General features: G+C 41.2%; 2 protein-coding genes across 2 annotated transcripts; both read left to right on the forward strand.

The window, feature by feature from the left end:
• Positions 1-3,571: 3,571 nt before the first annotated feature.
• Positions 3,572-6,693, forward strand: c1qtnf13 (C1q and TNF related 13). Its single transcript, XM_036518395.1, has 2 exons — positions 3,572-3,644; positions 5,644-6,693. Exon 2 carries the CDS (start codon positions 5,644-5,646, stop codon positions 6,691-6,693), a length of 1,050 nt encoding a protein of 349 aa, XP_036374288.1. The 5' UTR covers positions 3,572-3,644.
• A 4,498-nt stretch (positions 6,694-11,191) lies between these two features.
• LOC118770402 (ubiquitin-conjugating enzyme E2 N) lies at positions 11,192-44,309 on the forward strand. The gene is made up of 4 exons (XM_036518047.1): positions 11,192-11,288; positions 42,092-42,338; positions 42,549-42,689; positions 43,055-44,309. Exons 1-4 carry the CDS (start codon positions 11,259-11,261, stop codon positions 43,099-43,101), a joined length of 465 nt encoding a protein of 154 aa, XP_036373940.1. The 5' UTR covers positions 11,192-11,258; the 3' UTR covers positions 43,102-44,309.
• The last annotated feature ends 27,780 nt before the right edge of the window (positions 44,310-72,089 follow it).

Here is a 72,089-nt window from a genome sequence, read left to right on the forward strand (position 1 = left end):
CGGGCCTAATAGACATGCCTACATAATCTGGAACGGGACTGGCCAGGCAGGAGGCAGAAGTTGATGAGAATTTTTGTATTGTGTCTCTTATCTTTAAGATTTTACTATCAAAGAAGTTCATGAAATCATTGCTACTATAAATTGCTGGTATGGTAGGGTTAACTGATGCAGGACTCTTGGTTAATCTGGCGATAGTGCTAAACAGGTATCTAGGATTTTCCTCATTTCTCTCAATAAGAGTAGAGAAATATTTGGATCTGGTAGCTGTGAGGGCAGGGCCTGTAGGTTAGGAGACTTTCCTTCCACGCCAGGAAAAAAACCTGTAATTTGGTGGAGCGCCATTTTCTTTCGAGTTTTCGTGTGGCGTGTTTGAGAGCATGAGTATGGTCGTTATACCAAGGTGCTAGCTTCTTGTCTGTTATTCTCTTCCTTTTGAGGGGAGCAATGGCAATGGAGTTTTACGCGAAGTAGAGTCGCGAGTAGGTTAATTTCAGTTGAGCTAGGGTTTGAACATAAACTAGAGGAGATTTCATTGTGCAGGTAGTATGATGTAGGGTGATGAAGCTCGTCGATAAAGGCATTGGCTGTAAGAGAGCAAAATGTGCGCCTAGAAGAAGATCTAGGCTCCGAGTATGTGAAGCACGTTAGTGGTAAATTGAAAGAGATGAGATAGTGGTCGGATAACACAGGATTGTGTGGCATAATTTCTACCTGGTTAATATCTGCTCCATATGTGAGGACCAAATCTAGAGTATGGTTGCGGTAATGTGTGGGTTTATCCACAGCTTGATAGAGTCCAGTGGGTTCGATGCTGGACAAAAATGCTGTTCTGAACGGGTCATGTTCATTATCCATATGCACATTAAAGTCGCCTACTATCACAGCCTTTTCTGTATTGACAACCAGGTCAGATAAAAAGTTGGCAAATTCCGATAAGAAAACACTGTAAGGGCCAGGTGGCCTGTAAACTTTTACAAGGGTAGATAGCTGAAATGCAGTCTTGTCAGGATGTGCAAAGCTAAGTACTAACAGTTCAAACAAATGGAAGTTATAGCCAAGTTTAAGGGTGGCACAGAGTTTGGAGCTGTGTACAGCAGCAACGCTGCCGCCTCTACCAGAAGGTCGAGGGACCTGGTGATTACAGTAACTGGGAGGAGTTGATTCATTAAGAGCAACAAAGTCATTAGGTTTAAGCCAAGTTTCAGTCAGGCATAAGATATCAAATTGGTGATCAGTAATCAATTCATTTATTAATATAGGTTTAGGTTGTAGCGATCTGATATTCATTAACCCAATCTTAAGTACCATTTTTCTACAGGTACTACCAAGACGTTGCTCCTGCGTAAGTAATTTTGATATGAAAAACAAGTCTCACAGCAGTCATAAAGGTGGGGTCGGAGATGGCAGGTGTAGCAGGCGTTGGTTTGAGTCTGAACAAGGGGGGTGGGACCTATTTTCTAAATCTAGCTTTCTTGTAGGGATTTTTTGCAAATCTCCGACCCTATCTTTACAGACACGACATTGGATAGCATTGCATTTGTTTATGTATATATTTTTTACCAGATGGTTTTCCCTTTATTATGCTGACTTGTCATATCTTATCTCTATCTATCTTTGGTGAAGTAAAAAATTGATTTGATTTGAGTGATTGTTTTGAAAACAAATTGACATATTTAAGCATCTGTGTATGAAATGATGTATATAGATAAATTTGCCTTGCATAATCAATGTGACAGCTGTAGATGTCTCTATAGACAGTTGGCTAACTTTTCTGATCTGTGTGATTACAGATGCTGTGAAAAAGAACCACATCTGCCGTACGGTAACAGATATTGAGATCGAAAAGCATGCTATTAGATTCTTCAACTTGGCCTCGGACAGGTGGGCGTGTGCCAGAAAGCGTTGTGTGGCTGCCCAACCACAAGAAAATTGAGAGGTGTCAGTTTTTTTTGGATATATTTTTATTATTTCATTGTTGACATTATTGAAATTGGTCATATCGTTGAAAATGCTAAATCCTTACTTGAAGTCACTTTGTATAAAAGTGTTGGCTTAAAAAAATAAATATATATTTTTTATTTTTTATTTTATTTCATTGTTGATAATTTCATATAATCCTTTCAAATAAATGTCAAGTACTTTTTTTAATAACGCAGTCAATGCATCTTCATTAGATTTCATTGTAACTCTTTCATTGTAAAGTCTTTGGATAAAAAATATTGGGTTTATAGGAAACTATGATTTTATCCCTAATTAAAGTCTTCCTTCTGTTAATGTGCTTAACTGATAGGTCACTTTCAGTTTTAACTACTTTTTTTAATTTAATGGCTTTAACAGCTTTAACCCTTTCTTGTCTAAACAGAACCTCATATGTGCTTTATTAATAGAGGCAAATTAGCTATTCTACACACTAGATCCAGGTGGTCTGAATCAAATGAGCTAATGACAGGACCCATGCTGGGTTCATAATGAATCCGGGCTGTCTAATGAACGGATACAAAATGGATCAGTACAGGAAGCACTGTATAAGAAATGGATCCGTATCGGATGCGCTGTCTAAAGAACAGATCCAAAACGGATGTGTTCTGGATGTGTTGGTTTGTAAACAGGTCCAGTTCGAATCTGCCGGATCTAGTACAGATCCGTGATATTCATCCGTTCCGGACTCATCCCGTGGTGCAAGTGGACTCCGTTCTGAACCCGCTATGCGGATCTGTTCCATTGTCTGTGATACCTCCAGGGTGGATCCGGGGTGGAGTCAGTTTGCGTTCTGGGTACCAACATAACTGGACTACATGTAGCCACCAACACAGCTGGGTTACATATATAGCTATACCAACACAAGTGGATATAATGTAGCTGTTGATACTGGAAATGTAACTGTCTATTCATGGCTAATACAGAATGCTCTTTACAATGGTGCATTTGAGAGGTGTTGCATGCTATAGCTTTCTCTTCTACATCTCAGCCTTTTTCTGCAAGCAGTCTGTGTATCATCCTAGACATCTCTACATACCTCCTCCATGAATGATAACATTGATCACACTGATCACTGTACTGTGCTTAGTGCTCCTTTACTGATCTCTGTTCAATGTATGGTGCTTCTTTACTGACCTCTGCTCAATGCTGAATGATTCATCACTGATCTTTAGTCCCAGTATTTATAATATACATTATAAGACTATAATGCCAGACAGAAGCTGACATGTAAGTGAAAATTTCTCACTCACACACAAATGAATAAACTCATATGGTAGACATAAATGAGAAACATAAGGGGCTGATTATAGTTTCTGAGGCATGTTGTTTTCCATTCACCCTACTGGGACTTCATGCCAATGATGATGACAAGCCCAGCACCAGACCAGCTGTTCCCAGAGAGACATAAATACCTGTGCTACCTTGCCTTCTCTTTAGAGCTAAGCAGTCCCAGTCATTAGACAGCTTTGAGAAAAGGAGCAGGGGGAGGGGTAGCATTTAGGAGCCCCGCCCCCTGCCCTTCAGTTGGGTCACCTCACAGGACCAGTGGCTGATGAGGGCAGATGACAGCACGGGTCCACAGTACAGCGCAGCTGCACAGAGACACTGACCAGCTAACGGCAGAGCACACTACCACGGGACACACAAGCACTGCACAGGAGCAGGTAGGAACCCTTCTGTTACAAACATGCAGCACTGTGGGAGCACAGCTCTTTTGAATGAAAAAAGCCATAATCTTCCTCATCCTGGCTGGATCATGTTGCCCAGGGCTCAGGATGATGGAGATTCCTGGCATTGTCTGACAGCAATTCACTCTATGCCTGACAAGGCATCTTTCTTTGATTCACGCTTCTCTGTTGAAGCACTGGTCTCCCAGACAACAATGTAACACTTCCAAGTCAGATCTGTAATAAATGCCTAGTAATTGTAAGGCATACAATATTTCATGTTTTAGAAAAAATGAATTTGACGTGTGTGTCTGAAGTATTGCTTATATTAGCATGCATTGTAAAGTAATGCATTTTGTGCACATATTAATCACTGCTGGTCATTGTGTGAGAGACACTGAGTGTTCCACCATAGATTTAAAAGAAGTCAGTCATTGTGTTTTAGAATGTACTGCATAAAGGAAAATGTTAGCAGGGATATGGAGAAGAGTATACTCACATATCGCTGAGTTTCCCGAGCAAAGCATAGTGTATTTGTGCTGATAAGTATCTGTTCTGTATAAGCTGTGATCTGAGGGGTGTGCCCTCACTTGACTGGGTAGAGATTTCTGACATAAAAATGGAACACATTGTGGATTGTTAGTAGAAGCTAATTTACGGGCCATGTACTCAAACCTCAAAATTAAGTCATTAAACCCTCAATGACTTGATGCATGGTCAATGACTCAATGACAAAATGTACTTAAAAGCATCCAGAGGAACCAATAAACCTAAGGGTGTTAGGTAGAAGCGTTTACTTATCAGGGTCTATTTGGTGAGTATGGCTGTGTCGGTGATCAGGTGACCAGTGCTCTCAGTGGCACTTCCCCACGCTGAGTGGCACTTCCCCACGCTGAGGACAAGGAAGCTACAGGAGCTGACCTGCCCCCCACAAGCATGACACCATGACACAATGACACAAAGACAACAACAGTGGTTGGAAAACAATAACTGAAGGGGCCAGAGACACTGGCATCTGTGGGAAAATATACTTGAACTTCCACTGTGGTGCCGGAGGCCCAGCCTTTATGCAAGTAATTACAGAACAGTGGCCCATGGCCTTTCCCAGTACTGCACCACCACTCCACTGAGAGCTTACATCTACCAATTACCATGGCTTGGGATCTGTGCTTAAAAAGTGGCCCGTCTCTTCCCTGCCCCCCCTTAAAAATGTGCTATTGTTCTGGGACACAAGAGCAGATGAACCAGGGCCTAATGTGTGGTCTTTCTCACTGCACAGAGAGAACAGACAATACCAGCTGAATTACAGGGGCTGTCGCATCCACTGAGCTGCTGATGTAGAGATCAGAATTTGTCCTGACAGCGTTAAACCAAACTTCCTAACCACTCACTCCGTCATAGTCCACTGTAACACAGTAAACCTTAATGACCCCTAACTGTCACAGTAGCAGAGGACAGTGGGGCAATGGTCCACTGTGTTCTCATATTTATACCTGTCACATTCACCATCCTCATTAGATTACACTAACCAATCACCATGTCCATCAGACTGATGGCCTATGACACAAACCAATCACCATCTCCATCATTCTAATGGCCAATTACACTAACCAATCACCATCTCCATCACTCAAATGCCCCATTACACTGACCCCAGAGTGGTGACACCAATATGCTAAATCCACTTATATTCCTTGTTCCCATTACACTGGCTCCCCCAATAACATTCCTTGTCATCACAGAGAGAAAGAATCCAGAATCCATTGCACGAAAAATGAGCTTTCACACAGCACATCCTGAGAGGATCAAGTCACACAGCTTGTTCTTTCCACCTAAAATGGTCTTCATGGCTTGTTTTTCAGTTCTTGAGTTCTACTTTTCAACCTGTTCTCCTGCAGGTATATCACTGTGGTCTCAAGAAAGTTTCTGTTTATATGCTCCTGTATTTTTTACACCACAGTTCCCATGCTGTCTTATTTTGTCCCCTCCACCTTAGATGGCCCTGAGCACTTCCTGTCTCCTGGCCTGTCTGCTGGGCATGACTACTCACCTGGGCTCAGTGTTACCAGTCCATGTCACCCGCGGGATAATGGCATTCCACTCGGCCTTCTCCGCCGCCCGCACAAGCGGCATCCCAGGTGGGTTCCAGCAGGCTGTGACCTTTGACCGGCTGCTGGTCAACATGGGAAATGACTTTGACCCTGACACAGGGCGCTTCCGCTGCCGTGTCCCTGGTGCCTACTACTTTGCCTTCACTGTGGGAAAGTTCCCCAGGAAGCTGCTTTCAGTCATGTTGGTGAAGAATGCACAAGAGGTTCAGGCCATGGCATACGATGGTCACCGCCGCAAAGATCGCAAGGTACAGAGCCAGAGCGCCATGGTCAACCTGAAGGCCATGGACACAGTGTGGCTGCTGCTCAACTCCAGTCCTAAGTACGCCCTCTACAGCAATGCAGGCCCCTACATAACCTTCACCGGCTACCTGGTGTACCCCGACTCTACCTCTGGTTACCTCAGCAACCACTTAGCTGCACCAGGGCTGGGCTATCAAGGCTGCCCTCCTCTGGGGGACCCCAGGCAGCCCTGGGAGGAGCCCCGCTCTGCCTTCTCAGTGGCCAGGACATCCCCACTCCTTGGAGAGAGGTCTGAGCTGGGGGAGAAGGAGGCCCTGACCTTTGATGTGGAGTATGTTAACATCGGGGGCCACTTCAACAAAACTTCAGGCCGCTTCCTGTGCCGTGTCCCCGGTGCATACTACTTCTCCTTCACGGTGGGGAAGCACCCGCACCGTGCCCTATCGGTGAAGCTGATGACTGGCGATGGCGAGGTGCAGGCTATGGTGTTTGACGAGGATGAGTCACGGCGGCGTGAGATGCAGAGCCAGAGTCTGATGCTGTCACTGCGGGAGGGAGACAGCGTGTGGCTCTATAGCCAGCAGCATGAGCGCTTTGCTGTCTATAGTAACCAGGGCCGCTACACCACCTTCTCCGGCTTCCTGGTCTACCCAGACACCAGGTTCTACTATCCTGCCAGAACTCACTTCTGAGGAAAGGAAAGCTGCACCTTCACTCCAAACTGCATAAGAACTGATCATCTGAACACTGGTGTGTGTGTGTCACACAATTGTCACAATGTTAATTCAAACCATACACTTTCCACTCACAGTTGTTCCTGATACACTTATTCCTAATAAGACTACATGCAAGATGCATGCTGAGAAAAGTGAAATTAGCTCCTTTGTAGTGTGAAGTTTTGTACTAAAATTGGCAATGACAGCTTTAAAGGGTGAAATCATGTTTTACCTAAAGATGTGTTTAGTGGCAGAATTTCAGATTGAGACAGGTCTATGACATAAGCATGTCTTCCTCCTAATAGTTATATATGCCACCTTTGCACACGAGACCAATTCTATCTTTAGATTAATGGTCTCCATTCAGTCAGGAAATTGTTCAGAACTGAACAGAGGTTTGTATCAATAGTAGGTTTCACATTATATTATAATGTTATACATACATACGCACACACACACACACACACATAAACCCACAATATTTTTGCTGCATATTCCATCAGACATTCGGAAAGTCATATTTATGTCAATGTCAATTTCAGCTTCATCTTCTGTGACCATGCTCCAGCCTTGTTAGGTTTATATAGGCTTCAGTATGAGTGTTCAATTAGGGGGCAGGGCAGCGTTCAATCAGGCCTATTGAAGTGATGGTCATTTTTGTTCACTTGTCTGCACTCAATAAGTATGTAGGTACCTTTTAAAATTAAGTTAATGTCATGGAATTGTCGGTTTGTTTGGCAGAATTAATGTCATACATATTATTAAAATGTTGGAAATAAGGGTAGTCATCAGGCAATCGTGTACCAACCACATAAAGAGATGTTTTGAAAATGTTAATAGTTGCCAAAACATGTAACTGTTTTCGCCACACCATAAATTAGGTTTGACTGATAAAACTAATAGCTACATGGACACATCCACACTTAACCACAAAATGCCCAGGTGTCCCAATAATTTTGGACGCTGGAGTTGCAATCATTAAAGTAGGTTTAAGGTTAGATAACTTCATGTACACAGTTGTTTTCTTTTTTACAATGTAATTGCAGTACCTTGACTGTTACCTGTTACATGTATTACATGTTATAAGTCTGCTGAGGTTGGTCTTTTAATACTATCAAGGATGGGAGTTAAATACATATTGCATATTGCACTTATGTTGCTTTTAAGGACATGCTCTGTACAGGCACTGTTGTGGTTAGAAGCCTCACATACTTGAGATATGCGATAATTAGGGCTGGCGTACATCATTGACAATGAGTTTTGCTTGCCAAATAAATTTTCAAAACATTTGAATGAAACCAACATGGCCTCTGTGGAAATTTCCTTCACAGAATATCTTTCTGTGTTCTGTATTTTCACAGGCATACATGCTGACATTGAAGGAGCTGTTTTTTTATGCTAGCGCCCAAATGCAATGGCCAACACATTGTGCCTTTTAGTGCAGTTTGCTCAATGATTCTGTACTGACTCATTCGAAAGAGCCCAAAGTTAAATAGCATACAGAAAACACTATCATAGAAAACATGCGTGCACTGGACACTGGACATGGACATTGGACACTGGATATTGAACATTGGACATCGGACATCTGCTTAAAACTGCTAAAAAATTCAATACTTCTTTCCTAATAGCATGGCAGAGAGCAATATCACATTGTTCACAAATAAGGAAGTTTACTCAGTAAATAATGATGGTCACATACATCCCTGTAGATAACATTTTGTATATCTTCCTCTGGCAATACTGCAGGAGTGACTTGTCAGTGTCACTGAGTATCAGTGTTTATTTCTTTTATGACTATTTACAGGTGGTACTATTTACCTCTGGTTTTTTGACCACTGCTCCAGGCAGAATTGCAATAAGCTCCAGAATTGCAATAAGCTTCAGATTGTTTGGTTTTCATTTCTTTGTCAAACCTGAACTACATATGTTTGATTGGACAGAGGCCTAGTGATTTAGTTGGCCAGCTGAGAAAATTTGTGTTCAGTTAACCATTTCATGTATTTGAATGAATGTCTTTGGTCACATTGCAATGTCCATTTTTAGCCATTCAGATTTAGTCTGGCAAATTCAAAGCACTACTTTTTGTGAATGCCACACTCACACCATATTATTCATGGCAATTTTTCATACTTTGTATACCAAAAACCAGTTGATTTTGATGATATACAGTCACCTCCTAAAGCATTTATCTCACAGTCCATGATAGCATGATAGCATGTATCCTCTTCTTGGCAGGGCTGCCACTCTTTCAGTAGACTTATGTTTCTTAATAATGGACCCTACAGAGGAAAGTGATAGATTCAGCATTCTCTGAACAATTTTATAACTGTCTTCCAATCTCTCCAGTCTTTTGGTGGAGGTGAATAACCATTTTTCTGCAATCACCAGAGAGCTCTCTGATGATGACATCACCATGATGTTGCATGCTACTAATCAATCTCATCTCTTTGTTCCCTCCTTTCATACCTCTGTGAAGCAGAAAAACTTCAGAAGCCTCTGTATAATGTATTCGGAAGCATTGATTAAACTTCTAATAAGCACAATGTTGGTGTAGATTTGTTTTGTTGGATTTTATTTGAAAGATTGCCTGAAGATGTGAATAAATGTGATACTCTTATTTTCTGGAATAAAGTATTATTTATGAACAATATAAATTTGCTCTCTGCAAAACTTACAACTGAAGTGTAACATTTTTAAACATTAAACAAGTGGGACGATCCAATATACATACTCGTTGGTATATATATGTTTTTTCTCATCATTAATCAAAGGTGATTAAAGTGTAGAGCATTGTAAAGCTTGATAATGATACTAAAACATGTTATAGTTGGTTTTTTACTGAATGTTGAAATCTACATTCTCTTGAAGCATTATTGTATTATATGTCATTTTGGCAAGAATGGCAGAGTGTGCGCTGATCTTGTGGTTGGCGTATTGAAAGAACTAGATGAACTGAAAATACTAGAGGTACTGACCGGGTGACATAAGACAGTTTTATGGATTTTCTAACTGTACAAAGTCCATACATGATGACTAAGACTAAGAATATAGACCCGGGTCAATCTCTTGCAATATACTGTGGTCCAGTTTTTTTTTTTTTTTTTTTTTTTGTCTGATTGTTGCAGTTGATAAGAAAATCATGTCAAGAAACAATTGATGAATCATGTTGTTTTTCAATAATGATAGTAGTGCTAAGTATACATAAATATAGTTTGTTTAATTTTTAATTAATGTCAAAATTCAATTCTGTTAAAATGTTGTCATTTTGCTGTTCTTGAATGTGTGAAACAGTATAATATCATCAAGCCTTAGATTCACCCTGCAGCTGGAGAAACTCACCCACTTAAGGAACTAGATCAGTGGTATTCTGACTGTGGAGCCTGACCACTAAGGGCTGAGTAAGAGTCTGTAATGAAGTTTATAATTGAGCTTTCAGTAATACATAAAATAATAATAAAACACATTAATAATTCAAGAAGGTCAGTGGCAATTGTTTTTTTAAAAGATATTAAAAGGGTTGGGTTGTGATGTGAACCAGGTTAATCTGTACACTTGTATTTCATAGGATGGTTATTTTTTTTCCATATACAGTTTGCTAATTAACAAATAATCAAAAGAGTGCTGCAACCATGTTTTTCCCCATTAATGGGAGGTTATCCAAATTTATTCAAAATTCCTCTTTTTGACTGCTTTGCTCACACTTTTCTATTTACTTTTACATTTTGTCATTTAATAGACACTCTTATACAAAGTGATTTACAGAGCTACTGCTAGTACAGACTGCATTTAACAAAACAGCATAAAATGTTACACAAAACAATGACCCAACTAGGCATATTCAATCATGTGTCAGAGCCAAACAGTGCTGACATCATGAGTGCGTTCATGTTTCAACACTCAAGTGAAACACAATGTCTCCATGTTGACAACATGCTAATAGTCATAAAGTGCATGAACAACACTTTGAAATACAGTCTGAATATTAATAACGAAGGTTAGTACAAATTGTTTGTGTACAGGTAAAATCCTGTTTGTTTCAGATGGACAGCAGTGAAAATATTTGTACCTATTTCTGAGTTTTGACTGTGGTTAAAAGCTCAGGATGTAAGAGGTAAATTGAGCCTAAATTCTAGCTAGAAATTTCATTTGCACTTTCACTGCATAGCTCATTCTATCTGCTAGACTACCATTAGCCTATTTTGTTTACAGTTGCAGATGCAGTTAGGATAATTTATAATTTATCATTAACCAGTATAGTCTATACTGCGAATTTGATTTAAAATTACGCTCTCCAAGACTCGCTCAAACATTGTAATCTCGTGAACACACGTTAAGAGTTGAAGTTCACGACAGTTGTTTGGGATAAGTAGTTTTTGTCCCTACAATAGATACGTATTTTGCCTAAAAATAAACTATATTTCCCAGTGAACAGCTCGAGTAATGAGGCAAGTCTCCGGAAGAGATCTGCGCCTGTGCCGTCGGTGCAAACGAGAGAGGAGGCAGTGATATAGTCACAGTTCAACCCGCATTAAGACAAAATGGCAGGACTGCCCCGCAGGATCATTAAGGTAATTCTCTTCTGTGTGCTGTGTCACATTACTTGTAGCTCGTATTAAAAGAACTTACGAAAATTAACAACATCCTGGAGCGAAGCGTGGATCTTTAATCTTGGGTGCTAGGTGAGAGCGTTAGTGATCGGTACTTCCGTTTATTCTCCGCTTCAAAACCGAAAAAGGTTGGGTTAAAAATATATCCTCCCTGTAAAGATGGCGGAGAAATGTGGCCCTTATCCCTTTCATTATTTGTCCATACTGAAATAAGCAGACGCGAACGCTGTCCGCCGTAGCCATTAGAAGCAGGATGGTCATCTGAAATGTATCTAGTTTCAGTTTGTCCGTAATTTGGTGTGAAACTGACATAAGAGTGGAGGGTGTGGATGTAGGTGTTGCAGAAACTACCGGGTGTGGATACCTCAACATGACGGATCTGTGGCGAATGGCCACTTCGCTGGGAGTTTGAAATGAGCTATCACAGTCACTTTAAAACAACCGTGTAAGACAAATATAGTTGTCGGTATTAAATTAGTAATTCCGGTGAAATATAGAGTTGTAGCGGTGTTTTCCATATCCCATGGGCTGGATCACTCTGTAACAGGCCCATGGAATGAATGAGGCGATGCAGCTGCAGCTAACGATACCATAGGCCAGCGAATGTGTAGGTAGTTAGGTAGTTACGGATGCGAACCTCGGAAGCAATATTAATCCTTGTAGACACTTCAGTTTCTGACTAAACTATCGTAATCTCGCAACAGCAGTTAATGATTATATTCAGCTGCCTAGATCTTAAATGAGCTAGCTGGCTAGTTAGCGATCATAATGACAGCTAGACTGCCCAGATAGCATGCTAATACACTTACAAGGCAGCGGTTCCATTTGTTTTCTGTGCACTGTATTTATATCAGTTGATTTAAAGGCTTTTGCTTCAGTAATTGGTAACTGATGAAGTACAGTTGGATGTAGCGCTTTGTTACAATACTTTTAACGCACCGACATGCAGTTTGTTGGCGACGCTTCCGCAGCTTGTTAAGGTGGGATAAATTTAAAATAACAAAAGCAACGAACACAGCCTTGAATCCTTAATTGTTGTGTGAAAGCTATTAAAGTGGATATAAGAGCAAGGAGTATGGAGTTCGTTTGTCCAAATGTTCAGAATTGCTTTAGACACACAATTTGTTCAAGACAGTGAAGGTGAAATATCTTACTGTTGCTCCGCTGTGTGTTGATTGATTATCAGGCCTTTGAAATACTGTTTTCTAAAACGTGGAACTCAGCACTTGTTTATCTCTGACGTGTATGTTATGATCATTCTTTCATTTGGCAGATAACTTGCCACTGACAAATAATTGGGCTTCAGTGCAGTTGTGATGAAGGAACTGGGCTTCTAATAGCATGCATGTTTCACTCTCAGGTGTACAGGTACCAAACTTGAATGATGCACACCAGATGCACACACTCCTGTACATTCCTCACTCTGTAATATGTGAAAAGACTGAGAAATGAATGCTTAAAGCAGGTGTGAGTGATGATTTTCATTTTCAAAGTGGATTTCCTCTTCACAGGGCCTTATTTGGCCTGTATTACACATATTACCTATCTCTGACCAATGGATATTTACCAGAGCAGATCAGGTTAAGCACTGTACTTAAGGGGACAACAGCAGAATCCCACTCAGGATTAGAGTCTGCTCAAGTCCCTACCCACAATTCTGTGCTATTGCCATCTGTCCAGGGGATGCATTTGGTAAAACCTACCATTTCAGTTTTGACAAATATTTTTGGATGATGTTCTTCAGACACACGGATATACATATAAATCACTGTGTTTGATTTTCATACCAAATGCCTGCTTTATTTAGGTATAGGTGCATCAGGTGGATGTGAGTGGAATGGTAGACATGGCCTCTGCAAAGTTACAGATGTGAGCACACAGAATTTTGGTACTGCCTCAGAAGGCCACCCAGTAAACCTGTGCTGTGTTTCTCTTCTCTAAGGAATGCTTAAACAGATGGAGATCTGTCTTGCTTTGGTCTCCCCTTAACTCCCCTATAGTCTCATTCACAGCCATAGGGACCTTTGAGACTGAGCACACCCTCATAACAGTGGTAGTTTACCGGATGTCCTGCCTGATGTGGCCTCCTCTCCACTGATGCCAGTGCTCCCTGATTATTATCCAGATGTAGCAAAAATGGAACATGACATTGCAGAGCATTTGTGCAGATTGTGAGATGCTGTCACTATCCAGAATTCCACAATTGTAAATAGTGACAGAATTTTGAGCCAGGATGTTTAAGGAAGGAGAGCCTTTGTTTTAGAGTTTGCTACAGTTTTGAATTTCCGTTTGTTTGGTCACAGAATATTGTATGGTGTCCAGGATTGAATGGCTGCATACTGATTAACACTTACACTTTAAGTGAGGAAAGCTGTTAGGACTTTCACTTATTTTATGTAGCTCTCCAAGAGAGAATAAAATTATATTAGAATTATTAATTATAATATGATTTTAAATATTGTGGAAAATAGGGCTGCAACTAACAACTAATTTGATAGTAGTTGTATTGATTATCGCCTTTTAAATTTAGCTTGAGGTTGGACTAATTCAGTAAGGGCACTTGCTTGCTGGGGAGTACAAGTCTGCTTCCTTTGAAGAAAGCCATCCATGGAGATCCAACAAACCCATAATTCATTCGGATTAAGACCTGATGTCATTGTGTATTTGTGCTTTACAACATAACCGCCACAAAACAATCGGGGTTGGGGAAAAAAAATTCTCTTTCTCTCTCACTCTTTCTCTCTCTCATATTGAACTAGCAACCTCCTGCTCCTTAACCACTAGGGGTGTGCAAAAATATCGTTTTTTCGATTAATCATTTTTTTTTTTAAATTCTTCCGATTCGATATCGATCTGTAAAATTTATGGATCGATCTAGTTACGGAATCGTGGCGATGCCTGCTATACATATTCATATATGTGTGTATATATATATATATATATATATATATATATATATATATAATATATATATAGAGAGAGAGAGATGCAGTGCATATATATACATACACACACACTAATATATATATATATATATATATATATATATAATATGCACTGCAGTCACAGCTTTTTAGCTTTAACTTTAATACAGTGCCCAACCACTACCTCGCTACCTAACTAGCTAGCTAGCTAGCTAAACTGAACAGCAACACTTGCTCACGGATGCAATGTAATTTAGTGCAATTCAAGTGAAATGCAGTTGTTCATGTTCGTTTGCTAGGTAGCTAGTTGTTCATATTAGGCTAGCAAGAAAACATTCACAATTGCAAAGTTGCTACTGGCGGTTAGGTAAGTTTTGTCAGTCATTGTAACTACCTTACAAACCAGCTTTCCCTGAGCTAACTGATGCAAACACATTGCTGCTTCGTGTCATTAATAAGTAGGCAATGATACAGGTTTGTTTTGTTTTTAAGGAACTGTAACCATGTGTTCCTCAAATAAAAAGATTTTGGTATACAGCCATGCGTCGCTTAACGTCCACGATACGTTCTGTGAAATAGGACGTTATGTTGGATGTTGTGCAAACACCATGCTATATACTTAGCAAACCTATACGGAATAGGCATGAGATTGGATGCTGCTGTTTACGAGTCGAAGCATAGGATAAACTGTTATATGGCAAACTTTTTAATTGTAAGTATGCAGAGTTCTCATTAAAACAATGATGGACAATACAGTACAGTACATGCATAAGAAATTAGCTTAGGACTGTCAAGACATATGTATTATATGGTATACTATGCGCTTTATTTCCATGAGACATGAAATAGACGTGTTGCGTGCGGGAACCGTTGCCTTCAGTATGTCCAGTTATGTCCGCTAGGTCCCGTTCTGTGGTCGGGATTTTTAAACTTTATTATAACCTTATGGGATTATGGACGTATATGCGAACGGACGTTGTCCGAATGGACCTTAAGCATCGCATGATTGTACAAGCCTTTGGCCTTTTCTTTAGTGATTTTCACAATTTGTTTTTACTGACCCTGCATTTATAAATTTGTGTTCCCTTTAAAGCGTTTTAAACATCTCTCCAAATATGGAAAGCTGCTATATAGTATTTCATATCTCATTCCTATCGAATCGATATTGAATCGGAATTGAATCGAATTGTTAGCTTGTGAATCGTAATCAAAACAAATCGGGGCATCTGTGCCAATACCCAGCCCTATTAACCACTACGCTATGCTGAATGAATTGGGGCAGGCAGTGAAATTTGGGCGCAACAATAATAAGAACGGCTCTCAAGTATGACTCGGATCCCTTCGTTCGTAGCAAAGAACCGTTCAAAAGGCTCGGATGGGTTGCAAATGTAACATCTCTAATTCGAATGCAACCCACATTGGGCACGCGTGCATAGACACGAGTTGTAGAAATGTTTCACGATTTAGAAAGTATCAGATTCTCTGGTGTTCTCTAAACTTGTGCACTCAGCAGCAACATGACAACGATGCAGCGTTTAAGCAGAGACGGGCTCTGGTTTAACATTGTAAAGTTAGGGCACGTTTGGAATGTGAAAAGGATTGTTGTGAATAAGAGGTTATTATTTGCTGCACTGTATGTTCAACATCATTAGAGAAAATGGATTTCAAAATAGAAAATGTTACAGCTCATAACATGAAGTAACATGGCTTTTAACATTAACATTGGCCATGCTAACTAGCTAACTAACTTAACGAGACGAGTCTTCATCATCCAGAGAGCCAACGTGCTCAAGCATAACTGATGTGCTCCCATGCCAGGCAAGGTCAGGTTTGCAAATGTTGCCGTTCGCAACCTTCTTGGCAGAGTTAACCCCTTCGCGTGTACAGTCACACCTGAGTGATTAGCCTATTAGTCCGTATGCTAAAACCGGTGCGATTAGAAAACGAGATTGGAGAAATTCTAGCTAATTTTAGCTTTGAGGAAAGTGATTTAACATTAAAAATATAGCAAATGTTAACTGAAAACTATGAGAAGCTTAATAACGCTAATGAAAACATAACGAACTATGTAACATAACATGCATGCTACAGAGCATAAAAAATAAATTACATGCGAAAGGGTTAAGAGTGAAATGCTGCCGCACTTTTGAGGTCTTTGGTCGTGAAGGTGTTGCCATCTGTATTGTTCACGCCAGTAAAGTAACGCAGCTTAGGCTACATGTCTGAGCATTCCGAGTCAGCATGCAAAACGCACGCGATGACGTCACCAACTAATCGACAATTAAATTCGTTGGCAACTAATTTGGTCATCGATTTTAGTCGACTACGTCGATTATTCGTTGCACCCCTAGTGGAAGATGATTCCTCGTAAAGGTGTACCCAGTGGTGTAGTCTATATGATACACAGGTCTACGCCATATACCCACTAAGAAAGCTCCAGGATTTCCGTATACCCTCTTAAAAATGTACAAGGATGCATATCAACATAGTTTTGTAACAGAATTTTCACTTGAGCTAATTGTTTTCACAAACACTGGATTGGGAGACAGCAAACTGTGCAAATGTCGCAGAATATGACAAAAGCTGTCATATCGCCCAATCAGACAGCACTCCCCCCATCCCCCCACCTCACTCACCCTGAGCACCAACAAGCAGCACATTTCAGAGGTTAGAGTGCGTACACTTGCAACCGCTGTAGCTGTGTGATTTTGGGATTTTAAAATAAAATTTGAAATATTGAAATAAAGTTAAATGAAATGAAATAAAACAAAATGAAACAAAATGCAAACAAGTCACACTCTTGGAATTTATAAAAACATCATCAGAAGCCAGAAGCCAGGGGCAGAGCCAATGGTTCACTGCAGAGGGGGCGAGGACCTGTAGTGGGCCCTTATACAGCCTATAAGCTGTATGGAGATGCAAGACAGATCCAAGGGGAAAATAATGGACACAGAAGTGCGGAACGGAGAGTAATGCGTGAGACCATTTTTAAATACTGCGGCTCCGTCAGCAGTGACGGCGATGGGAAATAAAACAAGACAGCCGGCGATCGCCTAGTTCCTCTACTTTGGGACTTGAACAGAGGGCGTAATTTTTCTGTTTGTACACTTACACAAGAATACTGGACAGTGAATAAAGTTTTCTGTAACTATTGTGTCTCTGCTCATTGAAAATAAATATTGCGGCAAGAAACTTACCTAGGGGTCGATCAAAACCATTATGCTCTCGGTCTGACTTTTTGATTTTTTTGATTCACTGATTTTTTTTTGCCGCAATCAGGACACACAAACTTTATTCAAAATATTCAACTAAACAACAAAAATGCATGTTCAGTCAGGCGGATTGGGCCCAAGGTGGGCCCCTTTGTAACTGGAAGAACCGTGGGCCAGGGGCAGCTGCACCCTCTGCCCCTCTGCTTGCTCCACTGCAGCCAGAAGCAGAAGTTTCTGATCCTGGCAGACTGTCACCTGCGATTGCATAAAAGGAGACTGATAACGTTACAACCGTGATTTACACAAAGTGAAAATCTCATACAGATTAACATTAGCTGATTAGCTAGTATATATTACTCTAACAGCAGGGGATGTGCGATATGTGTATTGAATGATATTTGCAGCCATGTCTAGTGTGTGCCTGAACTTAGCTAGTGAGCAAAGGTTTTGATAGCTAGACAGCTAGATTCCATGGTTAAAACTAACTAAATTGGCTAGCTAGCCAACAAGTAGCTAAGTTAGCACTGTAGCAGTATCTCCCTTCTCTTCCCCTGTGTTCGCCCTGCCTTGCTCTTTCGGGCTACTAAACATCACCATAAGAAAACGTAGCTAGACAGATAAATAATCAAATGATGGTGCTCAGAGATGAAAAGTTTTGGCATGCCTGGTTAACATCAGTCTTGTACGTGATATTGATACGGGTGGATGAAGTAGGGAACTTTGTTTTAGTGAAAGTACTGTATAACTACTCAGATATGCTGTACGCTGGTATGCAAAAGTAGACTACTTGATTTCAAGGTGTAGTTAAGTTAAAGTAGTTACAAAGTATGATTACCCACTGGAGTTTGATATAGCTATGATTTTTTTATTGTTAGGAGGCATTCAATGCACAAGCCTTTGAAATGTGACTGTTAGTGGTCAGGTGGTTAAATGCGGACTTTAAGGGTAGACTTCAAATCTTTGTGAAGACCAAGCAGATATTAGAGATTTTATTAAAGACCCACACAGTGAGGCTGAAACCGTAAAACCACTTATACGGTGCATGCAGACCATCCCTTGCAGCACAGCTGAGTGTGAAAGCGGGTTTAGTCTTATGAACAATATATGCACGGACAAGAGAGCAACATTGTTGTCCAGTGTTAGCAATTTGATGATGATCAGCATCAATGGGCCCCCGTAAGTCTTTTTGAGCCAAGAAAGTATGTGACAACATGGTTGAGAAGACATCACTCTGCCATGGATTCAAGGAGGCAAAGCAAAGTGAAGATGCCAGAGTACAAACACATCTGGAAAGCTTTGTAGTCTGGATACCCCCCCCCCTTACCCCACCCCACGGACACTATGCTACTTTTAACATGTAATATTGCTTGAAATAAATAGGTTTCATCCTCTGAAAATACATACCCCGTCTTTTGGAATGGCCTCAATAGTGTGTGAATGCATGTACAGTATGTGTTAGTAATTATGGTGGTGGTTATGGGGTTGTTGGGTGTTGCGCTGGGGTGTGTGTGTGTGTGTGTGCGCGTGCGCGTGTGGACGGAGTGGGTGGGGGGAATCATCACAGTATACCCACTACTGCAAACTAGACTACATCACTGGGTGTACCGATGTATCAGGAAGACATGTGAGCAGTCCAGAGGGTCTGAGTGTATGTTATCAGCAGATGGTTTCTGATACTTTAGACTGATCTATAAAGGGATGCATTTAAATGGCAGCATTATGATGCAAACATAGCTGCTGCACAAGGTAATGAATTATCAGATCTCAAGTGATCAAATGTTTGGTCCCTTCCAAAGATTTTATTTGTTGCTAAATGGCTTGACATGTAGTTGAGGTGGTAAGAGGTAGACAGAAAATAAATAATGTACACTATTAATGTATAATGTTCTTTTAATCATGTAGTGCAAGGCTGTGTCATGATTCATTAATGTTCGTCTGGGTAGCAAGTGCCACATAGCCTGGGTATCTAGCAGCAGGCCGTTCCAGCCACACTAATGGTTGGGATTTCTGGAGGAAGGAAAGTATGTGTTCTGGAGGATTGTGGGTAGTGACAACATCCATGGTATCATTGTGTCTGTAACACTAACTTCCTTAGACTTGAATGTAAGTGAAGACTGGTTGTACATTGTTTTCAGGTTGAGAATGGCTGGTTTATGTAACACTGTCTGTCGCACAGAGTAGCCAAAAGGCATTCAAGGCACATGTGCATAGCTTGTGAGATTTCAGACGCTTTTATCCTCAGGCAAACATCAGGTGCTACAGCAACACACACTGGAAATATTTACTTGTCCAAACTAAAAAAAATCACTCGTCCAGAAGGTGAATCCTGCAAATATAAACTCTTCCTCTTGCATTTTAAAGATCTCTCAGATATGAAGGTAGGGCTGGGCGATATAGCTGTCGCAATGTATCGAATAGCTGTTTTTAGCGCAATAACGGCTATCCCTGGTATGTGAGGTTTTTTCCCGTATTTTTTTCCATGTTAGTCATACCTGATGTGGGAGCACACCTCCAAAGTTCAGTGAAATGCTCCTGGGGTGGAAAAATATCACTTCTATCTATATCTTGGTTAACTTACCTATTAGCATTGAAAAACACTGCTGAAACACTGAAAACAATGTTTTCACTATGGTTGTTAAAATAACGCTTTATTTTCGATTAATTAATTACAGAAAAAATAACGCGTCAAAAAATAATGCAGATTAATCGCACTCTATGATGCCCCTTGACCCCAAACGTTACTATGCATTTAAGCATTTATCATACCCAACTGCAGGTTAGCTAGGTTCTTTTATATCATACACAAAACGTATCCACATTTGTGCTGTCAGTAAATGCTAATTAGGTTCGTATTGGTGTAATCAACAGTTGCATCGGAACATCTGTAAAGTGGAGTGATACATGTATAATTAAAAGTGCCAGTGCTGTTATACTGAATATCAGCACTCATGGAATGCCTCCTGTTCAATCAAATTACTTAATTTACTAACTGTTGTATAAAGCAAAATCTGAACATAAAATGCCTCTCATGGAAAATATTGATATATGTAATTCATTTAGATTAATCACAAAGCATGTAATTAATTTGATTCTTTTTTTAATCGCTTGACAGCCCTAGTTTTCACTATTTATCTTTGTAGCAATGTGTTTCTACCTACCACATGGAAGCAGCATAGTGCTGTTGCTGTGATATCAACATTGAATAGATACGAGTAGTGTTTTTTTTTCCCTGGAAGCATTTCACATGGCCTCAGAAAACCGGAGGTGTGCTCATGCATCAGGTATGACTAACAGGGAAAAAAAAAAACGGAAAAAACCTGACGCCACATACCAGGGATAGCTGTTATTGCGCTAAAAATAGCTATTCAGTACATTGCGATGGCTATATCGCCCAGCCCTATATGAAGGTCAATGTGAATTTTCACAAATAAGGTAATTTGTGGGACATGTAATATCAAATATACTCATAATTTATGGTGAAGTGGAAGAATTTCAACTGTATGCATTTACAAATACAAACACTATGTGATGTAACAGCATGCACACTCTCTCGCTCCACAAACTAGGAAGCCTACGTTGCAGCGATTGTGTGTTGTAATGATGCCAATTCACGATTTCACTCGGCTCCTATGTTGGTCATGGTGGCTGCAAGTTTGATGGGAACTGTATAGTTTGATAATTTTGGACATTGTGACATTTAAAGATGTCACTGGTTAGATGTTCATAATCATGATATTAAAAAATGCTGTAATGAACTGAAGTATGTGTTTTTATCATAGCAGGCAGCCTGTGCACTACAGTAAGCAGAGCTACTGGAAGAAGGCTGCCTAGACTGATAGCAGCACGCTGTCTGCCTCTGCACTCAGAAGCAGAGAGATGTGGATGTGGGATGTGCATAGCAGGGCCACTGTATATGTGCCCAGCAGTGGGGGGATCAAATTACACAGTACAATGGATAGTCTTGTTCTGGAAAAAAACTACAACTATTTGGCAGATTTTCAGTTTTACACCCAGTACGAGAGGAAAGTTGATTGACGTGGAAATGGTCAAAGAAATTTTTGTTAAAAAGCACACTTGCATGTCTGCCATCCTTAGTTTTCAAGAATGAGGTCAGGTAGTTTACTCAACATCATAAACAGGTGGATCGAATCAACAGCTGACCTGTCATCTTGCTGAAGAAGGTTTGAGATTGTTTCATATTTGCAAGTTAGTCTAGTGTAAATAATGTAACATTTTAGTGATAAGTAGTTTAGTGATAAGTGAAAGGCTGTCACCCTACAGCAAAGTTTGTAATTAGCAACCATTCTGCCCATCTGGACTGCTCATTTTGCCTAAAGCCTGTGTGGTATATAAAAGCTTTCATTTAAATCCACAACAAAATGCTTAACAAAAGCACAACATATTTTTGAACTGAACATCAGTTCAGTCACACATCGATGGTTTCAACTGAAGAACAGGGTCCCTGTATTGGTCTAGAAGGTCTGGGAAAAATATGGAAAAAATGAATGTCAGAATGAATAAATGAAATGTCAAAAAAGTCAAGTCTGTGTCAGAATCATGTACAGAAAGCTGTTTGTAAGCGTGTAGAATCTTTGATAAAGAATGCAATCTGTGTTGCTCCTACCCTTAAAAGGTTTCACATTAGTCCTCTTGTCAAGGTCACCCTTTTGTCTATTATGCTACAGCAACCATTTATGGTCACAGAGCAGCACTCTCCTCTAGGGATGCAATTAAAGATTGCATATCTGCAGTTGACAGTGTCTGTCTTTACTGTGAACAGTCTACAACATGGACTAACAGGTTTCTAGGACTGTGTTTTCATTACCTTACAGCAGCCTTGTGCCATTCTATGTAAAACAGCCTGTGATAGATTGAATACCTTGAATGTTGCATAACAGGAAGCATTTGTTAAGCTGACTTGTCAGATGTATAGCTGCAAAAATGTTGTTGAACATTTCTTTTAAATTTCCCATTACTGTTTTCAATTTTTTTTAATTGTTAAAAGTTGCATTATTGTTTTAGGCACTAGCGCCTGTGGAATTGCAAAATTCAATAAACGCTATGGCCATAGCTTAATTGAATATAATTTAATGGAATTGCATGTAAAATATGGATTCAGTGTTTCCCACAGGTCTGAAATACTTGTGGTGGTAGCCGGGGGAAAGGGCTGGCATTACCTGCTGGTACAAAAATGGTCTACTACATGTGAGAAACAAAAAATATGTGTGACCTTTTTGAATTTATTGAATATTTCTGTTAATTGCACATATTTCACAGATCCAACCCCCCCAACCCTCCCCTCCATCTACCCACATGGGAAGAGTAAGACAAAGTAAAAAAAAATTAAGAATAAAACACTCTTTAATGTGTACAAAAATGGCACTGTTTGTCAGAGCACTTAATAGGGGTGGGACAAAATATTGATACAGGAAGATATCATATTACTTCCTTTTGCGATATGGTATTGATACACTGGTGCCAAATATGTATATTTTTATTAAAACATGCAGGCGCTCTAAATGGATTCCCCCGCCAATTTGACTTACCAGAGTCACTACTTCATCACTCCTCGTGATGGCGCTTATCAAATGAAGGAGGGTAAATTTGCGGTGAAGATATGCGCAAATCTTCTCTCTGTCCTCCCTAGAAATGAGACCTATGCAACTCAGTTTCAGTAAGTAACGCTGAACGGTTTGAATGGCAGAGACTGTTGTTTTATATAAGTAGCTAGCTTCAGTTGAGTAGTTAGCCAACTTGGCTAGGTAGCTCCTACTTACAAAATTGTCTAAATTAAAAGGTACTCTACAATTGTATTGCTAGTATTCTGTGTGATTATGCATTCAATTCAGTTTTATTTGTATAGTGCTTTTTACAACACGAGTTGTCACAAAGCAGCTTTACATTGTTCCCAGGCCTGAGACCCCCTGAGAGCAAGCCTAAGGCAACAGTGGCAAGGAAAAACTCCCTAATTTACAGGAAGAAACCTTGAGCAGAACCCGGCTCAGAGGGGGAGCCCAACTGCTTCTGGCCAGCACTGGGCAGATAGAACTACATAGAATACTTGAAATTGTACAATGTAGTTTACTTTGGTGTCGAGGAGCGTAAGATAGGGAAGTCCACCTACATCAAGAATCGCAGGGCAGGCAAGATCCATCAAGTGCGGAAAGAGCTGTGGATACTAGCGAAACAGTTCAAGGTAGCAGCTGAGGAGGAGAAGCCACCTCTCGTTGAGCTCCGACACACCATCAGAAAGAAGCTCATGACCCTGCAAAGAGCTGAAGGGCACAGGAGATGGAGGATGGAGAGAGCTAGGAAGCGAAGCTCCTTCTTCGCTGACCCCTTTGGCTTTTGGTTATGACAAAAGCACAGCGGGCGTCTTGATTGCTCCAAGGAGGAGGCGGACCATTTCCTGCACAACACCCTGAGCGATCCAGACAGAGAGCAAGAGCGGGGACCGCAGAAAGCCCTCTTGGATGTACAAGCCCCCCTAGTGGGGTTCAATACGTTAGAACTCACCTAGAAGGAAGTTTAGGCAGTGGTAACAGCAGCCAGAGCTAGCTCTGCTCCAGGTCCCAGTGGAGTACCCTACAAGGTGTACAAGCACTGCCCAGAGCTCCTTAGGATTCTCTGGAAGTTGCTGTGAGTGATTTGGCGAAGAGGGACTGTGGCAGATCAATGGAGGCAGGCGGAAGGTGTCTGGATTCCCAAGGTAGAGAAGTCGACCAAGCTAGAGAAGTTCAGATCCATCTCACTTCTCAGTGTGGAGGGAAAGATTTTCTTTAGCGTCCTATCCAGAAGGATGACAGACTACCTCCTAAAAAAAGTACATTGATGCAGCAGTACAGAAGGGCGGCATTCCCGGAGTGCCAGGGTGCCTGGAACACACCGGAGTGGTCACCCAGTTGATTAGGGAGGCACGAGAAGGGAATGGAGACCTGGCGGTGCTTTGGCTGGACCTCGCCAATGCATATAGATCAATCCCCCACAAACTGGTAGAGATCACCCTGGACCGACACCACATACCAGGCAAGATCAAGGATTTCATCCTGAATTACTACGGGAACTTCAGGCTCAGAGTTACATCGGGGAGCTTAACATCCGACTGGCACCGGCTCGAGAAAGGGATCATAACTGGCTGTACCATCTCAGCTATCCTATTTGCCCTCGCCATGAACATGGTGGTCAAGGCAGCCGAGATGGAGTGCAGAGGCCCCCTGTCTAAGTCTGGAACCTGGCAGCCCCCCATCAGAGCCTTTATGGACGACCTGACTTGTCACCACTACATCAGTGCTTGGCTGGCTGCAGGTGGATCCTTCAGGGCCTGGTAAAGCTCATCTCCTGGGCCAGAATGAGCTTTAAACCAACAAAATCCAGGTCCATGGTCCTGAAGAGAGGAAAAGTGGTGGACAAGTTTCACCTCTTTGTGGATGGCACTGTAACACCATCTATCACTGAGAAATCAGTCACTAGCCTAGGCAAAGTTTTTGACTGTAGCCTCAGGGACACAGTGTCAATCCAAACCACCATCAAGAAGCTTGAGGCTTGGCTGTCCACTGTAGACAAGTCTGGCCTTCCCAGCAGGTTCAAGGCATGGATTTACCAGCATGGCATCGTGCCTCGTAACCTCTAGCCTCTGCTGGTGTACGAGGTGACTATGTCTACAGTAGAAACCCTGGAGAGAAATATCAGTTGCTACCTCCGTAGATGGCTGGGTTTGCCACGCAGTCTCAGCAGCGCAGCGCTGTACGGCAGAAGCAACATACTCCAGCTCCCCATCAGCAGCTTGGAGGAGGAGTTCAGGGTGTCCCGTATAAGAGAGGCATTAGTCTATTGGGACTCCAGTGACCCCAGATTGGCATCAGCAGGCATCATGGTGCGCACAGGCAAGAAGTGGAGAGCTCAAGAGTGGCTTGAGCTGGCGAAGTCTCGGGTGAGACACAAAGCTCTGAGGGGCATAGTGGCAACTGGGCGAGCAGGGTTGGGAGCCATCTCTCAGCCATGGTACAACAAGGCCCATGGCAAGGACAGACGCCACCTAGTCCTGCAGGAGGTGCGGGCAGGTGTTGAGGAGGTGAGAACCAGCAGGATGGTGAGCATGCGGCAGCAGGGGCCGTGGATGAGGTGGGAATGAGAGTTGGAGAAGAAGCTGACCTGGACTGACATCTAGCAGGCAGAACCACAGCATATAAAGTTCATGATCCAAGCTGTCTACGACATGCTGCCTAGCCCAGCTAACTTGCATTTCTGGGGCAAGAGTGACTTTCCAACATGTCCTCTCTGCCCTGGAAAGGGCACTCTGGAACACATTCTGAGCAGCTGCCCAACAGCTCTTGGAGAGGGCCGCTACTGCTGGCGGCACGACCAGGTGCTGAAATCAGTTGCTGAGGCCATCTCCAGTGCAGTGGTCAACAACAGGCATGTCCGTAGTTGGAGAACAATTTCTTTTGTAAGGGCTGGAGAGAAGCTGCGTCCACAGCTGACACCATCAGCCTGCTCTCATCGGCATCAGACTGGAAACTGCAGGTTGACTTGGGCAGGCAGCTCAAGTTTCCAGAATACGTGACACCAACCTCCTTGAGGCCAGATGTGGTGCTGACATCCGCTTCTTCTAAACAGATCCTCTTACTGGAGTTGACAGTCCTCTGGGAGGAACGCATGAAAGAGGCCAATGAGCGTAAGCGGCTCAAGTACCACAAGCTGGTAGAGGAGTGCCGAAGGAAGGGCTGGAAAGCGTGCTGTGAGCCTATAGAGGTGGGATGTAGAGGCTTTGCTGCCCGCTCCCTGTGCAAGATCTACACCCTTTTCGGTATCACAGGAGCTGCGAAGAGGAGAGCCATCAAGTCCACCACAGAGGCTGCAGAGAGAGCCTCTAAGTGGATTTGGATCTTTAGACTAACATTATGGCAGCATAACTAGGGGACAGGAGGCAAGGAACTGGCATAGTCATGAGGGTGGCCCTAAGGTAGTCAACACCAGTTCATGGCACAGAGTCCATGTCATGACAGCAATGACCACTTAGTCCACCAGAGACTCTATGATCCACAACCTCCCAACTCCTCAAAACTACTTTGAAGTGCAGCTTGGCCTCAGAAACGCCTCTTCATGCTCACGATCATCCACACACACCATCACCACATCAGTGGAGACCGGAGAAAGGGCGTATCCAGTAAAAACATTGTACTGATGGTGTGGGGTTGTGTAGCCCTCTAATACAGAAACTAGACTGAACAATGCAACCATTACAAGCTAATCCAGGTAGATCATGACACATAGGAGCTTGTTATCATGTCCCTACAAGAAATAACGAAGCCAGCTGATAATGGGGAAATAGGCTACTCAATTGAATTGTGTTCTCAATCCTCCTCCTGGAGGCCCACTGTCCTGCATATCTTCTGTCTATCCTTTCTCCAAACACCTGATTAGTGTGATTAACATGCTCTTGATTAAATCAGGTGTGCTCAGCTAATCAAAAGCGCCACGTCCACATACTGATCCAGATTCCATAGATGTTTTTATGAATTATAAATATGTAGCCTGATAATGCAGTTTTAAGCCCAGTTAGACATACAGGCGGAGTGCTGGACCATTAGTCTGCAACTGAGTGAGCTAGTAATGTTAACAGTTGGCTATCAACTCAACATGTCTTTAGTTTGGAGATATTTTAGTCCTGAAACACAGAAAAGCAAGACAGCAAGTTGTGCTGCATCGTATAATACTAGGGCTGTACCCAACTCAGAATTTTCTCAGTCAAATCGGATTTGGATGTTCAATATGAAGATTCATCTATTTGTTCCTTTTTTCATATATACTATCTGGCAATCTGAAAATCCATTGGCATTTTGACCACATTAACATAGTCAAATGCAACAGAGTCATGGGAATATATTTTTGAGCATTTAACTCATTTGCGTGTAGGGTCACACCGCTGTGGTTTGCCGTTTAGCGCGTATGCTAAAACCGGTGCAGTTACAATGCTAGAATGCTAGATTCGAGCTAATTTTAGCTTTGAGGCAACAGCGATTTAACATTAAAAAATATAGCAAATGCTAACTGAAAACTATGAGCAGCTTAACACTAATGAAAACATAATGAGCCATGTAACATAACACGGGTGACATAGCATAAAAAATAAGTTGCGTGCGAAGGGGTTAAACTACAGTTCAAATAAATTGCTTTGGAATACATTTAAATTTAATGCATTTTTGGGCATTTTTTTGCCCTTTTAATAAGAAGTGCTCTGTGGTTTACTACAGCCTCATGTAACCTAACACATAACAACAACAACAACAATAATAATAATGATAATAATATTCAAGAAAAAAGAGCTCTGGTATCGGTATCCAAATTTGGGTATCGGATCAGACCTGAAAAAATGGATCGGTGCATCTCTAATAAAAAATGCTAAAATGGGTTGCCAAATATACTTTGGCAGCCGTTAATATACCTGGGCGGCCCACCTAAGTAAAGTCTATGTGTGGGAAACACTGGGATTTGTGAAATATATCTGCATCATGCTGTCTGTCTGGTGACACTATTTGTCACTAATGAAGCGATTTGCTGACCTATGAAAATGAAAGACAAAAATCTGTAAGTTTGGTTGATGAAAATATGTCCTAGGGAAAATGTCTGTGATCCCATAGCATTGCTGTACACTGACAACATGTTCAATAATAATTCAGCTTTTTTGTTCATTATTATGGGAAACACAATTATGCAAACTACTCAATCCTGCCTCTGCAGCAAATTAGTCGCTGTGAAAAAGGGGGACCATTGGACTAGATAGAGGTACTTAGCTTTCTGAATACTTAAATAAAATACATTTAGCTGTTGTGGAAAAAGAAAAATATGTAATATTTAAATGAAGAGAATCGATACTTTTAGTCAAAGCCTACAATTTCAAACACTCAGCTCATGGAGGTGCTCTGCCTTCGATCAGAGGATTTGTTTTCTTAGTGGTTTTTAATGTTGTCTTGTTTAGAGTGAACTGAAGCAACAGATTAGTTTGGGTGCAGAAAGACAGGTAGACATCATCAGGTCAGTGTATAGTAAGATTATACACAGTAGAATAGCCAACAGGCTGATGTTAAATGGGCTCAGACTTACTACTGTAAGTTATTTAGCATGCATACTAATAAGCTGCTAGTTAGCTAGTTACTGTGTTGAAATGCAGTTCTAAGTAGGTGACGTTTTTTTTTTTTTACCTATAACAGCTAGAGCCCAACCGATATAGGATTTTTAAGACCGATACCGATTTCGATATTTGAGGATTTAAAAATCCGATAATGATATATATTGGCTGATATTTTCTTTTAGAGACGCATAACATAAACAAAGATTTTCCCTAACATTTGTTATGTGTAGTCATTTAAGAGTCCTCACCAAGATAACATGACATAATGCAGTTTAAAAATAAACTTGTTTTATTGTCATAAATAGTACTTTGAACAAAAGTACAACAAAATATATTAAAGTTTGGATAAATAAGAGTCAAATGTATAAAAATACAAAAAAGTTAAAAAAAAAAATATCATGCCATCTTAAATTATGCAGTAAACTGATAGTGACCTAGAGTAAACACTACTGTTGAATGCATATAATACTACATGACTGTCTGCAATGAGGACTTGCGACTTTGGGATTTCTCTACATGTTTGAAAGCTAGATAATTTTGTTTGGCTACCAAGCCATGTTACTTACTTGTTCAGCTCACGTGTATTTACGTATCCCCTCTGGTTTAACCATTTTGCACGTAACTTATTTTTTATGCTATGTAGCACGCGTGTTACCTTGCATGGTTCGTTATGTTTTCATTAGTGTTATTAAACTTCTCATAGTTTTCAGTTAGCATTTGCTATTTTTTTTTTTAAGAGTCAAATCGGTTTCCTCAAAGCTAAAATTAGCTAGAATTTGTCCAATCTAGTGTTCTAATCGCACCAGTTTTAGCATATGTGCTAAATTGCTAATCACACTGGTGTGACCGTACGCACGAAAGGGTTAATAATTTCCAATGCTCCGACTGTAACTACAGACATGCAAGTCGCATATATATTCACCATTGCTTCATTTAGGCAGAATAAGTTAAACGCAATAGTTTAACTGCTCATTAATGTTAGCGGTCTTCCACTCAAAAACATGGTATTAGGTAGCTTTGTGGGTAATCTAATTTAGCAATGGACAGTGTTATAAGCTGCTGTAAGCAATGTTGCCAGAGAGTTTTTAGAAGTGACAAGGGAGAAATGATAGGACCGTTGTTTGTTTACTTGCTAGTTTTGTTTACTGACTAATCAAGTCAACAGCTTAGCCTACACGACTCAACTACCATAATGTTAAACATAATTTTGATGTTTGACTGACAGTACCGGCTTTCACATTACTGCAGCAAAACCAGGCATGGCTGACATGAATGTTGTCAGGCTTATTTAGGCTAAGAGGAGAAGTGATGGGGGATATTTATTATTTAAGTAAGGTATTTCTCGTGACAATTATCAACTTACCATGAACACAGATGATCTCCATTGTGGGCTACTATGCTTGGGTCAGCAGATTGTTGTGATTTGTGGCGTTCCAACCACATGTGTTGCCAGTGGAGTTGCAGTGTGCCCTCTGGTGGACAAACTACACAACAACACTCATAACATCGTTGAAGGATCCATCTTCCGTCTCTCCGTTTCTTTTTTAATTGTCATTTATCAGCAATTATAAACACTGATACCAATATATCTGCAATTAGCTCATATCGGCCGATAATATCGGCACGCCCATGTAACACCTCTCTTTGAATCCCTCCACTGGCTACTGGTTGCAGCAGGGATCAAGTTCAAGACCTTGTTCCTAACCTTTAAGGGACTTAAGGGATCAGCCCCCTGATACATACAGGACATGATCAAGGCCGACAAGCCAGTAAGAGTGCTGTGCTCTGCTACCTCGGGTTGCCTCTGTGTCCTGAAATACAAGGGCAGCATCTCTCGGGCCCGCCTCTTCTCAATCCTGGCTCCGCACTGGTGGAATGAGCTTCCTGCTGAAATTCGTCAGGGCTTGAATTTCAGTGCGGGATTGGAGATATTGTACATAATTTCATTGACTCCTGCAAATCTAGCACTAATAAGGTGGGAAATTCCCGCACACATTTACGGCGGTGTCTTAAGATTTGTTTTAACCAAACACAACGCGAAATTTACAAGCAACACGAATGCATGAAAAGTCAATGGCAGGAGGCAAATGGGCGGAGTTAATCGCGGCATAACTGCGAGCGACGCGAAATGAGCGTTCACTTGAGTTAAAGAAATGTTCAACTCAAGCGAAAATTTCACCTGGCGAAAGCCAATCACCTTCGAGTAGGGCTAGAAGCCACGCCCATTTCCAAAAATATATATATATTTATATATTTATAATATTTATTATGAATAATGAAACTAATAATACACCAGAAATTAGCCCTGCAACCTTTTGAGAGGCAGGTAAAGCCTTTCTTAGGGAAAATATTATCTCATATGTTTCTGGTAAGAAGAAGGCCACTCTAAGGAAACAATTGGATTTGGAGAAAAAAGTGATGACTCTAGAAAATGAGCTAAAAAACGTACCCTCTAGAAATGTATTTAAAGAACTACTTGCTGCTAGGTCAGCTCTAGACCAATTACTATCCGAGGAGGCTAAAGCCTCAATCTTTTTCAGCAGGCATAAATTGTATGAATCAGGCAATAAGCCAGGCCGTTTGCTTGCTAGACTGGTAAAAAATTGATCTGCCTCAAATTTAATCGCTTCACTAAGAGATGGTTCAGGGACAGTTTATAAAACTACTAAAGATATTAATAACATTATAAGAAATTATTACAGTTGTCTATATAGTTTTGATTAAAAAAATCTCATTATATGCAGGACTTTTTGGATAGAATTTCCCTTCCTAAATTGTCCGAAGCAGGCAAAGCTGCACTCTGTGCATTATTACTAAAGAAGAGGTGGTTTTTGCTCTGAATTTTATAAGAATTGTAGCAATGTTATTGTGGAACCACTTTTGAATATGTTTTTGGAGTCTTTTGAGATGGGACGCTTTCCTACATCACTTAATCAGGCTCATATCTCTTTGATTTAAAAAAAATACAAGCCTGCAGAGGAATGCTCTTAACATACACCAATATCTCTCATCAACTTGGATAGCAAAATTCTCTCCAAGATATTGGCTAGAAGTTTGGAGAAATTTTTACCAGAACTGATCAAAATAGATCAAACCGGTTTCATTCTTAAAAGGCAATCCTTCTCAAATATCAGACGCCTTTTCAGCATTATTCAGTATTGTACCCATACTCAGCATAGTGCAGTAGTTATATCATTAGATGCAAAGAAGGCCTTTGATAGAGTTGAGTTTGATTACCTGTTTAAAGTTCTTCACTGTTTTGGTTTAGGGGAAGAATTTGTAAATGGATACAAGTTATTTATTATGCACTACAAGCCTCGGTTCTTACTAATGGTATACAATCCCTCCCCATTCATCTGGGGCGAGGGACTAGGCAAGGTTGCTGCCTATCTCCTTTACTTTTTGCCTTAGCACTTGAACCACTGGCGGAGACTATTCGAACACATGCAGGTATAGAGGGTATTACAGTTGCTCTTTATGCAGATGATATTCTACTTTTTATATCCAAACCTGAATCTTCCATTCCTGTTCTTGTTGATAAAATAAATTTATTTGGGTCTTTCTCTGGGTATAGAGTAGATTATAACAAATCAGAAGTCATGCCGCTGGGTAAATTGCGGGAGACCACTATATTATTATTGCCCTTTCAGCTGGTCCAAGGATGGATTTGCCTATCTTGGTGTTAATGTCTCTCCTGAACTTCAAAATTTATATAAATTGAATTTTGTATCCACTTTACAGTCAGTTAAACATGATCTTGACAGATGGATGGATTTGCTTATCTCTTGGTTTGAAAGGATTAATCTTATTAAAATGAATATTTTGTCAAGACTTCTATACCCATTACAAATGCTCCCTCTATACGTAACTAAAAGGGCGGTTGATGACCTTAATAAGCACTTCTCAACGTTTATTTGGCATAGGAAAAGACCCATTAAAATACAGAAACTACAGCTACAGTATTCTAGGGGAGGAGTTGCTCTGCCCAATTTACTATATTACAGCTGGGCCTGTCATGCTTAAATTATATCTGAATGGATTTGTGAAGATCCCTGTTCTACATGGATTGGTCTAGATTCATGGTATGCTGCACCTTATTCTATTATGAGTATACTTACAGGGGAGAAAACAAAGAAACATCACTGGTAATAAAACACAATGTTATTCTTGGGAGTACATTTAAGGAATGGAGAGATATTTGTAATTTTTGGGAAGAAAATCTTTTCCTTCTTCATTTATACCTCTTATAAAGAACAGAGCATTCCCCGCGGGCTTGGATCATAGTTGTTTTCTTCTCTGGTATAAAAAAGGAGTGTGTTTTGTATCTGATCTATTCAATGAAAATGGTTTATTATCTTTCCAACAAATTCAGTGAAAGTTCAATATCCCGAATTCACATTTTTTCGCCTACCTTCAGGTTAGGCATTTCATTAAAACAAAAGTAATTTTCCCATCTCGGATGCCAATTCAAACTGCTCTTGATGTTTTTTTTTGTCTCCACCTTCCTGTCTCCAACACTTTATCTCCTTGTTTTACAATCTTATTTACTCAAATTCAATTGAAGATACTAATGCTGTGATGCAAGCCTGGAAGAGTGGCCTAGGTGGCAGTCCGGACCCTGATTCCTGGAAGAATGCTTTATTAGACTCGGGTAACATTCTGTAACAAAGCAAGGGAAATGCAGTATAAAATAGTGTTGCGTCTCCACTGATCACCAGTGACTTGTAATAAGATAAACCCAAAGTTTTCTGCAATGTGCCCAAAATGTAAAATCGAGAAAGGAACACTGACACATTTATTTTGGAATATTCTGAAACACTACCTTTAAATTTATCATTACTTTCAACCTGGTCCCCTTTATCCTCCTTGATTAATAATAAAACAAATAATTAACAGAATAATTGACACCAATAGCGTAAATAGAGTAAATGATCATGCTCGCGAAACAGCGCAGATTGTCTGTAGTTTGTATGCTTGCGAAAGCTACAACGTGAAATTGTTTAATTAACAAGCATGGCAATTTGAATAATTCAGTGGCAACTAATCCCAAAGCTTTCTCTTAAATGTTCCACATTATAGCTTTCTTGTGTTACGAAATTCAAATTACAAAATGGAGCTAAATTTAGTTAAATCGATTTAAATTACTGAGAATAAACTTTTAGGTTAGGTTGAGTGCAATGAACAATAACATTTAGTAACACAGACCTCACAAAAGCTGTGATGTATCATGAGCATTTAACGTAATTTAAATCGATAAATGCCATCTTTGTTAAGCAATCTCACATTGTAGCTTTCGCAAGCATACAAACTACAGACAATCTGCGCTGTTTCACGAGCATTATCATTTACTCTATTTACGCGATTGGTGTCAATTATTCTGTGAATTATTTGTTTTATTGTTAATCAAGGAGGATAAAGGGGAACAGGTTGAAAGTAATGATAGATTTAAAGGTAGTGTTTCAGCTTGTGCTTTGCCGAATACCGTATTTGGATTCATCTACACCCCTGTTACATATGGCACATAGATGACAACAAGATTAAAACAAAATTATTACAGCAACGTAAATAGTTCAGAGAATCCCTGTTTTGGAGGTTGGAGGAGAGCGACAAAATGCAATCTGAGATAAGAAGGTAAGACCTGTAGTTAAGCTCACATGTAGTATCACCCCCCCCCCCCCCCCCCCAAGTGTATATATCCCCCCTGTGTGAAGCATTTAAGGGGAGAATTGTGAAAAAGAAAATGTGCAGGAACTCAACAAGAAAGCAGTTTACAAATGAACATCAATTGTAGTGTAGCATTCTTTGTTGTGTTATAAGGAAGAGGACTCCTCTGAAGGTAAGCCACACAAAGATCTACTGTGAATATGCCAAACTACATGTGAATCATCTGGAAGCTATGGGTGCCTCATCAGCAGTGTCTTTGCCATAAAAAGCTTATGTATTTGTTTCAAGGTTAAAATTTCCCCAGGCAGTGTTCTGTAAACCCCACCAGAACCCCAAATTTAACATAATATACTTGAAGACATTGAAACCACCTTGAACCCTTTACCCAATCCTTTTCCCAGATACATTAGAGATATCACACCACACAGCCACATCACACCAACTACCCACATCACAGCCACACAGCACCATTAAATTAATCTCAACTACAAACCCAGGAGGTGGAGCTAGACTGCCCTCCTTTTGAGTTACTGTAAGCATGGGAAAACATTGCTTGATGTGTGAGCAGATCAGCATGTGCTTCACGATGTGAATAATGTGCTGTAGTGGTGTGCACTGGGAAGGAGGGGTCAAAGTGATCAGCTGTACCTGTGTTTGGAGTGCTGGAAGAGAGGGGTCATATTGATGAGCTCTGCCAGTATTTGGAGCCCTCGGAGGAAGGGGGCATATTGAAAAGCTTTGCTGGTGTTTGGCATGCTGGTAGGTTGGGGTCATAGCAGTGAGCTCTGCTCATCTTTTGAGCGCTGGGAGGAAGGCATCAGAGTGATAAGCTCACCTAGTATTTAGCACACTGGGAAGGGGGAGTCAGAGTGATGAGCTGTACCAGTGTCTGGACCACAGGAGGGTCAGGTCTTGGCAGTGAGCTCTGCCAATGTGTGGAGTTCTGGGAGAGTTAGGTCATTGTAACGAGTTCTGCTGGTAGCTGGAGTGCAGGGAGGAAGGGAACGGTCACTGTGATGAGCTCTGCATGTGGTTAATGCAGTGAGAGGGTCGGGTCAGAGTGGTGAGCTCTGCTACTGTTGAGAGCACTGGGAGGAGGGAGTCAGAGCAATCAGCACTGCTGGAGTTGAGAGCACTGGGAGGAAGGGGTTAGAGCAATGAAGTCTACCGGTGTTGGGACCACTATGAGGGAAGGATAGGAGCAATGAGCTCTGCTGATGTCGGGAGCTCAGTGAGGGAGGGGTCAGAGCAATGAGCTCTGCTGGTATTGGCAGCACTGTTAGGGAGGTGTCCTTTACAGCATTGCAGGGTTCTCGGTGCAGCCTTTTGTCAGGGAGTTATCCAAAACACGCCAGGAATGCTGGTCGGGTGGGGCGGTGGTCGGTCATAAAATGCACAGATTCCAGTCCACTTGCTGCATTTACACAGGAGCTGCTCAGTCCTGCTCACCCTCAGGCACTTTCACACGGAAAACTCAAACTCTCACAGTCAGGGTCATCCCGGGCTTCTCTTTAACATTCATGCTGCAGTATTGATTTCATGGGTATAATTCATGGCACACTACGCTCCCAGTCTTGTTACGGTGGGGAGTTATATAATTATAAAGCGAGCACTTATTCATCACCCTCATTTCTGTAAACTATGCACTTAGCAGACACCTTTATCCAGCATGACTCAACGTTCCCATTTTACACATTGTCCCTTTATCCAGTTGTATGCTTACTGAAGGTGTTCAGCTGTGTACCATTTTGACTGAAGGGTACAGCAGTGGCTAACTGCAGTGGACCAGGTCAAAGTTTAAAGGTCAGGTGCATGTACAGCAGCGGTGATAAGCACACTGCCCTAAGATGGAATGAATTATCAGCATCTTTTCTCTTCTGCCTTTCATTACCTTACATTATATTACTGTCATTTAGCAGACACTCTTATCCAGAATGACTTGCAGTCTTATCCATTTATATAGTTGGATATTTACTGAGGCAGTTGTGGGTAAAGTACCTCGCCCAAGAATGCAACAGCAGTGTCCCAGTGGGAAATCGAACCAGCAACCTTTTGTTTATGAGCCCTGCTCCTGCACTGTCTCCTTTCATAGACAGTGCAGCAAGGAACGGTCTAATGGCCACTGGTCTGTGCTGTGGATACGGCTGCCATGCAGATGTGGATTGAATGTCCTCTGATGATTTTTGTCTTTTTGACTCACTGTTTGAAGCAAATGTGTGGCTTGTTTTTAAATCAGTCATCCCGGAAGCAAGTCTTGTGACATTGCTGAACTTGTTCCACTGGCTTCTAACAAGAGCATTCTGGAATCTCTGAAACTGCAGAGATATCACTGTCAGCATGGTATAATACAGTCCACATACATGGGTCAATGACAGATTAGGATTTTGAAAGGGCTATTTGAAAACTAACAATTTAGAATGTTTTTTAGCTTAGCTCAAATATTTGAAAAGTTATGCACATAATAATTTTGATAAAATTTATTATTATTTTGAAATTAAGTTGGGTTTTTTATACCAAGATAACCTGTCCCTGCCCTTATAAAAATTTGATGTGGTGTGACCGTAATATATATTTAAAATAATATTTCTCATTAACATGCATTTTAACAAGGTATTAGTAGTACAGTGAGGTGTTCTGAAAAGGAATTTGCACTTTTTTATATCTGTAAGTAATATCTTCATATTTATCTTCTAACAGCAGTCTCTTGGGTGTTTGTGAAATTTAGAGATTTATTTTTTCTTTAAAACCCATAAAAAAAAAAAAAACTCAAATTCTCTTCGGAAACATTTTATAACAGTTCAGTGAACGTAATGTATTTCATTCAGTTGTATTTCACCTGAAGCATTTCATCAACAAAATAATCACAACCATTTGCTAAGGACTATAATTCATATTATGAGTGTTAAGTTGAAGGTTGGTTGATTTGTAGGGTAATAGTGAGGCAATGAGGGGCATTCCTGTAACCTCAGGCATTTGTGAACTTTGCCCAGTCTAGGCTGGTCAACTTAAGAGAAGGGTTGGCCTGCTGGCTGGGGTTCTGTGATAACAGAAGATGACATCTTGCGTTTGTGCCTAATTGCCAGGAGACAACTCATCATAATTTCGAATACTCTCTTCGCTCATCCAGTAGTGGGTAATGCTTGATCCAGACTTTTGGTTGAGCATCTCATAGAGATCCATTGGAGTCTGAAGCTCACCTCCTCGTTGAGTGTAGGGATCAGCCTCTCTTTATTGCCCCACCTACGCCATCTTGGACACGTTTGCCATGGGACCTTTCTGAATAATTCCATGTTACCTGCATGAATCCTGAGAGGAAAGGCATAGTACTGAGGAGATAAAAGTTGTTTTTATTACGGCACTGTGGAACTGGCCCATGACTAATAATACGTAGAGTAGTGATTTGAAGGAAGGTTGCCCTAAGCGCTTTCAGGATGGGCTCAAGGTGTGCCCACCTTGCTCTTTCATCATGACGGGGGCTGTCAGACAGTGTCACATAGGATTTGGTGCCATGGATAGTGGGGCGCTGTCTTTTGTTTGTTTTTTCTTTGTCAATGGCAAAATGGTTAAAATAGTTCTAAAGCATTATTAAAACATAACTACCCATGTGAAATGTTATGTTCAGTCAAAATTTGCAGGCAAAAGAACTGGTCACCTAAGCAAAATAAGCATTCTTCCCACACAAGGTCATTATGAAATTTATAATCAAAATATGAATTCTTAGATACAACACAATCTTCAGTGTCTTTTTGAGGTCAAACCACACGATGCTCAATTGTGTCAACAACACACCAGCAGTTAAAAAGGTGATTATTTTCCCAATTTTAAAGAGTCATACTGACTTTCTATGTGCCTTCAGTGGTCATTGGCTTGGTGCTGTATGATGTCACTTCTGGTCCTTGAACGCTGTTCAGAATGAAAGTTTCAAAATGGCCTTTTCTTTGTCGGTTGCACCATATGATATTGCATAAAATGATCACTGTCAGACAACATTTATGTATTATGATGGAAATAAAAATGAAATTATGTCAGAGTTTTGCCCAACAATACAAAAGAGTTATGAAGTTAGGCCAAATAGGTTAATATAAAAGCTCAAAAACATATAAAAGCTCAAAAACATCTCTGAACATTAGTCTGTAATTTCTCTCAGTTCCCTGGATTAAATATTCACACTGTGTACCTTGGTGAGGAACATCCCAATCCCTAGGAAATGTGACGGTTACAACCCAGTCTCTAAGACTGTATCCCATAGTGCCTCCCCTCCAGTCTCCACTGCACCACCCCCTCTCCCTTTTCCCTGACATCCACCCTCTCCCTGCACCAGGTGTGACCTCTGCTAAGGCTTCCTTTTATGAATCAAAGATTCAAAACTCACTTTTTACCAAACACAGACTTTTTTCTATCTTCTCTTCCTTCCTCAATCCTCCGTCTCCTCCATCCCCCTCTGATCTCAGTGGATGACTTTGCAGATCATTTTAGCCAAGAGATTGTAACTCCCCCCAGTCCCCACAGCCCTCATCTTTTGGCTCTTCCTCTTCCCTCCCACTCACCACCCCTCCTCTCTCTCGGTTGTCTCCACTTTCAGATATTGATGTCGCTCAACTCATTGTTACATCGACCCACTACCTGTGCCCTGGATCCTATTCCCTCACCTCTCCTGCAGCCTGTTACCCCCAGCCTTCTACCAGTCATCTCCAGTCTGATGAATTTTTCACTCACCACAGGCTGTGTGCCTGCAGCCTTCTACAAGGCATGAGGCATGCCCCTGCTGAAGAAAAGGACTCTGGACGCGTCTGCTGTGCAGAATTATCAGCTGATCTCTCTTCCCTTTCTGTCTAAAACACTTGAAGGAGATGTGGATAACGAGCCATCCTCCTTTCTCTCCTGGAACACCCTTCTTGACCAGTCTGGCTTCAGGGCTGATCGTTCTACAGAGACTGCCCTATTCTCCATTACTGAGGCTCTTCAATTAGCCAGAGCATCCTCCCGCTGTCTTGATTCTTCTGGATCTTTCTGCAGCCTTTGACACAGTGGACCACACTCTACTTCTTTCTACCCTGTCTATGTTGGGGATCGTTGACATCACTCTTCATTGGATTCAGTCCTACCTCTCTGGACACTCTTTCAGGGTGTCCTGGAAACAGTCTAGACCCCACACCCTTTCTACAGGCATCCGTCAAGGCTCTGTACTTGGCCTCTTCAATCTCTTGGCTCTGTCATCTCCTCCCTTGGCTCTTCATACTACTTCTATGCTGATGACACTCAACATTTTCTGTCTTTTCTGCCACGTGACACACAGGTTTCTGTGCACATCTCAGCTTGCCTGAAAGACATTTCACGGTTGATAGAGGACCACTGCCTAAAGCTTAACCTGGCTTAGATGGAGATGCTTTTCATCCTGTTGAGGTCCTCCCTGTTTCAAGACCTCTCCCTCAGCCTAGGCTCTACAAGCATTACCACAGACAGCACTGTCAAAAGCCCTGGTGTATTTATTTTATTTATTTATATAGCACTTTTCATACATGTCTGTAACACAAAGTGCTTTACAGAAAGAAAAAGCTAAATAAAGTGATAACACAAGATATGACAGGGATACACCATACATAAATTCTTATAAAAACTCCTCCACTCTCCCTCTGGCCCCAGGAATACAAAAAACAAAAAAAAACAAAAACAACAAGATAGTAAAAAAAAAAAAAATAAATAAATAGAATATTTTTTTGGTGTAATGCTTGATAGCCAACTGTCCTCCTCCTCTCAGGCTGCAGCGGTGAGTTGGGCAGGCATTTCTTTTTGTACAAAATCCAAAGGATCCGCCCCTACCTCTGTGCAGCTCCTAGTTCAGGCCCTGGTCTTGAAACATGATCCCTGTCTGTACTGGTCCCTCAGTGGTGGAAGGAACTCCCCACAGGGGTTAGGGCAGCAGAGTCACTGGCCATCCTCTGACAAAGACTGAAGACTCACCTCTTCAGGCTTCATCTCGGTTCCACTGGATTCTGTGATCTAGTGACTGTGATGTATGGTAGTATACTTGACTTCCCTTGTCTAGTCAGGTTGCACTTGTTACCTTCTGGTAGTGTTATGCTTACACTCATACCCCTTTTCCACTGCAAACTATGTGCTAGTTCTGGGCTGGTGCTAGTGCCAGTTCGGAGTTGTTTCAACTTGCAAACCTTCTAAGAACGGGTTTGCTTTTCCACGGACTAAACAGCCACATCATTATGTCACTGTATACATCTCCGCTTTCTCACTAGCACCAAGCTAGCAGTGGTGGCTGGTGAGCTGGAAACAGGGGAAGCCCAAACACTACCTTTAAATCTATCATTACTTTCAACCTATTCCCCTTTATCCTCCTTGATTAACAATAAAACAAATAATTCACAGAATAGTCGACACCAGTTGCATAAATAGAGTAAATGATTATGTTCGCAAAACACCGTTGTCTGTAGTTTATGTGCTTGCGACAGCTACAACGTGAAATGAATTAACAAGGATGGCATTTATCGATTTAAATTACGTTAAATGCTCATGACACATCACAGCTTTTGTGAGGTCTGTATTCTAAACGTTATTGTTCATTGCACTCAACCTAACCTAAAAGTTTATTCTCTGTAATTTAAATCGATTTAACTAAATTTAGCTCCGTTCTGTAATTTGAGTTTTGAAACACAAGAAAGCTATAATGCGACACATTTAAGAGAAAGCTTTGGGATTAGTTGCTACTGAATTATTCAAATTGCCATCCTTGTTAATTAAACAATCTCATGCTGTAGCTTTCGCAATAGCACACAAATTCCAGACAATCTGCCGTGTTTCACGACCATAATGTTTCATGAGCATAGTGTTTCACTAGCTTGCTGCCACTGCAAGCTAGCGGGAACAAACAACAAAACAATAAAAACAAGAGAACAGAGCTTTAAAAAACAAACTTGTCCACTACACTTTGACATTGTCAGGTCAGTCAATGGCAATGTTAGAAAGTAGCATGCTAATGTTAGCTACTGTTACCAAGGTTACGGTAGCTGTCTAGCTAGCTGTTGGTCAGCATACATTACCCAAGCAAGCGTAGCTACTAATTTCTCACATCAATGATATGAATGTCGAATGTAACATTGATGTGAGAAATTAGTAGCTCGCTAAACAGCTAAGAAATACATAGTTGACTGGCAACAAGGTGAAACATTTGAAAAATAAAACTGGTTTTTCTTCTTCTTTTTAGGCAGACTAGACGCTACACCAGCTCTGGTTTTTTAAAAATGGCGGTCACAAAGTTTTAGTTGGACACGATAATCCCACCCCCAGCCCCTGATGTAGAGGTTCTTTGTTCTAGACCAGCAAAGAGTTGGTGCCGCTCTCGAGCCAGTTTTCCTGGCCGAGAGCCGGTTCTCTGGCTGTCGAAACGCGAAGAACTGGTTTGAGATTAGGCACTGGCTCCGAACCGGCCCTCAAACTGCCTTGGTGGAAAAGGGGCATCACTGGTCTGGGAGTGTTGTTAGCCTGGTCTTACACTGTTGCTCATTCAACTTGAATGGATATACTTCTTTTGTGCTGGGAGTTGCTCTGGATAAGAGCATTTGCTAAATGAATGCGATGTAATGTAACCACGCTCATCCCTCTTCCCTTTCCCCTACACCACCCTCTCTCCCCTCTCCACTACACCATCCCCTCCCCTCTCCCTGACATCGCCCCCTCTCCCCAACACCATCAGCTTTCCAACCCCCCTCACTACTTTCCTGTAGTAAGGTTATTTATTTATGTGCATGCCTCTTCATGTGTTCATGTAGTCAACATGAAGACCATTTCCTGACCCAAAGTCCTGTGTGTGTTTGTATCCAGGAGACACAGCGCTTGCTGGCAGAGCCGGTACCTGGCATAAAGGCCGAGCCAGATGAAGGCAATGCCCGCTATTTCCATGTCGTCATCGCCGGCCCCCAGGACTCCCCATTTGAAGGAGGGACTTTTAAACTGGAGCTTTTTCTCCCAGAGGAGTACCCCATGGCAGCCCCAAAAGTCCGCTTTATGACCAAAATATATCACCCCAATGTTGACAAGCTGGGGAGGATATGTCTAGATATTCTGAAAGGTAAGGATGGTTGCAGGCTGCAAATTGAATGAGGACTCAGGCTTTTTAATCTCACTCAAAAACATGAGTTGCTGAGATTACTGTCGCTACCTCTCAGTGAGGCTGCTGTTGCTGTTACATTTTCTGCTAAAAAAAATTGCAAATCTCCCTCTCCATTGTCTCTCTCTCTCTCTGTCTCTCTCTCTCTCTTTCCTTTTGTCTCACCTGCAGATAAATGGTCACCAGCCCTGCAGATTCGCACAGTGCTGCTATCCATCCAGGCATTACTAAGCGCTCCTAACCCTGATGATCCACTAGCAAATGATGTTGCTGAGCAGTGGAAAACCAATGAAGCTCAAGCCATAGAGACAGGTTAGCTTGAAGTGTCTCTGTGTGTCTGTCTCTCTGTGCATCTTTGTCTCTGTCTTTGTGTGTCTCTGACTGTGGCCCCTGTAAGTGTGTGTGTGTGTGTGTGTGTGTGTGTGTGTGTTGGGGGGGGTTCAGCACCCACAGACACAGATCCCTCATTCCTGTGCATATTCCAGCCAAGCTCCTAATTAGTCTGCCATTATTAAGATGTTAATTAAAGCCTCATTTAAAGTCAATCAACAGCAATTAGCTGCAGTTTCTTTGTCAAATAGATGGGCTGTTTGAATAGTATTTGCATTTCTCTGTTCTTTTTTTTATTGAAATGATACTTAAGTCATACGTAATTCCCCCTCCTCAATGTCTTCCAGCCAGAACATGGACCAGGCTTTACGCCGGAAACAACATCGAAGTTTAAACATGGAAGGCGGGTGCAAACACAACTCCTCCTGTTCTACCGAGACCTCTTCCTCCATTGTCTGCATTTAAAGGACTGTCTTAGGAAAAATATAAACAAGTAAACAAAAAATTAAAAAGGAAAAAGCCAGCTCCAGACCATTGGTGATTGAAATGCACATTAGCCAATCTTTTGTCTTTGTCTGAATTCACTGTCGTAATGCCTGGGCAGGAGGCTGTCTGTGGGGGTGTGGGCATGGCCCAGCTCTGCTTTAACTCGCTTTTAACTGGCATTGATCTGTCTCAGTGTCTGGGGTTGGGGCCAGGGGTTTCAAACGAGGGCTTCTGTGGGCGTGGGTTTACTTTTTACTGTTTTCTTTTAGCGTTATTTTTTCTTTTCCTTCCTGTGATGCTCTTGTTTATGAAACGCAGCTTATTAGCACCACCTAGATCGTGACCATGAAAGCAGGTATGATTCCTCCCTGTAGATCAGAGCTTTCTGGCCCTCTGCTCAGGGGGCTGCGGATTCCACAGGCCACTGGTCCAGCTCGATGCTTTCACCTGTGCTGTGTCTCCAAGTATCGCGGACCAGTTTAGCTTCACTCCAGCTCTCGGAGCATTAGTGCCCCCTGCTGGCCGGTGGCCCTCGGAGCTGCCAGAGCTGAGTCGCCCTGTAGACAAGCTAGAGAAGAAAACAAAGCTTGGCTTTACAAAAGAGAAAAACGTCTGACTCTGAAACAAAATATGAACTAACAAAAGGACAAAAAAAACTTAAAATGCAACGAAGCTGCCGTCCTTCTCACCACTCTGATACATTCTCAGCATGGCAACCAATGTAGGCCTCTGAGGAAAGGAAGATGCTTTCCTGTCAACGGTGTATTTAAATCAGCTGTGTTTTTGTTCTGTTTGGTAGGGATTGACTTACAGCTTGGGAGTGGTGTCCTACTACAGAATTTCACCCTAAAGGTGCAGGGTGGCATGTGGGAACACTGCTTTAAGGCAGTTTTCATTTTGGGGATGGGGGACTGAGGGAGGGGAGAATGGGGCGGTGATGACAGGGCAGGGGGCAGCCATGGGACAAACTACAAGGAGATCACAAAGGCCTCATGCAACTCAAGCTGTCATCGTCAGCTCTCAGTTTAGTGGCTGTAGTAAAATTCACTGATTGTAAATTCATTCTTTGTATGACCAGAGAACAATGGGTTTCTACTGTCAGAATGGTATGATACAGTCCACATACATACTCTGTTTTTTCTGTAAATAAAATCTGTTGATTAATAAGAGGGATTGCTGTCAGTGTCTTCCTTTGAGTGTCTCCTAGCATTGCACTGTGGGAGTTCTGTTGTTTTCTTTAGTGTTTGCATAGCTGATACTCTCATCTAAGCAGCAATGTGGTGTTGTGCTGAGGTGCTGGGCTTGTAACCAAAAGGTTACCAATAGTAATAATACCAATAATGCTGGTTTGATTCCACATTGGAGCACTGCTGTTGTACCCTTGGGAAGGGTACTAAACCCATAATCGCCACAGTAAGTATCCAGCTGTATAAATGGATAAAATTTTAACATACTGTACATAAGTTGCTCTGAGAAAGAGTATCTGTTCAATGACACGTAATTTAGAGCAACACATGTAACAACTATCCACTGAATTAGGTAGCTGCTGAATTAGGTAGCTGGCCAAAGGTACAACAGCAGAGCCCTATGGCCATGTTCCCTAGGCCCAGCCCAGGGTGTCCTCTGTTGTATGCTGCTGCTCATTCCTGTTGAACTTTAAGATATTTATGTTTAATTTAGCTGAAGAATTGGAATAAATACATTATTCATATCTCTGTTTAACCTTGGTGAACAAAATATGCTGTTACAGAACTGTTAGTACTAATATGAAAACGGAAACTTGTTTGTTCAATATATTTTGTGAACATTTGTGCATTGGATGTATTTGGTACAGATGTCCCAATTGCTAATTAATTATGGTGAAAACTTATCTTTACAGAATATAAATATGTTAGAGAAATGTCTCACTTCTGTATCATACTTCTTATAGAGCAAACATACTTCCAGAAACATATCTGTAACAGAAGTGACAGCAGATATGCATGTAAGTTGTTTTCCAGGGAAACGCCTACAAGGGAATCAAACCAGCAACATTTTGGTCACAGTGCTACACCACATCGTTTTCCTGCTCCTTACCACTACACCACACTGTTGCTTTGCTCCTTACCGCTACACCACACTGTTGCTTTGCTCCTTACCGCTACACCACACAGCTGCCCTGCTCCTTACCACTACGCCACACTATTGCCCTGCTCCCCACTGCTACAACATACTGATTCCCTGCTCCTTTCAGAATCCTGAACATCAGACCTCTGTCACAGGACCCAGAATCTTCCGCTCTACCCTGGAGGGTCAGCACATAAGCACCTAGAGCTCTAGACGTGTTAAGAAGCACATTCACATACACATTATCATGATATGATCAGTGTTTTGCCGTTTGGTGGTTGCATTATAGACAGAAGAACAGGCACCCAAAAATTGAAGTTACATATTTCTTTTAAAATCCAATCCCAAACATTTACTCCAAACATAATGTTAAGCTTTAAGTAAATACACAAATGTAAACTTACGTACCTTACATGCACGGCAAGAACAGGCCTGGTGCTATGAGGGTGTTTAGGGGTGCATTGCACCCCCAGACGGACCTCAGGACACATAGTATTTATGACTTTGGGCACCCGCATGGATTGTAATTGCACCCGTCTATTTTTTCCTGGCACTGAGCCTGGGCAAGACAGTACAATGCCATCCTACTGGCTTTGAAATGTTTGAGTGTGTATATAATTTAGACAGGCAACAGGATATTAAAATTTAGGAGTGCTGGTGCAGGCACTGCTGGTTTTGTGATGCTGGTATGGCAGAGCAGGGTATCCTGGCTATGCTGTAAAAGGGACTGGGTGGAGCAGGCTATTCTGGCTGTTCTGTGAAAGGGGATGGGCAGAGTGGGGTATCCTGGCTGAGCTGTGAAAGGGGTGGAGCGAAGCGGGGTATCCTGGTGGTGCCATGAAAGGGGTGGAGCGGAGCGGGGTATCCTGGCTGTGCTGTGAAAGGGGCGGAGCGGGGTGTCCTGGCAGTGTGGTGAAATGAACGGGGTGGAGTGGATTGGAGCAGGGTATCCTGGCTGTGCTGAGAAAGGGGCGGAGCGGAGCGGGGTATCCTGGCTGTGCTGTGAAAGGGGCGGAGTGGAGTGGGGTATCCTGGCTGTGCTGCTAAAAGGGTGAAGTGGGGTATCCTGGCGGTGCTGTGAAAGGGGCAGGGTGGAGCATTTCAGGCATGGGGATTTTGTCTTTTGTTGAGCTTTTTTCTTTCATTTTCTGTCTTTCTTATGACATGGTGACTAAAACTGAACACACTAGAGGATGTGGACTGATTAGATCTGTTTTCATCTGTGATCAGCCACTAAAAGCAAATGGCCCTCCCAGTGCTGTAACTTGACATTAACATTAAATTAACAGCAAATCAAATGCATGACTCAGGAGCATATAGTTCCACATATGTCCTCTAGAGGGCCTCAGTGTGTCTCACGTGTGTCACAGTACTGCAGTTTGATAAAATGTCACGGTGAGACACTCAGTCATTGGCATGGGCCCAGCCCTATGTGTAAAATTAATTTTCTCTTTCAGCACAAGCATTAAGCAAATTGCTGTTAGTCATGAAGACCTTATTCACAAATATCAAATAACATAATAATATATCAAATAAATTATATAACATTATATAATTTTATAATTCCTCGGCTCCATCATCTAACAGGATCTCAAGTGGGAAAAGAACATGATCACAATAATCAAGAAAGCACAACAGCACATGTATTTCCTGCGACAGCTCAAAAAATACAAGCTGTCATAAGAGCTACTGGTCCAGTTCTATACAGCCATTATTGAATCAGTGATGACATCTGTAATGATCTGATGTCCACTCAGATGCATTGAGTTAATGTAAATGATTTATTGAACAATTCTTTCAGTTACAGGTAGGGGCATGACTTGTTGCATACTTGATGCTAACTATTCCAGCTCACACCGGGACTGCCGGAAGTGACATTATATATCCATTCTTAAAGGTGTATTCTACTACACTATATCCCTTCTTTTCTTTCAAAATAAAGACTTTTTGACTAACATTCAGTGTCTAAGTTACATTTATGAATGCTCAAAATAACATGTTTTAATTTTTCACTGTTACTTTACACAAGCAATACTATCAACTGCATTCAAACAAACTGTTTTCCACAATAACAACAAATACTGTTTTCTCTTGAACAGGTGAGAGTTTTCAATAACTGCAACGCATTTTAGTCTATTTTACACTTCAAGTAACAATCTCTTCAGAGCTTGTCTGTTAAGCCTTTGAGGGTATCTTCTCATGGCTTGATGGATGTCCTCAGGTTCAGCAGGGTGTTGCGGAATAACCTGTGGGTTGTCCTCATCATCATCATCTTCACTTTCATTACCTCTGGGTGTTATCAGAGGAACTTCAGTTCAGTGTTTCAGGAGTTTCAAGAATGACTGGTTTCCTATGACAAAGTGGCCATGTCATTGGACTGTGACCATAGTACCTTTCACAGATATGACTTTGTAGGGCTTGGGGTTGAATGGTGTCATAAGTTTGCCTGTCTTCTTCTGACATATGAGTACAACATCTCCTTCTCTGAGTGTGTACTGTGATGCATTCCTCCTTTTGTCAGCATAGGCTTCATCTTTTCCTTTTTTGAGCAGTCCGTGTAGTGGAGTGTATCAGCAACTGGAGGTGAAGGGATGGTGGGGAGCTTGATTGACATGGGATGTCCATAGAGCAGTTCAGCTGGGGACCGATTGGTTGTGAGATGAGGAGTAGCTCTGTAGTTCCTTAAGAACTTATGCAACTCTTGTTTCCATGGTTAACTTCTGCTGTTGCTGTGTTGACTGCTTTGGTTAGAGTTCGCATGAACCTTTTTACTTCAGCATTGCTTTGTGGCCAATAGGGAGTAATTTTCCTGTGATGGAATCCAAGGTACTATGCAAAGTCTGAGAACTCTTTACTTGAGAATGGAGCACCATTGTCCGATTACACTTCTATCGGTATTCCTGCTATAGAGAACACTTTGTCCATGAGAGGAATTGTTTTGTTTGCAGAGGTGGATGTCGTTATCTCCACAAAAGGAAACCAGACTTTTTCTCTAAGTAGCTGCTTAGTTTTAATGATGCCTTGATGGCCTTCATGTGCAAGAGTGAGTGGTCTGGCCTGCAGTGTTTTGGGTATTATCAGTCTGTTTCCTCTGAGAATGCGACTTCCTTCATCAAGAGCAGTAAGCTCATCTCTGACATTGTAGAATGCTTTGAGAACCACTCAATCAGATCCCAATGGGAAGTTGTCATTCAGACTCTTCCAGTTGCCTGAATGAATGACTCTAATCAGGTGCTGTAGTATCATTAGCAGTCTGTTTTAACTTCCTGAAGAGTCATTGCTTTGGGCAATGCATGTGTGGCAATGAAATGGACATGCATTTCCATGTCTACATCATCTGTAATCACTGAAGAGCGAACACTTTGTGGATGGCGCAACATGTAGTCTGCTGGATTTGTTTTTCCTGCTTTGTGAATTACCTTGAACTTGTAAGGTTGGAGTCTGAGAGCCCACCTCTCAATCCTGGCTGGTGGCTTAGACTTTGGGTTGTTGAAAATAGGTTCCAGAGGTTTGTGATCTGTAATCATGTTACATAGAGTAGGGGTGGATGGTATAAACGGTATAGAAAGTACACTGGTATGAATTTGCCCTACGGCAAATTTTGACTATACCGTGTTGACTGGTAGAGCCCTCACAGATCTAGGTGTAACTTCATAGAAAAGACACGATACACATCTCGATAAACTGTCAACGATCTGATACATTAAAGATACATATGACGCAACTACTAATGCTAGCCGATATGATTCACCCCTATTGTGATGCAGTACGATTTGATTCAACACAATGCGATTCAACGCGATACGATGTGACGCAAAAGAATATGATGCTATGCAATTCAATATGGTACAGATGGTTTGATTTTCTTTCTTTGGTTATAATAATAAATAATAATAATAAGTTACATTTATATAGCGCCTTTCTCAATACCCAAGGTCACTTTACATGGTAGTCAAGGGAAAAAAAAAAGTAGAGCTATGCAGTGGCGGTGGAGGAGAAGTGATTATTGAAAAGAAAGGTCTTGAGATGTGCTTTAAAGAACAAAAGAGAAGGGCAGTCGCGAAGAGGTTGAGGGAGGGAGTTCCAGAGTTTGGGGGCCATGGCACTGAAGGACCTGCCATCCAGGATGGAGAGTCTGGTGCGGGGGACAGCTAAGAGATTTTGGTCAAAGGATGTAAGAGAGTGGGATGGAGAGTAGGGGGTCAAGAGGTCAGGGATGTAGGGAGGAGCAAGATTATGGAGGGCTTTGAAGGTGAGAAGCAGTACTTTGTATTTAATCCGGGACAGAACTGGTAGCCAGTGAAGATGATGAAGAATGGGGGTGATGTGTGCAGATTGTTTGGTATGGGTGAGGAGTCTGGCTGCAGAGTTTTGAATATATTGGAGTCTTTGTAGGGATTTAATGGGGAGACCAATGAAAAGTGAGTTGCAGTAATGTAGGTGGGACATAATGAAGGAGTGAACCAATGTTTGTGCATCGCTGATAGAGAGGAAGGGACGGAGGCGAGCAATGTTCCGGAGATGAAAGAAGGCAGTCTTGGTCAGTGTTTTAATATGGGGATCGAAGCTAAGAGTGGAGTCAAGCTGTATGCCAAGGTTTTTAACAACAGGAGTGGAGTTGACAAGTGTACCATCAATGTTGAGAGTGAAACTGGGAGATTTGGAAAGCAGAGATTTAGGGCCAATAAGAAGAATTTCTGTTTTGTCTGTGTTGAGTTTGAGAAAATTGCTATGCATCCATAGTTTTAAGTCGGAAAGGCAGTCAGTGAGGGAGCTGGGTGGGGGGTCAGTGGAGGAGGAAGTGGTAAGATATAATTGAATGTCATCTGCATAGCAGTGGAAATTTAGGCCATGGCTGCGAATAATCTGGCCAAGTGGGAGGATATATATGAGGAAGAGGAGGGGCCCAAGAACAGAACCCTGGGGGACACCACAAGTGATAGGGGACATGGGGGATTTATGTGGACCACGTATGACAAACTGCTTTCTGTTGGTGAGGTATGACTGAAACCATGTGAGGGCTGTGCCAGAGACGCCAATAGCAGACAGACGGGAGATGAGAACATTGTGATTGACAGTATCAAAAGCAGCACTTAGATCAAGGAGGATGAGGATGTTTAATGAACCAGAGTCAACAGACAGAAGGTCATTGACCACTCGTAATAGGGCTGTCTCTGTGCTGTGATGTGTGCGGAAACCAGATTGAAAGGGCTCATATAGGTTGTGGTGGCTGAGGAAGGTGTGTAGTTGTGAGGCCACCACTCTCTCCAGTACCTTGGCTAAAAAGGGTAGGTTGAGGATAGGGCGGTAGTTGGACAGGGAGGTTGGATCAGAATCAGTTTTTTTAAGAATAGGAGTCACTGCAGCAGTTTTAAGGGCAGCAGGAACAACACCAGAACTGAGGCAGGAGTTTACAAGCAATGTGATGGGTTCAGAGATAACCATGGTGCATGCTTTAAGTAAAGGGGTAGGGGCTGGGTCAAGCTAGCATGAAGAGGAGTTAGACTTATTAATGATGTCAGAGACAGTCAGGGAGTCTACAGTGGTGAAATGGGTGAGCTGAGGGCCCAGAGAAGGAGAAGAGGAAGAGAGAGATGGCATTGGGTGTGAAACAGCGGTAGATTTGGCTAATTTTGTCTTCAAAAAAGTGTAAAATGGCGTGGCACTGTTCAGGGGTCTTGGGACAGACAGTGCCGGGAGGTTTGAGGAGTTTGTCCATAGTCCTGAACAATGTTTTAGGCCTGGACATGGAACAATTTATAAGTGAAGAATAGTATCTTGAGCGGGCAGCATTGAGGGCATCCCTATATTTTTGAATGTGCTCAATGTAAAGCAAGGAGTGAATCATGAGGCCAGTTTTCTTATATAGCCGTTCAAGACGGCGGCCAGTGGCCTTCAATTGTCTGAGCTCAGGGGTGTACCAGGAGCACATGCGGTTTGCGGGGACAAGCCTAGTCCTGACAGGAGCTAAGTCATCGAGCAGACTAGTAAGAGTGTCATTGTAAATGGCAACCAGATTATCAGGGGAGGAGAGCTCATCTAGGTCATACAGTGGCGAGGCCTGTATAGAGGCAGCAATCATGCTGTTTTTAATGGACTTAATGTTATGGCCTGTGACTGTTGTTTTCTCAGACGAGGCGGGGGGGGGGGGGGGGGGAGTGATAGTATGGAAACTGCATTCAATGAGCTTATGATCAGAGACACCAGAGCTGGAACCAGAGACAGAGATGTCATTTAAACCAGAAGAGCAGAGCAGATCCAGAGTGTGGCCTAGAGTGTGAGTGGGAAAGTCAACATGCTGTGTCAGGTTGAAACAGTCCAATATAGAGTTAAACTCAGAGGTGTAAGAACAATTGGTATCGACATGAATGTTAAAATCACCTAGCATGATCACATCAGGACAGAAAGATGAAATAACAGTGAGAAGTTCATTCAGTTCAGACAGAAAGTTTCCAAATGGTTTAGGGGGGCGGTAAACTAACAATAATATTAGAGGTAGGGTTGAGACAATCCTCAAAGCAAAGTATTCAAAGCATGTCACTTCAAATAGTGCGAGTTTGTTAACAGTCAGATCTGAGCGATACACCACAGCCAACCCGCCCTCTCTCTACAGATCTGGGTTTAGATAAGCGCCAATAGCCAGGGGGGGTCAGCATGTTAAAATGAATATAGTCACCAGGTTGTTTCCAAGTCTCTGAGAGACAAAACAAGTCCAGACTTTTTCCGAGGATGAGGTCATTGATTAAGGCCGTTTTGTTAGTGATTGAATGTGCATTCAGGTGGGCAATGTTAAAGTTCTGATGAGACGATGAGGCAGGAGCAGGCAGCATAGGGGGACGACGAAGGTGGTCATGGTTTATTCCCCTGTTCTTTAGATGGGGTTGTCGATATAATATTATATAAATATTTTATATTTTGCTCATCTACCTGGAATATTATTTTATATTTATATTTTTAACAGTAGCATATTTTAGGTGCACACAATGTATCGCAGTTCTTGTTTATCACAACTGCAATTTTACGTAGGCTACGATTTATTTAATACTGACATCACATTTTCTTTTAACGTGAATAAAGTCCTTACTAAAAAATACTGACAAATCAACATAGAAGGCTACAAAACAAAACAGAAATGTGATGCATAAGCCTATGCATCACATTTGTAGCGTACTATGTCTACAACAAATAAAAATACGACATCACTGACTAGGCCTACAAGTATATTAAAATGTTTGGGCTCGGTTAGTTCAAAACTTGTAAAATGAAGTTTTTCACTTTGAATATAAGTGTGGCTCTTTTTTCCTCAGTGCTGTTCTTTAGTTTTAGCAAATGACATGTACTCAGGCTATTATACTCGTTAAAATGTGGGGTTCTATTATCTTCTTAAAAACTAAGTATACTTTGCGGTTGCATGATTGTTTGAATAGTATGGTGCAGTTTCATGTAATGAATATTACAATTTAATTATTATTAATTTCATTGCCATTTGGTTTCACACGTGCTGTTTTGCTGCAGAGCAGGCTATTAATGGACATGATGTTTGGAACAATGTAGGGTAACTTTTAAAATGCGATAAAACTATTTACAGATTTGTGTATGCTGCCCAACCGGATATGGAAATGAATTAATCAGTGAGTCAAAGATTCAAATCATTTTATTGAACTGAAAGAAAGGAACCGAATCACTAAAAAGTTAAAGAGCAGCAACTTCTGCCTGCAGAAAGACACACAGACATGTTTGCTCCCCAGCAGGGTTGGGAGGGTTACTTTTAATATGTATTCTACTACAGATTACAGAATACTTCCCCTAAAATGTACTTTCTAATTTGTATTCTGTTAGATTACACAAGGTAAGTAAAATAATCTAAATACTTTGGATTATTTTCTGAACACTGTTTTTAATTTTTAAAAATATGTAAGTAAAAGTGTGAATGTGGCATATAGGCTACTGGTTGGGTGATTCTCACGAACTATGTCCAAGTGATGTCAAAATCTAAATAGCAGCTAACATCTAAATACAGTCTATATTTTTTAATTATGATAATATTTCACATGATAAAAAAACATCTAACCCTAATGCATTTTATAGGTTAAGTTTTATAAGGACGTGCACCAGTATAATTCTCATTGCTGATATGTTTTATGATGAAGGAAAAAGAAAAATTAAAAGCTCTATTTTAAAGCAACCTATTGTCTAGTTAAAGCAACCTATTGTTATCTGATAGTTTTATTCTTCTTTTTAGGGGCCAAGCACCGAAGGTGCTGGAACCCTATTGTTTTCGTTAGTTTTCTTATTATTATTATACATCTGCCATGGGAGTCTATGGCAGCCCATAGATCTGTACACTTTTTATGAAATTTGGCACACTCACAGAGGACAGTCCCAGCTGTCCATTCACCAATTTTGGGGTCAGTCAATCAAGCCCTTTAGCGCCAGCATTAGGTCAAAGTTCAACTGATATTTTTGGCCATAACTCCTGTGTTGGAATTTTTTCAAAATTCTTTTTTTCCTAGATTCCTCTAGAGAAGCCGAGTGCAATGCACCCATTGCCGTCAAAGTCCGCCATATTGGATTTTCTGCCATTTTGAATTTTTACAAAAACTTTTTTCACTACTCCTACAAATTTTGTCCACTCTTTACCAAATTTGGTACATATCATCTTCAGACGATACCTCACAAAAGTTATCCAAATATTGTAGGTATTCCAAAGCGTTCGCCCATAACATGCAAATGCATTTGACAACGAAGACATCAAACAGGAAGTGAGGACATATCTCGGCAATGCTTTTGTGTCTTCGCACCAAACTTGGTATATGGACATCCTACACAGTCCTGAGAGTGATCAAGATGTTTTGTGTCATTTCACCACTAGGTGAAACTACTATAGCAATTGAATTTCTTTTGATTCCTTGGGTCATGTCAAGTTGAACAGATGTAAAATTTTCATTTCCACCATATTTGGTTGTCTGCCATTTTGAATTTTAATGAAAACAGTCTTTTCGCTACTCCTCCCACAAATTTTCTCCAATCGTCACACAAATTGAATCAGAGCATATTGAGACCATGCCACACAAAGGTTATCCATGATTTTATTTTTATAGAAAGCATTCTCCAGTAATGTGCTAACAAAGTCAACAGTGAAGACGCCAAACACGTAGTGAGGCCATATCTACACAATGTTTTTGTGTACTGACACCAAATTTGGTGCCTGCGTTTGTCACTATGCCCTGAGGGTGCCCAAGTCTTTTAGTGTCATTTGATCACTAAGTGGCACTATAACTCATATTGCATATTACTTATACCTATTTTTTAACATATGTTTTGAATTGCATAGCCTAAAATCATAATTTTTTCTTCTGCTGATTCCTTCATTGTGCTTGGCCCCTGTATCACTGCTTGCAGCTATATTTAGTTTGCATATGAAGCATGCAAACTACTGTTCTTTCTCAGGATCTTTCTTCTTCTTATTATTATTATTATTAGTTTGCATGTGAAGCATGCAAACTACTGTTCTTTCTACTGTTCTTTTATTCGTTGAATAAAAATGCTTTTATCCTCATATTTGAAGGTAAACGAAGCTAACTGGCAGGCAGTGATCGCATTCTGACATCGTCACTATGACTCAGCATAGGAGAACTATCGTTGCTGATAGTTCTAATTTAGAGAGAGGATTTTGCTTGTTCCTTAAAAATCAAAACAAATCAATGCAACTTTAGCTAACCAGACAGATAATACAATAAAATACATGAGATGTAAATAATCTGTGACTATTGAGCTACACACTGACTAGACAAAGCTAGCCAATGCTATGTTAGTATTTCCAAACTTAATACACACTACACCGATGAGCACAAAAATGCTTAGCTAGATGTAAGTTGTTGCCACTAAGATATTCATTGGATAACAGCCATTTTTAACCACACATTATTTCACGTTAGGTATTAGTTTTGTGATTCATCATATTCATCCTATGGCCATGGTCTCTCCTAAGCACCCACAGCTGTCTGGCAGCGCCATCAATATAATAGACACAATCCCCACCCAAGAATGGAAAATGGTTTATTCATTTATTAATAGTTTGTATGATGATATTATTAATACTGTTGATATGGTTGTTATCAGATACATAAATATATAATACATCTTACATTAACAATAAATCAATAATGCATTAAATACTACTTACATTAACAGAATGACCATAAAACAGATGTATGATGAAGCACAACTAAGTAGGCTTTCAATACTTCTTGTACTACTATTATGCACTGCTATGTATAATTACACATAAATCATGATGCTGATGATACATCAATATATAGTAACAGTACATCATTTACATGATGAATTCTACTACCATTACCAACAGCAATACTACTACTACTACTAATAAAAAATAAATAAATATAGCTGCAAGCAGCAATGAAGGGGCCACACACCACCAGGTAGACAACTAATGAGAACAACCCCTGACCAAGACATCAATCCATCACAGGCTGAACAGACACATTGACACCCACTCTTACACTCACACCTATGGGCAATATAGCTTGTCCAATTGACATTACCTGAATGTGTTTGGACTGTGGTAGAAAAACCAGAATACCCAGAGGAAAGCCACATGAACACAGGGACAAGGTACAAACTGAATGCAGACGCACCCCGAACCCCAAGGTACAAACTGAATGCAGATGCATAACCTCCATAATGTTAGGCAGTACTGCTACCCATTTGCACCACCGCACTACCCCCCACTACATATATGTCAAGCTTAAACATAAGCAGTGCCATAAAATGCAGTGTGCCTTCTTGGGACATTGCAATGAGAAGTGCCAACGCTGTTGTAGGAGTGCAATTTTTGGGTATTTGAAAAAATCCAAAATCATGGGAAAATGGCAGAGAACATACCATATTAGCTGAATATAATAAAATGTCCTTGATTAGAAAAGGACCCCTCATTTTTTAACACCTTTTTTGGCTGTGAAGATCATGAACAGTCTTGCTCCCCCCCCCCTCACTGAACCAGTAAGACCCCCCCAGATTAATCCCCCAGACAGACACTATTCTGCACTAGTGCAATCCATTTCGTGCTGCACCTGGCACTTTTTGTACAGACAAAGAAAAGATAATTTATTGACAGTACATGCTGCTATTTCCCTCCAACTATACCATTAAGACATACCGTCATAAGGTCATGCTGCTATTTCCCTCCAAATGTTTACAAAACTGAGTGTATTGTTTATGGATATATGTTGTTTTAATTCTCTTTCTAATTTATATACACTGTTGATCAGTGGCGGCTGGTGAAACAGGGGGGGGGGCTGAAACATTACCTTTAAATCTATCATTACTTTCAACCTGTTCTCCTTTATCCTCCTTGATTAACAATAAAACAAATTCATAGAATAATTGAGACCAATGCGTAAATAGAGTAAATGCTTATGCTCGCGAAACAGCACAGATTGTTCGTAGTCTGCGCTATTGCGAAAGCTACAGCATGACGTTAATTAACAAGGATGGCAATTTGAACAATTAAGTGGCAAGAAATCCCAAAGCTTTCTCTTAAATGTTTCACATTATAGCTTTTTTTGTGTTACAAAATTCAAATTACAAAACGGAGCTAAATTTGTTAGATCGATTTAAATTACTGAGAATAAACTTTTAAGTTAGGTTGAGTGCAATGAACAATAACGTTTAGAACACAGACCTCACAAAAGCTGTGATGTGTCATGAGCATTTAACGTAATTTAAATCGATAAATGCCATCCTTGTTAATTAAACAATCTCACGTTGCAGCTTTCGCAAGCACACAAACTACAGACAATCTGCGCTGTTTCGCGAGCATGATCATTTACTCCATTTATGCGATTGGTGTCAATTATTCTGTGAATTATTTGTTTTATTGTTAATCAAGAAAGATAAAGGGGAACAGGTTGAAAGTAATGATAGATTTAAAGGTAATGTTTTAGCCTCCCCTGTTTCCAGCTCACCAGCCGCCACTGCTGTTGATAAAGGAGAAACCAAATATCATTCTTGATTGTACGCAAGTTCATGATAAAATGACAATAAAGGAAATCTCAATCTGAAATTAATTTAATAAAATACACTGAATAAAACAAGGTACTGTGAGGGTAGTGTGTTGAGCGGCAGAGGTGGTCACCACGACGAGGTGTTCCCAGTGCAAAAATAGTTATTTATTTTAAGCTGCCGGCAGGTGGACAGACAAGACGAAACAAAACGGACTACAGATAACATTTAAATGCAGGGAAGCTATTACAGGCAGACTGGCTATAGCTACATGGTACAGGTAATGTGGTGACCTCACCACTCCTCACCGTTTTCTGCTAATGCGTCGCAAGGAAGCTACATCAAATGCAAAAATGAACAATCTCCAAAAATTAATACAAAATATTCCTCAAAGTCTGACGCAAAAGGTTTATTGTACATGGTTCAAAATCACATACAGTAAACCGGGCTGGTCCGCGCGGAGCAGTAGCGTCATCAGTCATAACCCCAAGCAGTCCCCCAAAGCAGTCCCCTAAGCAGTCAAGGCAAGCAGTCCGGCAAGCAGCCCCCCCCCCCCCCCCCCCCCCCGCCGCCCCCAAGCAGTCAGCCTCATCCCCAAATGCATCTCCCTTTTTATGCTTATTCCCTTAGCCCCTCCGGGAGCTTAGACTCAGACCCCCTCCTTCAGTTTCATAACACACATTCTGTACACTATTTTTCCAAGATCACCCCTGTCTAATTAAAAATAATTACCCCGCCTTGGCTGTACACTATTATCTCCAAGACTGCGCATATCTAATCTATAAAAAATAACTGTCCTTTCTTGACCTGCTCTGCCTTGGCTATACTCCATAAAGAATCCCTGTTTGCGACCCCCCTTTTTTAGAGTCCAACTCTTTTATCTTAGACTAAGGGTCCATCCTCCGAGCAGCGCTCGGACAGTGTCCAACTCTCATTAACAGCCCCACAACAGGCCTTACTTGGCATACAGGTATCTCACAGCTGCATACCCCTCCCCCAGTCTCCTATACTCTCTTGACCCTTCTTTCTAGTTTCTGCTCACAGGCATACAAAGTATAATAGGATACATTATTATTTATTTAAGGCCTATAGTGTTAGGTTGTTTAATTAATAGAGTAAATGGCTCGTATACCAATAACTTCAGTTAATATATCAATAACTGCAGTTAAAATAAAAAACTAACATCTATTGGCAATGCTTATAATGTTTGCTGGCAATAATTTATCTCCACCAAGTAACAAGCTTAATCGTACCACGTCAAGCTCCGCTTTTCTCTGGTGGGGTGAAAGTGGCAATGCTTACAATTTCCACATGGGGTATACACTTAATCAGAAATTTTCCACAACAGTAACCTCTCACCTTAGAAGACCGGAGAAGACTGAATCACCATTACCTGGATGCAGGTAATAACACTGGTAACCCCTCCCCCCAGGAGTCAACCAACTTACATAAATCAATTAATACACCAAATACACATTTTTACCTGAAAAATATATGTATAATGCATACAGTCTTACATGTTTACATAGCCATGTACCCAAAATTGATCATAGACACTTAATACAACTAGAACAATAGTCAATAGGCATTACAAGAGAAAAACACCCCTCTCTGTTAGAACCGTCCATTGTTTGGTGCTCCTGTGTGAATAAGGAAGTGTCGGTAGATGCGCTCTGCTTTGGCAGGCGTCAGTAACACAGCAGGTAAGGGCCGCAATTTAATTCTCTATTAGAGTAAGTGTAGGAACCGTCCTCATTGTGAATGAAGATTTCTAATACCACTCAACAATCTCAGATAAATGGCGCCATCTGCTGTTCCTTATGTATTAAAAAGTCTAGTCCTCCTATGTAGGACATTTTCAGATGTAAATTCTGAAGTAGAAAAAAACCTCTGTCTAAAATTCAGGCCAATATGGAAAGTCCAAGTGTTTCTTCAACAGTATTTAGTGTATAAGTTGTGGCAATAGGTCAAAAGGTGCAGGAGATGTGCCTATTTTAAGTGCTACAAACTGATTTTATCTTAGCAGCCGTGCCATTTGGACGCTGAACTATGCGTTCATTTTCCAGTTAGGACCTGATATGTAATGATGTAATGACCTACAAAAAATTGGTTGCAATATCTGCTTTTCTTTGTGCGGTCTGTGCCTTGTGATGTCCATTGGAACAAAATGTCATTAACTTCTAAGTACACGGAAACATGGGTGTTTAAACCTGTTTTTCAGTATAGCATCCCAAAGTGGCCAAATTTCACTAAACTTGGTGTGTTCCACCCAGGCCTCATGGTAAGCATATCTAAATGAATTTTATGCCAATGAACAAAAGCATTGCAGAGATATGGCCACTCTTCCTTCATGGTTCCTTCACGGGCGAATTTGTGGGTACACTGCGGCCATATTGTTCAACCTGGCAACTATCCTTTAACAACTGTTAAAGTCAATGGTCCAAAGACATAATACACAAAGCCGCATTATGCCAAGCTCTCGGAGGAGATGGTTAAATATGTTTTTGACAAAATCAAAGATGGAAGAAACCCAAAATGGCTGATGCAGAGATTTCATAAGTTCCCAGTTAGGGTCCTTTACTTTGATGAAGCACAAGAAATTTAGTTGAAATATCTACTTTCATGCCAGAGTAATGGGGATTTAAATGTTTTCTAGGAACATACCTGCCAAGTTTCATGATGATAGTTCATAGATAAGTCAGTTTAAGGGCTGCTGAAATTTGACTGGCTGATGACATCTTGACATCTTGTTTGAGCTATCAACTTGTCCTTTTAGACTTTACTAGGACCTTTGACCAAGAGAAAGCATGCAAAATTTCCAATTTGTTGGACTATTGGTTTTAATGGAGTTATGACCATTTGTTTGCTGTAGCGCCACCTATGGATGGATTTACACTAAATTTGGGAGGCTTGAGTCTAATGACCTGGAGATGAGGGATATCAAGGTTGGTGATGATTGGACATTGCATTCAGGAGTTATAGCTCATTATATAAATAGAGGCTACACCCGCCAAATTCATTGTCTTACTGCGGCCACATCTTTTAATGTAGCAACTTTCTTTATACAACATTTAAAGATCTTGGTCTGAAGATGCTGTATACCAAATTCCATGCAAATCGGACAACCCGTCTAGGAGGAGATTGATTTTAAAGGTTTTACAAAAAAATCAAAATGGCGGAAAATCCAATATGGCGAATCATTTTAGTTCAAGAGCTTTTTTGTTCATCTGGAGGCAAATCAGGGGAAAAAAGACTTTTGATTCTACCCCAAACGATTCAAGAGGTATAACCCAAAACGCGTTGTGGCTTGCTATAGCGCCACCATCTGGTAAATCGGGGTAATTTTTTTTACCTGAGTAGTGGGTGACAATTTGAACCTATCTACCAAGTTTGGTAGCTCTAGCATCTATAGTTTTTGCTGTACAAACACTTTTAGGGCAGAAAAATAAAAATAATAATAATAAAAATAGGAACAAACATAATAGGGTTCCAGCACTATGTGCTTGGACCCCTAAAAATCAGAACAAACACAATAGGGTTCCAGCACTACGTGCTTGGACCCCTAATAATAAAAATTAGAACAAACACAATAGGGCTCCAGCACTACGTGCTTGGACCCCTAATAAAATTAGGTCTTTTAAGCCTATTAGAGCCTGGTTTGTCAATACAAAATACAGACAAGATGACAATGTAAATGTTAAAACAAGTTTATTAACACAATGCAGACAGACAGTGGACAAACGAAGAGAAATAAACTAGAATATCTAAACAAACAACAGAAAATGAATTAATGAATCAGTCTTGAGAAGGTTATTGTGAGAGACAGGACAACACGAAAAGGGGAAATGTGATGATAAGGATTTGTCTGTTTCGGGAGTGGTTATCAGCAGCTAAGTCAAACTACAGGCGATCATGAAGTGATAACTGTAGTTTGACATGTGCTGGCAAAACAATAATTAGACGTGTGTCTAACCATGGAAGTTACCTTACTTGACAAGCTTAGCTAAACTATTTGTAAATCAGTCTAACCCATCTTGTAATGGTAACAATAATTGTAAAAAATTATCGTTGTATGAATTGCGGATATGTCTAATCACATCTCATACAAGATCAAATCAGCTGAACTGCAAACGATGCCAGCATTAAACAATCTAAGTCAAAGTCAACTTTATTGTCAATTCTCCAATATGCACAGGACATACGGAAGATTGAAATTGCGTTTCTCTCAGGCCCACGGTGACAATACAACAGTTCAACATAACACGGTGACACTGAGAGACAAGAACAAGAATTCTCACAGATATACAATAAACACAAATGGCTCAATAACACAGACATAAATAAAATGTGTGACATTAGAGACAGAACAAGCTACAAATATTTACAGCAAGGGCATCAAGGCACATGGTAGGTTTAGAAATATAAAAATATAAATATAAAAATACAAATATAAATATAATAATAATATTATATTTATATCAAATTATAAATATAAATTATAATATATAAATAAAATGACTGTGCAGATCTGTGTGAGTTTGTGTGTGATTAATGTTGGGAGTAGGAGTGGGTGGAGAATAGTCCAGGCTTCAGTATGGGGGCGGGGGGGGGGTTCAAAGTTTAGTGTCTGTGTTGGAGCAGATGGCTGAGGAAGGGAAGAGAGTTCACCTTCCTAACAGCCTGGTGGATGAAGCTGTCCCTCAACCTTGAGGTACGGGACTGGAGGCTTCTGAATCTCCTCCCTGATGGGAGGGGACTGAAGAGCATGTGCGATGGATGAGTGGGGTCACCGGCAATGCTCTGTGCTTTACGGGCTAGGCGTGTGTTGTAGATGTCCAGGAGGGAGGGGAGTGCGGCACCAGAGATCTTTTCTGCTGCATCCACTATGCGCTACAGGGTTCTCCTGTTGGTGGTGGTGCAGCTTCCAAACCACACAGTGATGCAGCTGGTAAGGATGCTCTCAATGGTGCCACGGTACAAAGAGCACATGATGGGAACTGGGGCTCTGGCTCTCCTCAGTTTGCGGAGGAAGTAGAGGCGTTGCTGAGCTTTCTTGGCTAGTGATGTGGTGTTGTTTGACCAGGAGAGGTCCTCTGTTATGTGCACACCCAGAAACTTGGTGCTGCTCACCTTCTCCACAGCTGCACCATTGATGGTCAGAGGATGATGCTGGGTGTGCTCTCTCCTGAAGTCGACAACCATCTCCTTTGTTTTCTTCACATTCAGAGATTGTTGTCGCCGCACCCCTTGGCAAGTTGGCTCACCTCTGTCCTGTAGTTAGCCTCATCTTTGTTGGTAATGAGACCCACCACAGTTGTGTCATCTGCAAACTTGATGAAGATGTTGGAGCTGTACTTTGGTGTGCAGTCATGGGTTAGCAGCGTAAAGAGAAGAGGGCTAAGCACACATCCCTGAGGGGCTCCAGTGTTCAGTATGATATTGCTGGATGTGTGGTTGCCGACCCGAACTGCCTGTGGTCTTCCAGTGAGGAAGTCCAGTAACCAGTTGTATAGTGAAGTGCTAAGGCCCAGGTGATCCAGTTTCTGAATTAACTGCATGGGGATGATTGTGTTGAATGCTGAGCTGAAGTCTATGAACAGCATTCTCACATATGAGTCCTTCTTTTCCAGATGGGTGAGGGCTGAGTGGATAGCAGTGGAGATTGCGTCATCTGTGGACCGGTTGGCTCGATATGCAAACTGGAATGGGTCCAGGGAGGGAGGGAGGATGGATTTGATGTGCTGCATGACTAACCGTTCGAAGCACTTCATTAAGATGGGCGTCAGTGCAACAGGGCGGTAGTCATTGAAGCTGGATGGAGATGGCTTCTTTGGCACAGGTATTATTGTGGTTGCTTTGAAGAAGGTAGGGACAACTGCCTGGCTCAGGGAGGTGTTGAAGATGTCTGTAAAGACATCTTTGAGCTCCTCTGCACAGTCCTTCAGCACACAGCCAGGTATGTTGTCGGGCCCAGCAGCTTTGCGGGCATTGATTCTGGAGAGGGAGCTCTTCACGCTGGCTGGAGATAGGCACAAGACCTGGTCATCAGGAGGGGGTGGTGATTTGTGAGCAGGTGTGGAGTTGTTTGCTTCAAAGCGCGCAAAGAAGTTATTGAGGTTGTTAAGCAGAGAGATGTTGCTGTCACAGGTCCGTGGTGGGGGCTTATACTGATTAAGCTATTGAGGAGGGCCAGTCCATCAGACTTGAAGGGATGGAAGCTCATTCGTGGTAGGCCTACTGGGAGGCAGCAGTCGTTTTCTGACAGAGGCTTCTGGGTGTGTCGCTGAAGACAGAGACACTCAGGAGAGATCCGTTGCCCGACCATCGTTGGGGAGCTCACTCGGCATCCAGGTCCATCACTGGAGGTCCACTTCTTCTGGCTTTCCTTGCCAGACACACATCATTGACGTGGGGATGTTGCAGAAATCTGGTCGTCTTCACACCCGTAGTAGCTGTCTTCGCTGACAGCCTCCAACTTCATGTTGGGTCACATTCATGCATAAAAGAAGCACTACATATTACCCGCAGCAAGGTCTTCTGGCATCGATGCATGAATAACGTAGAGACATGCCCATTTTCGCATTCAATGAGATAGCTAACTTTTCTGACAGCCTCCAACTTCATGTTGGAGCATTTCCGTCTGTAAGGTTGTGTCATTCATTGTTGAGGGATTTGCTTCCAGAACCAGTTGTGGATTCATAACGGGGCGTACTGCAAAGAGCTTGGCCGTCCAGAGTTGAAGATGTGTTCAGGATGCATTAGCGGTGAGTTCAGGATGCATCGAGGAGTGATCGAGGAGTCTTCCTCTTTCAGAGTTTGCTGATTTTCAGAAAAATTAAGTGCATCTGTTTCGGGGGGGGGGGGGGGAGGACCCCCTGTCTCAGGGCAAGGAGACGTCCTCTAGTAGACCTAGATGAGGTGTGATGCCATCAGCAACAGGGAGCAAGGGAGCAAGGACACTGATTTTGTGGCACTTATATAGAGCAGTGTCATGAAGCCCATCAATAAATGGCTTGGTGTTCTTTTATGGCCTGATAAGGGTGGGGGGTCATGCAGAGCCCAATCCTCTCCTTACCAGATGGCCAGGGCGATGTACATTCCGAAGATGCCAGGAGTAAGCATTGTAAATAACTTGGTTTTGGTTGTAGATGTGTTTCTATATCCCCTACACCAGAGTTCATATCACTTAATCCTAGGAAATCCCCCTTAATGGAAAATGACCAGCTGTCCCCTAACTCCTAAACTTTTTCCAGGACTACACAAAGGTACTTTTTATATGAATGTACAAAGGCAGTATTTTTCTTTACAGAATGTATATCCAGTAACTTTTGTCATCCTTGACAAGACTCCATAACATATTCCTTAACCCTAGCATTCTGCAGTTCACACAGAAATATTTCAACTACCTAAACTGCGGAAATGAATCTGTTCTCAACAACGTTAGATGCAAAAATTGAGCTTTTCTGGTGCAGGTGTTGTTGCTATAACTCTTGACAAATGCTTCTTGATCAGGATAAAGATTATTCAGATTAATTTGAGGCTTGAAATCCAGCCACAACGTTTGCCACAATTTCTGTTCCTGAAGGAACTGGAATCACTTGAATTCCAAAAACTGTTTATGATGGTGTAAGAGGGATGTTAATTTATGCAATAGAGCTCAATATTACAAGAAAAAAATACCTTGACAACTGAGCAAGCAATGGGGTCAGAGTTCAAGTATAATGTAACTCAGGAGGTTTAACCATGAACTACAGTTATATTTATGATGGTTAATTGCCAACCCAAATTTCATGACCATACCAGCCCGAGTGATAACTTTCTTATATCTCTAACTCTGGGAGAAAATTGTGCACTTGTTGGAAAAAGTACACAGTAAACGGCGTAAAGTAGTGGGTGTATTGGGCAGGAAAGCAATGTCTTATGGTGAGAAGGAGAAGAGAGTTTGTGAAGGAGAATGAAGAAGATGGAGGTCATTTGGGGTGAGACTGTGAATCATCATGCAACCATTGTGGATAAGTGCAAGTTCATATCACTTAATCCTAGGAAATCCCCATTAATGGAAAATGACCAGCTGTCCCCTAACTCCTAAACTTTTTCCAGGACTACACAAAGGTACTTTTTATATGAATGAAAAAGTACACAGTAAACAGTGTAAAGTAGTGGGTGTATTGGGCAGGAAAGCAGTGTCTTATGCTGAGAAGGAGAAGAGAGTTTGTGAAGGAGAATGAAGAAGATGGAGGTCATTTTTGGTGAGACTGTGAATCATCATGCAACCATTGTGGATAAGTGCAAGTTCATATCTCTTAATCCTAGGAAATCCCCATTAATGGAAAATGACCAGCTGTCCCCTAACTCTCTAATACTCCTTTTAATCCATAGGGGAATGCACTGCATTTTCATATCCCATTGTTTGATAGTCCCCATCTTTTTAGTCCCTTTACTTTTAAAGCTACTATCAGTAGCATAACTGTCAGTAACTGTTGCATATGTGTAATAGTTTGATTATCTAGGGAATCTAAAACAGTGTGTTAGTGTTTCAGTTTAGTGTGACAGAATTTCATCTGTATGTACATGTAAATCTGTTTTCCTTGTAGACAGAGGGCTTTGATGGCTTTGTGTTGGGGTTGTGGAGTCAGCTCGGAGGGAACAAGAAGAAGTGAGTACTTGCATGTTTGTGTGGATGAGTATGACCATAATAAAAGGGTGGCTGGGGAGAGCCTTAGAGCACCAAACACTTGCACCTTGGTGCTGGGGCTTGAGTTCCAGATGGGATAATATCTTTGTACCATTGATCAATGTACTTTATGTTAGTTGTTCAAGTGAAAATTCAGCTGTATAAATGAGTTTCCAAATGTGTAAGATGTGTAAGCTTGTAAATACTACAGATTGATGTTGGCATGTGCAATGTAATTAAAATGTAAATGATCTTTACATTAAAATGTCAATCATTTTAATTATATGTTGTAGAGTGTTGTGCACTAACAACATGTTAAACTCATATTTTCAAGGGAACTGGTCCAGCTTGTGACACGTGTGTGAGAGTCTTCAAATGTGGAAACTGAGCTGTGTGTTGGTCATTCCCCCCCTCCGTGGCACCTGGGTAAATATTGTTTCTTTGTGTAAAGCATTATGAATGTGTACTCTGTTAACTGGTATGTGTCTTGTGAAACAGTCCTTCGGTTTACCCTTAAATAAACCTTGTATATTCCCTGTATTTTAACAGAATGACATATCAGAGATAAAAACAGCACTAGTTTAATATTGTAATAAGGTTGCATCTGTATTAGCAGTCAGCAAGTATGTAGGGAATGGATTTTCTCTATTCACAATTCTCATTCAGTGTGTAGGACATTGGAACTCCAGTGGCCATTGATGTTAGCACATTATTTCTGTTGTGGAAATGTGGAGGGAGAAAAAGGCGCACCCCACCCACACACCATCCCGCTCTAATTTAATTGGTAAATGCAATTACAGAGATAAATACCAGATAGAGTTAAATACTAATTATTTCAAGGGTAAGAGTTTCATTTCAGTTGGGTGTCTTGTTCTTCCTTTCCTCTATGAACATACAGTATTATTCAGTTACTGTTTGTCATTGAGTTATCAGTATTGCCCACAGTTCCTGTGTCATAGTGAGAAAAGCGTACCCTGATCTCGTGGCTCTCTCCTGTGGCGAGAAAGATAAGAACATTAATTTCAGTCTTATGTACCCATGTTCCTTGTGTTCGCATTGCTACCAATGGGGACTTTCCTCTCAATCCTTTTCCATCATATGCTCAATATCTGTTTACATTGGGATGTAATTACAAATGCTGCCCTTGCTCCTGTACAAATTGCATAGTGTTTCCTTAAGAACATTCACTGATCTGTGTTGTTGTCAAAATTAAATTTGCCTGCCCATACTGACAGCTGGAGAGGAAATACTGTAGCTTGCTTGGTATTAGAATATTCAAGAGAATGGTGGCTGGCAAGGCCTGTTTTACATCATAAAGTATTATTTGGCCTCCAAGGAGTTCTTTCCATGCTGAATGTTTTTGATCATGTCATGCACGTCATACATGTCATACAATGTCATCTCATACATTTGTGGGCTTTAGCAAGGCCCAGAGAGCGGAAATGAAAGCCTCACTATTTTGTGGTTAGTGGCATTAGTCTGTTGGTTTATCTGTTGGACAGATAAACAAGTATAACACAAAATTATATAACAACAGCAATAATAATAATAATAACAACAATAATACTAGTTGTAACAGTACGTAATCATACATGATGACAGTAATAACAGTAAGAGTAATAATAATAATCGTCATCATCGTTATCATCAACATCAGTAATAACAATAGTAGTGATTGTGAGTAATAAATGATAACCGTAACAACAATACTAAGAAGAGAAATATCAGTAATAATAATAATAATAATAATAATGATAGCCAATGAATAGTGGTAATGGAGAAAAAAAAAGGTAAGGAAAGAGGGAAAGAAAGGAATGCTGGGGGGTCAATTTGTCTGCAAGTTGAGGCTTACAAGGATGGGTTCCCAGGTATCACTGAATTGTTTGGATTGTTTATTGTTTTTATCTGAGATTCGTTCCATTGAGATATAGTCTATTAACAGATTAAGCCATTGTGACATTGAGAGTTTGTGCCTGTATTTCCAGTTAAGGAGTATTGTTTTTTTGGCTATGGTCAACGTGATAAGTATGGTTTTGTGATATTTGTGAAGGTGACTGATGGGTGTGAGATCTCCTACAAGGCAAAGAGATGGAGATAGTGGAATGGTGTGGCCTAGAAATTTGGAGAGTTCAACTGTTACAATTTACAACTGTTATAATCTATTGTGTTTAGGGTGCATTGTAGGCAGATATCTGTATCGGTGAAGCCCATGAGCTGCATTCTGTGATTGGTGATGTGTGTTCTGTGCATAATCTTATACTGGATTAGCTGTAGTCGGGAGTTGTTAGACATGGAGTAGATGTTGCTACATATTTGTTTCCAGAAATTGAGATCAGTCTTGATTGTTAAATTTTTTTCCCAGTCTGTAATTATGATGGATAGTGTTTTTTCATTTGGTGATGATATGAGTTTATATAGTTTAGATAAAGGTTTCTTAGATGTTGAAATGTATGCTGTTTTCTATTAATGGTGGTGGTTGCAAATTATTGTTGGATAGTTGTATTTTATTTTTAAGTGCATTCTTAAGTTGGAGATACTGTAAAAAGTTTTCTTAGGTGATGTCATATTTCTGTGTTAGTTCATGGATCGTCAAGAATTTATCATTTTCAAATAGGTGGTGTATGTGGGTGATTCCTTTACTTTTCCATGAGTTAAATATGAAGGTGGTCTTATTGATTAAAAAATCTGGGTTGTTCCAACTTGGTGTGAGTTTGCAGGGATGTTCCAAATTGGTGTGAGTTTGCAGGGATTAAGTGGGTGGTTGGTGATCTTACTGATTTTCCACCAAGCCTCCAGCGTTGTTGAAATGGTGATGGTCTCATAGCAGTTATGTTTTTTGATCAATTGGGACAGGAATGGTAGGTCTTTAATGGTGAGTTCTTGACTTTTCTGTTTCAAGCCAGGGGTCTTGTTGCATGTCTGAATATATCCATTTCATTATGTACTGTAACTGATGAGCTAAGAAGTAATGAACAAAGTTTGAGGCATTTAAGCCACCACGCAGTTTGCTTTCTTGAAGTACTGAGAGTTTAATTCTTGGTTGTTTATTTTTCCAGTAAAATTATTGTGATATTGTAATAATTGTGATTATTGAGTTTAGGGTAGAAAATCAATTGGATATTGGAAAGACGGGAGTCATTGAAAAAGATATTTGATTCTTGGTAGGATTGACATTCTTACTGCAGCTATGTGGGCAGAGAGTGAGAGTGGTAAGTTATTCCATCGGTTTAACTGATTCCCAGTGGTTTTAAGAAGTGACATGAAGTTCAGTTCAAACAACCCTGAGAGGTTGGGGGAAATATCAGTTCCGAGATATCGAATGTTTCCTGTAGGGATATTAAGTGAGAGATTGGGGGGGGGGGGGGGGGGGGACAGCATTCCACTGATCCTGGTTGACTGGGAGAATAATGGATTTTGACCAGTTAATTGAATATTCTGAGATGGTGGAAAATATCCCAATAAGATTGAAAATAGCTGGAAGTGATGTTAGAGGATTTTGTGTATATAGTAATAGGTCATCTGCATATAAACTGACCTTATGGGTTGTTTTCATGGTGGTGATATCAGTGATTTTGGTGTCTTGGCGGATGGCAGCTGCTAGGGGTTCAATAAACAGGGCAAAACCCTGTAAACCATTGTGAAATTATACCATTTGTGATTGCTGATGCTGTGGGTGAGTTGTACAAAATTTTGATCCATTGAATAAATGACTCCCCAAAACCAAATCTTTCTAATGTGGAGAATAAAAACATCCAATTAACCTGGTCAAATGCTTTTTCAGTGTCTAATGACAAAATAATTGTATTGGTTTTTTTGTTTTTGGCTATACTGATTAGATTGAATAGGCGGAGCATGTTACTTGATGAATGCCTGCCTTTAATGAAACCTTTTTGATTGGGGTGTATTATAGAAGGTATGATTTTCTAATCTCATGGCTAGTGCCTTACTGATGATTTTAATATCTGTGTTAATGAGAGATAATTTGAGGCAATTTGAGGAAATTTGGCAAATTTCTAATAATTTTAGCATGAAGGTGCTGACTTCAAAAATGAGTGTATGCATTGAACCATCAGGCCAAGGTTAGTTTCAGTGTGGTGATTTCGTAGTTATGGCGGATGTATGTCTCCAGCTTCCTTCAATATTTCTTCTTTTGGGCACTCTCTATTCTGAGGTCTCACCCTTTTGCAAATGAAGTAGCTTTTTTATCTGTTTTTCTACTGGTCCAAGTATAGCAGTCTGTGTCTATTGCATTCCACAGTGTTAGCCAACTCACTTTCATTTGTTTGCAAGGAAGTTACATTCCCCTCACCATTCTGCAATGTTAGTTTGCATTTATTTTAACTTATTCGTTATTGAAAAGTATCACTTATTTACTGGAGCTAGAGCCTTAGAGATTGCTAGCTTGAAAAATATGCAGTTAAGTAATGGGTCCTGTCAGAGAATGTCAGGCTGCACAAAGCTCTGTGGCCATTCCATTTATGAGGGCTAAGCTGCTTGTGCTGCTCTGTTTGTAACAGTGCTGTAACAACACTGACACAGCTAACTGCTTTTGTTTACTTAGGGGCCATTTCAAACTTGACATATGCATGCATAAACCCTACTTAAGTCCTTCCGCAGAGTGTTACACACCTATGTTACTAGTAAGCTCATTCAGACATGGACTGCTCAGGCACCTGTGTGGGACATGAGTGTCTGGGGTGGAGTTCGTTCAACATTAGGGTGTGTTGTTCGAAATCAGGCATGTCTCATTATTTTCTGATATGTGTACTTGTAAACATAGGTGACAACAATTACTAATCAATACAGGTGGCACAAATTAACTAAACGAGACAGAGAACAACTAAATGAGACAGGGAACAAACAGGAAGCAAAGCCATCTGGTGGTTGTCCCAGACAGGAGCAGCGGCTGAAATCCTGACAATACCCCTCCCTCTAAGAACAGCTCACAACGTTCCCTCAGGGCGATCAGACCAGTGATGATAGAATTCCCTGATCAGGTTCAGGTCCATAATGTACCGGGTGGGGACATATGAGCGTTCTTCTGGGCCATAACCCTCCCAGTCCACCAAATACTGGAGATCCTCATCAGCCTGTGCAGGTAGGTTGATCCGCGATGATGCAGGGAGCCGGAGGTGAGCTGGTGGTCAGTAACAGTGGACCAGAGACTACGGTTTTAAGGCGGGAGACATGGAACATGCGATGTATCTACATTGACTGTGGAAGCTGACTGACTGCGGAGCCTGTAGGCGACCAGGTTGACCTACCTAAGAATCATGAAAGGTCCATTGAAGTGTTGAGCCAATTTACGGGACTCAACTCACAGAGGGACATCTCGGGTGGAAAGCAAGACTGTCTGCCCTGGGTGGAAGGATGGTGCGGGCCTATGCTGTTATCCTGAATCTGTTATCCTGAATCTGTTGACGATGGGAGGACTGCTGAAGGGCTACCTTAGCTCTCCTCCAGGCTCTCTGACAGGACAGCAATTAACTGCTCTGCCAAAGGCACTCTCACCTCAGGCTCCTGTTTGGGAAACAACAAGGGCTGGAAACCAATCTGAAATTCGAAAGGCGACGTACCTGTGGAGGAGGACCGCAAGGTTTTTAGAGCATATTCAACCCAGACTAGTTGTTTGCTCCAGGAGGTGGGATTAGAAGACTCCAGGCATCTAAGAGTTGTCTCCAGCTCCTGATTGGCTCTCTCCATCTGCCAATTGGACTGGGGATGGAATCCAGAGGAAAGACTGACTGAAGGACCTAGGAGCCTGCAGAAAGCTTTCCGAAACTGTGAGGTGAACTGAGGACCATGATCAGAAACCATGCCCTGGGGAATGCCATAGACACAATAGATATGCTGTAACAGGAGCTCGGCCATCTCTTGAGCAGTGGTCCAAAGCAGCAAGCCTTTGAAAAACAATTTGCTTTAACCAAGATGTCCATGTTAAGTTGGGAAGGAGGTAAGCCTGTGATGAAGTCCACAGAGATGTGAGGCCAGGGTTAAGATGGAATGTGGAGTGGATGGAGCAGACCCTAAGTATGAGATCCGAGGTCCTTGTTTTGGGCACACATGGAGCAGGTGGCCACAGAGGATTG

Source organism: Megalops cyprinoides, chromosome 23, assembly GCF_013368585.1.
Source record: "Megalops cyprinoides isolate fMegCyp1 chromosome 23, fMegCyp1.pri, whole genome shotgun sequence".
Lineage (NCBI taxonomy): Eukaryota > Metazoa > Chordata > Actinopteri > Elopiformes > Megalopidae > Megalops > Megalops cyprinoides.

Excerpts from the sequence above, each read along its gene's own strand:
- c1qtnf13 (XM_036518395.1), top strand. The coding sequence starts at position 5,644 with ATGGCCCTGAGCACTTCCTGTCTCCTGGCCTGTCTGCTGGGCATGACT.
- LOC118770402 (XM_036518047.1), top strand. The coding sequence starts at position 11,259 with ATGGCAGGACTGCCCCGCAGGATCATTAAG. Across the intron at positions 11,289-42,091 it reads TGCCCCGCAGGATCATTAAG|GAGACACAGCGCTTGCTGGC; the intron begins GTAATTCTCTTC and ends GTTTGTATCCAG. Across the intron at positions 42,690-43,054 it reads AGCTCAAGCCATAGAGACAG|CCAGAACATGGACCAGGCTT; the intron begins GTTAGCTTGAAG and ends AATGTCTTCCAG.